Source organism: Gadus morhua, chromosome 7, assembly GCF_902167405.1.
Source record: "Gadus morhua chromosome 7, gadMor3.0, whole genome shotgun sequence".
In the NCBI taxonomy this organism is placed as follows: Eukaryota; Metazoa; Chordata; class Actinopteri; order Gadiformes; family Gadidae; genus Gadus; species Gadus morhua.
Window position 1 is genome coordinate 1064039 of NC_044054.1, and position 72089 is coordinate 1136127.

A 72089-nucleotide genomic window follows, 5' to 3' on the forward strand; every position below is an offset into this window, starting at 1 on the left:
AATCAATACTTAGTTGCAGCTCCTTTTGCCTGAATTGCTGCAGCAATACGGCGTGGCATGGAGTCGACCAGTCTGTTGCACTCCTCAGGTGTTATGAGAGCCCAGGTTGCTTTAATAGTGGCCTTCAGCTCTTCAGCATTGTTGGGTCTGGCATCTCGCATCTTCCGCTTCACAATACCCCATAGGTTTTCTATGGGGTTAAGGTCAGGTAAGTTTGCAGGCCAATCAAGAAGAGGGATACCATGGTCCTTAAACCAGGTACTGGTAGATTTGGCACTGTGTGCAGGTGCCAAGTCATGTTGGAAAATGAAATCGTCACCTCCATAAAGTTGGTCCGCGGCAGGCAGCATAAAGTGTTCTAAAACTTCCTGGTAGACTGCTGCATTGACCCTGGACCTCAGGAAACACAGTGGACCAACAGCAGCAGATGACATGGCACCCCAGACCATTACTGACTGTGGAAATTTTACACTGGACTTCAGGCAACGTGGATTCTGTGCCTCTCCTGTCTTCCTCCAGACTCTGGGACCTTGATTTCCAAAGGAGATACAAAATTTACTTTCATCTGAAAACATAACTTTGGACCACTCAGCAGCAGTCCAGTCCTTTTTGTCTTGAGCCCAGGCGAGACGCTTTTGACGTTGTCTCTTATTCAAGAGTGGCTTTACACGAGGAATGCGACAGCTGAAGCCCATATCTTGCATACGTCGGTGTGTGGTGCTTCTTGAAGCACTGACTCCAGCTACAGTCCACTCTTTGTGGATCTCCCCCACATTTTTGAATCGGTTTTGTTTGACAATCCTCTCCAGGGCGCGTTTATCCCTCTTGCTTGTACACTATTTTCTACCACATCTTTTTCTTCCCTTCGCCTCTCTATTAATGTGCTTGGACACAGAGCTCTGGGAACATCCAACCTCTTTGGCAATGACCTTTTGTGTCTTGCCCTCCTTCTTTAAAGTATCAATGGTCATCTTTTGGACAGTTGTCAAGTCAGCAGTCTTCCCCATGATTGTGTGTCATACAGAATCAAAACGAGAGACCATTTAAAGGCTTTTCCAGGTGTTTTGAGTTAGTTAGCTAATTAGAGTGTGGCACCAGGTGTCTTCAATATCTGACCTTTTCACCATATTCTAATTTTCTGAGATGTTGAATTTAGGGTTTTCATTGGTTGTCAGCTATAATCATCTTCTTTTTGGCAAAAAACACTCATAATGTATCAGTCTGTTTGGAATGAATGTATACATTCTACAGGTTTGACTTTCTAAATGGAATTAATGAAATAAATCAACTTTTTCATGATATTCTAATAATATGACCAGCACCTGTATATCATTACATCTTGGTACGCAGAGCACTGGTGAGACAACGGGTTAGATCAGAGGGAGAAGGTGTTTGAAGAAGAGAGAGGAATGTAAAGACAGCAAAAAGGGCGGACACGGACCGACCCGGAGGTAATAAATCAGCGGAGAGGTGGCTGGGGGTCGGTTTACCTCAGGAAGTAGAAGGTGTCTTGTAACTGAAAGGTTGCTAGTTCGAACCCCATCTCCTCCTAGCTGAGTGTTGATGTGTCCCTGAGCAAGTTACATGGTGATCACAGGATTTAGGAATAATTATCTAGACTCCAAAACATGAGCAATTAGCGTTAAAAATTGTCTGCACACCACACTCCACAGGAGTCAATGGGTTAAATGGCGCCAGGGTAAAGTGACTTATCAAAAGAGGAGCGGACCCAACCCATGGACTCTGCGTGGATAGGTGGATGTTATTTTGGTGCTTGGACCTGACGAGGTCTAGGTGCCAAGATAACAACACAAATAAAATATTTCCTTCGAGATTATGATAAGTAATAGACAATTTATTAAAAGTGATCTTATAATTTAGAAAAAACTATCGGCAATACTTAAAAATTAGACCAAATAAGTATGATAAAACATTATCCAAAATTCTAATTTAGGTTATCCACAATGACAAATGTCATTTAAAATAAATAAGTAAAATAAAATAAGGAAGGGTGTGTGTGAGCCTGTTCTCGTGTGTGTGTCAGGGCTGCCGAGGTAGGGGAGAATCCTCCCCTACTCAGAGTGATGGAATACACACGGCGATACTGAGAGCATGCTTCAGATAGAACAACATGGTTAATTATTAAAATGGAAACAATGTATAAATTCAGTGTTGAATAAACTAGATAAGGACAACGTAGAGGGTTTGGGTTTGGTATAGTAGTGAATCAAAATATGGAAAACACTAAATGCAAGCAATAGGTAGAATAAAAGGTTTAATTAGGTCGTCCAATTTAAATAAATAGTGAAGGGCAATCGGGTAGGATTATGAAGAGAATTGTGATTTTGAGTAACGGTTAAGACAGAAGTGAGTCGCCCAATATTGAAAATGCAAGTTTTAATATTGTGATTTTTGTTTTCTTTCGCATCTCCCTAGTAAAGGACAGTAGGTGGATTGACGCCACATCTGCTGGGAAGGAGTCATACATGCTATGTTGTCAAATTGGATTCGGAAGTAGTGGGTTTACCTTCAAATGCCACTAATACTGCTGCAACACTTTAATAATTTTAACTGATAAATTATCTTTTGTTTTATAGTCGCCCTGATGTGTATTCATTACACACATATATGGCTGCATAAGGCAGATGCGGCTGACGACTCTGTCTCCATCCCTCCACTTTGCGATCTATACCACCATATAGGTGGGGATTGATCGTATCCCAGGTACGGCATCCTGCAATAAGCCAGTATGGAAGGCTGGTTAGCCAACGACGGGTAAGATCCCACCTTGAAGCCCGGGACAACCTAAATCAGGCACCGTCACGATTACTTGGCAGAGTCACTGTGAGCATTGGCTCACTTGAACATGTAGTGACGAACTGCAAGGGGAAGCCGGCTGATGAAAGGTGGAGGGGGAACAGGAGTCAGATATGTCAGCTCTGGCAGCAGAGGTCGTCTTGAAACGGGGCATGTCGCGTTTTATTTTATTTTATTTTACCTTTGTGGTATAGAAGCCCACTAACGCATATACGTTTTTTCAGTTTAGTGCATGACTTTGGAGCAGCGTGGTTTCAGGCGGCTGATGGTAAACCCACCCATATTGGGCTTTGGATTTGGACATACTGGTTTCGATTTCCCTTCCCAAAAGATTGGTTTCAGTTTGCTGATGCTTAAGGTTAGACGTTTCGACGTTGGTTGCACCAACGACGTTCTTAGATTTGCTTATAATTTAATGCGCATGGTTTTGACCATTGCGCAAGGGGGGAGGTATTGAGGAGAATTAGGACAATTTTTGAAAACAAGGTTTTTCTTCACCATACTTGCAAACAATGATTGACATCCAACTAAATGAGTGTGAAATATTTGGAAAAAAACAGTGTTCAACAGACGGGTAGAAGCAGTCCCATCAGAAGACCAAAGTGCGGCTACGGTAATCAAGGTTCTGACTAGAGAAGTCATGGCAAGGTTTGGAATTCCGTCACAAATTAGCTCAGGCGATAGGGCAGTGTTTATTCAGAAAACACTCAAACGAGTGATTTAAAATCTGCATGTCAAACAAAGACTAGTCTGTGTCTACAATCCTCAAACCACAAGGTATGGTGGAGAGAGGAATGGGACGCTTAAGACAAAGATTAACAAAAATTAAATTAGAGTACTAAATTAAAGGACTAATGCACTACGACTGACACTAATGAGTTATCGCATGAAAACTAACAGAACGACGCATCTAACCCCGCATGAAATGCTTAAGGGTCGACCCATGCCTTCACTTAACATTCGAGGGTCCCAAAAGGGACTTCCATTAGAGTAATTAGAAATAGAATTAAGGAAAATATGTTTGAACATCTAACTGTTGTACATAAGTTTGTAATTCCAGCAAGAGAAACACAAAGTTCCAGGGCCGGAGGAGGAGCCAGATGCAGACACGCCCGGAGCCGACGAACTACCCAAGAATGATGCAATCAAATTTCGGCAGGGTTTGAATCAGTCCTGTTTTGGTGGTCCACTATTAACAAAAATGTTGATTGGATAAATAATATATACTATAATCAGCAACGGTTTGTCAATTTTTCCACGGATAAGGTCAAGGGACTATATAGATATAGATATGCTATTGGCAGAGCAAGGAGGGGTGTGTGGGATGATAAGGACAACATGTTGTACTTTTATCCCAACAACACGGCCCCTGACGGGTCAGTGACAAGGGCCCTGGCCGGCCTTCGAGCTCTTTCCGTCCAGATGGCAGAGGACTCTGGGGTCGACAACCCCATGGAGAAATGGATGACTGACATGTTCGGCAAGTGGAAGGGCCTTCTCATGGCCGTCCTGTCATCCCTGGCTTGCTTTGTCGGGATTGTGGTCTGCTGCGGGTGTTGCTGCATTCCCTGCGCCCGCACCCTCTGCTCACGCCTCATCACCACAGCCCTCGAAAAGGAGAAACAACAGCCCCCTCCCTACTCCGAAGCAGCCCCCCCTCATGCCCCTGCTGGATTTCCCGGACCAGCTTCCCCTGGACGACCAGATAGTGCCTGCAAACTTTGACTGTGAGTATGGCCTCCCTCACCCTGCAACCTTTGACTTTGAGTACGAGCTCCCCTACACACTCCCAACCCCCGCCATCGACTGCGTCCCCGCCGAGCCGGACATCTACCCGTGAGTGCTAGTGGCCTCTCCAGGTGCACGGCCCCGGCGTCCTGTTTCCACCACCGTATGCTGAAACCCCACCACCACACCCCCCTCCCCCCACCGCCTGTGACGTGCTAGTAACCTCTCCAGGTGGGCTGCCCCATTCCCGTCCCCGCCAACGGCACCACCCCCCTCCCACCTGATGCACCCACGTCGCCCGGACCAGGGATCTGCGTTCCGGTACCAGGGGCTGCGGCCCGGTCCCTTAAGGCTTGAGGGCGCCCCTGGCTGTATTCGCTTCTGTACGCTTCACTGTTTTTAGCCGCTCCCATATCTATGCCCGCGTCGACGCAACCGACGCCGGGAACGCAAATGTTGTTGTTTATATCGCTGTCCCACTAGATGGCGCTCGGGGATACACACGGGCGAGATTCCAGGGGCCTTGATTGCCCATTTATCAGATGAGGTCCTGAGCGCAGTTGAATAAAAGGGTCTAATGCTCAGGTGGCGCGTTGCGTCCACCTGCCCGTGATGACTCTCAGGACTATTCCGTGGTTTCTTAGTGGTTCCCGTGCCCCGGGCCTACCCTGAATACCCCATGCGTGTGATTGCTTATTGTTACACGACCAGTTAACTCCTCCTCACATCCTTAGTGTGTGGTCATCTAGGGATGGGTTGAGGGGGATTGCCTTTCGTTGTGTACCTCATATCTTTCTGATATTATTATTATTATTTAGGGACACGTTTCATGGTTGCATTTCTTTCCTGTGATTGTTATTGTGTAGTGTTTGTGTGATTGTTGCATTTTTGTTTACATCGTTATTGTTTACTGTTAGTTTTATTGTTGCATTTTGTTGTTGTTGTTATGGTTTGGTGTTGGTTTTGTTGTGTATCATCTGCTGCCAGTATTGTTGGTATTGTCTGCTCGCGATGTAAGGCCGGGTTGGATGCCACCCCCTAGGTGGGGTGTGTATGGCATACCCATGTCTGAAGCATGGGTGGCGTTTCTCCCACGTGGTTCCCCATACACCCGGTCCAGCGAGTTGTTTTAGTCCCATGCTCATGGTTGTTTGTTTTTATGATCATTTTGCCTTCTTTCTGTTATTTCTAATGGTGTTATAATGGTAGTCCCGCGCTGGAGTCCTATCCCTCGTACCCCTAATGAGTAAAAGTCGTCTTGCGACGACTTGAGGGGGATATGTTGGGCAAAATAACCTGCTGAGTACATCACATGTACATTACAAATATAGCTAACTCCTACCCTAGCCTGATGAGCACATCACATGGCAGGCACATTACAATATAGTCAACTCTTGCTCTAACCCAACGAACACATAACACAAACATGATAATATAGTCAGGTCAAGGCCGGAGCCGAATGCCGCATTTCCCAACCAGGCAAATGGTGGACACTCAGACAATGCACCAGTCATCCTCAAGAGAGCCACATTAATTTATCACACAGGAGACACTTCGAGGAGCTCTCCCCCGTTAGGAGGAACACAAGAGATACACATGCATATACCAGGGCCTGAGAGCCACATTCATTTATCACACAGGAGACACTTCGAGGAGCTCTCCCCCGTTAGGAGGAACACAAGAGATACACATGCATATACCAGGGCCTGAGAGCCACATTAATTTATCACACAGGAGACACTTCGAGGAGCTCTCCCCCGTTAGGAGGAACACAAGAGATGCACATGCATATACCAGGGCCTGAGAGCCAAGGTCAAGCAAAACACACAGAACCACACACACCTCAAACGCAGACACCTCATCGAGAGGAGGATACAGCATAAGACTGTATCACACAGGGACTCTTGATCTTCTTCTGAAGCAGACCTTCCACGGAGGCGAAGCTCTGGACGAACCATCAGCGCTGATTAGGGACTTAGACATATTCGATCTCTCACGCTTTATGACTCTGTATAACCGTTGCCACTTTACTTAATAAATCCAAGGTCCTCGTGCCGACAGACTTTATTACCTCTTCGTCTCATTTCATCTGAACCAGTAACTAGACAGACTGTTTTTCCCCTCATTATTGCTGCTCTTCTATCTTATCTTATCTTATCTTATTGCCAGCATGAATTAATGTTCATGCTGGTTGCTAACTAACAGGTTAGGCCTACTCTAAAACCTTAGGGAGATATCTGATAATTATACACACTCTTTACACATATTTATTATGTTTGTCGTCGTTTAGCGATGAAGAGAGGGACGGTGTCATGTCGATATCAGGAATTGCCCTGCTTAGAAACATATTTGGCGCCCTTGCAGCCTCTTTGTGTGTCTTTGTGTGAACGTGGATTTTTTGACCGTCAAAGGAAAATAACAAGCGTTAACATGATTGAGACGGAAATATCGCTTCAAATCCTGTCTGTGTTTTTAAGCCGTTTAACAAGATGATCTTGAACCCAACGTTTGACTTCCAGTAGTTCCCTCCCCTGGCCTGAAAACACTCCGCTGTGAAGCTAGGTTTGTGGGAGAGGGTTAATTTGTTTTGTTTTAAAACAAACGCAGCACCTTTTTGTGAGAACGTGTCTCCCGTTGTTTGCATCACGACTGTTACAGCCGGACCAGAGCCCGTGTAAACGGCTCTGTACTAGCGATAGGCTGCACTTTTATTCGATGGGTAGGTTGTGTTGTTTGCATAAAATATTGTTGCTCTATAATCCCGAATTATTATTATTGTTTATGAGCTTTGTACAGATTTTAGACCAGGTCTGGCTGATTCGATTGATGCATAACATCACTATTATTTTTGATTAGTGCATTGATGAACATTGTATTCTGTTTTTATCGCTAAAAGCGACCAATTTCTAAAACAACAGACTCAGTCAGAGCAGTGATTTCATTGATTACATTTTCGTGTCGCAATATATCAGCACATGGCTAATTTCAATATTCAAATGAGCCATTTGTTGATGGGCCGCGGCAGTTGCTACCACCAGGCTGTCAATTAAACTCTCAGCGACAGATAACTTATGTTAGCCTTTATCTATCCAGATAAAAACATTAAGAACAGTTTCTGTATGATGTTTATTAGACCCCTGTAATCTGAATTGGAAGGGCACGTTGTCATGAGCTGTATCTTGTATATTTAGCTATGTGGTATGTGTATGCACCTTTATGTAATCTGGTGGCAAAACATTAACATTTAAAACCGGATCATATCAAACAAATATCTGCTTGCGTGTCCATGTGTATGAAAAGTGTGCTCCTGATGTGAAGGAAATGGCCGCCCTAGGAATAACTGAAGATGACACATATCGATGAAGATTTAAAGAATATATAGATCACAGACATGAGGCATGTTTGTAATCTCACAATATGATCCAGTAACGTGTTTGGTGATTAGCATTTGGAAAGTTAAAATACAGTAAATTAAAAATGTTACATAATTATTTGGATATTGCCTCAAAAGCAATCAGTGACTTTATTTCAGCTAACTTTAACAAACACTCACATTCCACCCATAATTAAATGTGCACAGTCAGCATAAAGATGCATTCATATATGTCTACTGAATTAAAACGGAGGGTCCTTTTTTTAATTTACCCATTGCTATGGTGAATCCCTGTATCTGAGCTCCACAGATTATGGCTTTTTTGTGGGTGCTTAACATGCTTAGAGTTGATTGAACTAATTCAGAACCGCTGCGCTGGAACCAACACTCAGAGTTCAGGGTTAGACTCAGAGTTTATTGAATCTCCTGTCTGGAATATCCCTCTGGTCTAAGATTGAAGCAAATGTCAACATTGTACAACTGAATCCCTTTTAGTAAGTTCAGCCCTTTTTAGTTATTGTACCATTGAGAAGGCGGACGATACATCTGTTATATCAACTAAACTTCCAATTTCAGTTCAGTTCATCTTTAAGCTGTGTCGGTGACTAACATAATATCTTTTTAGGCCACAGCTAAAATTAGTTCTGATAATGCTATATATTTGTAAGGACTAACTTGACACGATATTTTGCAGTGAGGCGAGGCAGAATAGACCCGATTTGTGCAGCACAACATCAAGTAAGGCAGAAGAAGGACAGCGCGTTGTGTGTCTTGAAATACATCAGCCCCATCAAAGGTACGTTTTTGCTTTAAACCCTGTGTGTATTGCGTACTGTAAGTGCTTGATTTGAGATTTGATCATGTCTGATGTCTTGTCTCTCAAAGCCCCCAAATCACAATGGCTTGAGCATTTTTAGGTATGTTTTAGTAGTTTTTGGTCAATTGTGGTCAGATTTTGTGTCTCCCACAATCTTGCTCAAAGTGGTTTGTCAGTACACTGTGTCAGAATAGATTCAAACACAGGAAGTGCTTTAAAATGACCTGAAACAATGCTAAATACTGCTTCTGTATATGACTAGGATTCAGTATGGCTTGTGTGTTTTTTGTGTTTGCATGATCATGGTTTTCGAGGCCAGTGTTTGGCATATGAGGACAACAGTGATAGTGTACCCAATACTTTGGTACAAAGACTTGTGTGTGTTTGTGTGTGGCCCAGTGATGGTTTATAAGGACAGAGTTAGGCATACAAGGTCATACAGTAAAATACAGTATGTCACATCACAGTTTTGCATGACTTTAAATATTGGCTTGCCGTGTAGAGACTATTGCGTTACTTTCAAGCACATTTTTAAATGCTCAAATGTGACCCCACCTCCAGCCATGTGCATGTTCAATTATTTATGATAAATCTGAATATTCTAATGAAATGGACACTTAATGCATTATTAACAGAAACAATGTAAGCAAATCTAAACTATTTTAATGCTGCAGTGGGACAAAGTGAGACTCCGGTCAAATATCATGTATGTAGACATTATGTTTAAGTGGATCGATACAAACAACACTATAGATGTTTTGAAACTTTTGATATTTATTGCCCCTCAGCAGGCCACAACTGGGCATAATTAAATTATGCTTGTTAAGCACTATACCAAAGATAAATAACAAATATGTACACTCTTGTAGTGCAAATAAAACAAAAACAAACTTCAGACAATTGGTAGATATACTATACTTCAAGTATTTTCTTCCTCGAAAAATTAGAACAGTGTAACAATATGAGTTGCTTTCAATCTAACTGAAAAGTACAATGCATAGCAAAACTAAGGAATCCAAATATAAACAGGTAATGCATAAAAAATACATCTCCATAAAAATAAAGACAGATGCAAACAAACGTACCAAGAGGACATAAACGAATGCATTAAGCGGGGCAGATGAATAAGAACAATAAACACAATACAATAAGGGGATAAATTAAAAATAATAAACAGATAAATGAATAGATAAATCAGTAGATACTAATGGAAATAACAGAGAGGCAGACGCACACACACACACACACACACACACACGCACGAGCGGTGCTGGGTCAGGCCAAACGGGGGGCATCAGAAGGGGGTTAGGGTCAGGGTTAGGGTCAGGGTTATGGTGAGGGTCAGGGTGAGGGTCAGTCGCTAAGGGCGGTTAGTGGGACCCGACACGTGTCACCTCATCTCTGAGTCGAGTGGTGGTTTCTAAATTCTTTTAAGCTGACTTTACCGCAAAATGTATCTGTGTGTGTGTGTGTGTGTGTGTGTGTGTGTGTGTGTGTGTGTGTGTGTGTGTGTGTGTGTGTGTGTGTGTGTTCATGTCTGTGTGTGTGTGTTCATGTCTGTGTGTGTGTTTGCTTGTGGGTGTGTCTGTTCATCCATGGCTTTGTGTCGGGGTAAACCCTGACACGCTTGTCCACGGTGAACGAGTCTGCACAGCTCCTGACGTGTTGGAGGACCGTTGATGTGAACCGTTCAAGGTCCTCATGCTCTGCTGGCCAGGTTTCGACTGTCCTAGTGGTGATAGTATAGTAGATTTTATTTGGACATGGACATGACAATGTCATTGGACGAACCAGATGCATTGTTTACAGTGTATTAGCATAAATGCTAGTTTACAACACCTGTCCACAGGAGGCTTTTTGAAAACAACAAAATAAACTAAACAAGACAGAAACAAGATCAAATACTGATAAAAAACTGAGAGTGATAATTAAAAAGAGTAAAAATGCAGTATACAGTAGAGTACAGAGCAGCAATATAATGAGTTGATTATATATATATAGGCTACGTAGAGAACAAAGGCAGCATGATCAAACAATAAACCAGTTGTAAATTATTTGTGTGAGCACTGTTGATTTGATTTGAGCCGTTGTTTAAGTTCTCTGTTAAAAGTGTTGCTGTTAGTCTCTAGTTTTAGACTAGTGGGCAAGAGGTTCCATAGTTTTGCCCCCTTTGCAGAGAAGACAGACTGACCGAAAGATGTCCTGTACATGGGAACAAGACAATCACCATTGATGGAGGCTCGTGTATTTGCCCGACGAGAGCTCTGACGTCTGATGGCCAATTCAGACAACAGTGGTGACACATGGTTATTTACACACTTGAAAAACAATTGAAGATTACTAAAATTAATAAGGTTATCAAAGGTGAAAAGGTTGTGTTTTTTTAGAATGCCGCAGTGATGCCAGTTTCCGGTCCATGACTTTTATTGTCTGTTTGTATATTGAAAAGATAGGTTTTAATGCAGTAGAAGAAGCTTGTGACCATGATGTGATACAGTATGACAAATGAGAAAATATCTTAGCGTGCATAAATAATTTGGCCGTTTGACATGACAAGTCCCTTCTTATGAAGCGGAAACAGTTTAGATTTAGTTTTGCCTTTTTTGCAACATACTTAATTTGCGTAACAAATTTTAAATTCTGATCCAGGATGATGCCCAGATATTTTACTTCATTTACTGATTCAATTCATTCATTTTTGATCCGTACCTCGAAAACATCGGTGATAGGCCTATTACGGATGGAGAAGCACATAGAGACGGTTTTTTTCACATCAATGGTCAACTGAGACAGCTCAAGCCATTTTGAAATGCTGAGTAATGCTTGTGTCAGGTGCTCACCTGCTAAGCTGGGTGTTTTACTGGACACATGGATAACAGTGTCATTAGCATACATTTGACAGTTGGACCCCGGACAGCAGTTTGGTAGGTCATTGATATACATAGAAAACAACAGTGGACCAAGTACAGACCCTTGCGGTACACCCATGCTGTTGGCACGCAGATGGGACCTGACCCCATTGACCCTGACACATTGCTCTCTCCCCTCCAGGTAAGATGCAAACCACTGCAGAGCTTCTGATGACTGTGATGGAAAATCTACATGTTGCATTGTTTTGGTCTATATGAATTTAAGTTTTGTTCCTATTCTGTGTAATTTGATATAGTGTCTGCCTTCTGCTCTCCTCTTGGGTCATTTAAAGTGTGAACGTTCGAGAGTCGTGTGATGCATTTTATTGCCTGCCTGTTCCTATCTTCTCGTGTGTCATCTCCCAAGCAATGCTTTGAAGTATGGGCCTTTTCCTCGACACTCTGGCTAGCGTAAACAAAGTCAGAGAGTTACATAGCACGGCCGCCGACCCCACCTTAGCCTCGGGGGGGGGAGCTTCAACTGTAAAGATAACAATCTGGTGAACAAAGACTTTTAGTATTGGGGGACCACGCCCTCCAGATGCCAACCCAAGTGAATAAAAACTCATTACTTTCAAACACTCAGTGGACTTCTGCAGCGTACCTTCAGAGAATGAAGTAACACGCAAAGAGAAGCTCCCATCTGAGGCCTCAGATTATTGTAATGTATGCCTGTTATGTTGTTTGTTGATGCATGTTGTGATGTATCTTTGTTCGTACTTTTAATACAAATATATATAACCACTAATAGTCAACAGTATTGTGTGCTTTTTGCATCTAAATATCTCATCTGCTTAGACGCAATATCTGATACAGAAATTGCCACGACATGACATTTTGAACGATTTTAACTTGTTCATTAGAGTATTGTGGTTTACCGTGTCAAAGGCCTTTTTTAGGTCTAGGAACACTGCCCCAACAACATTTCCTTTATCCATTGAAGCTTTTATGTTTTCAAGCAAATAACAATTAGCTGTTTCAGTTGAGTATTTCTGTCTAAACCCAAACTGCTGTGGATGAAGCAGCTGGTTAGACTCTAGATGTTCCATTAGTTGCTCAGCTATAATTTTCTCCAGAACCTTTGAGACAACAGGGAGGATAGCAATAGGCCTATAATTACTCGCTATGTCCTTGTCTCCTGATTTATAAACAGGGGTAATTATTGCAGTTTTCCAGCTTTCTGGGAATATTTTGGTTTGTATAGACAGGTTGACTAAGTAAGTGATTGGCTCTAACAAGTAGCTTTGATGTTTCTTGATTAATGCAGCATGAAGATTATGAATATCTTTTGACTTGGAGTTACTCATGTTTGTGATCACCTTTTCAACTTTATCATGAGATACCAATTTAATATAAAAGGAGTCAGACTGAGCATTGTCAAATTCTTTGGTAGATGATTCTGTAGCTTTAAAATTACTCGCCAGCTCTTGTACAGACTCAATAAAAAAGCTATTAAAAACATTTGCAATGGACTCATTACTATGGATAAGAGTATCACTTACTTTCAGACTGGTTATTTTGGGGTGTTTATGCTTGCTGGAGTTGGTTAGTTTGTTTATATGTTGCCACAGTTTTGAACTATTACCATTGGCCTCTTCAATGAGTTTGGAGAAGTAATTGGTCTTGGCCTTTCGTAATTCAGACACTACTTTGTTCCTCAGGCCTGTAAAGACAAGGTGGTCAGTGTTGTGTTTTGTTATTAAAGACCTTTTAAGAGCAAGATCTCGCTTTTTAATGATCTGAAGGATATCACTGTTGACCCATGGAAGAGATAATTTCTTAGGTCTGCTTTTCCAGGTTTGTGTGTATTTATCAATTAGATCACAAAGGGTTGAGACAAAGTTGTTGGCACTGTGGTTTAGATCTTGCTCTTTAATTACCTTTTCCCAATTAATTTCACTCAAGTCATGTTCAAAGTCACCAACTTTTGACTTGGGAATTGCAGTTGTTAGAATTAGATTTTCTGTTTTGTTGTGGTGTACTAGGCGTTTTTTTGTTAGCTTTCGTACCATCAGTGTCATATTATGATCTGAAAGGCCAGTTATTAGATTATATGTTTTTGTAACCCTCTCTGGCCTGTTTGTAAAAATCATATCAATAAGGGTTTCACTTTTCCTAGTGATTCGAGTAGCTCTACTGATCAGCTGTTTGTATTTAAATTTCTCCATTGTTGATTTTAGTTTTGATTTACCACTTTTATCCAGCCAGTTGATGTTAAAATCCCCAAACAACATACATTCATGACAGTTATCGACAACAGAGAGAAGATTCTTCAGTTCATTGTAGACATTTGCATCATGTGATGGCGGATTATACAAGTACAACGATATTAAATTTCATTTTAGGGGATAGCATTACATTCAATCCCAGGCACTCTAAATTCAGGTCCAGTTTAAGCTCTACACATTTAAAATGTTCCCTAATATAAATTAAAACACCCCCTCCCCTTCCCTTGGCCCTATCTCTCCTATGGCATGTGTATCCTGATACGTCAATTAGGTCAGTAGGAACATTAGGATTTAACCAGCTCTCAGAAAGGCACAAAAAGTCCAAATTAGAGTCATTAAAGAGCCCATGCCATTAAAATCACATTTTTCCTATTGTTTGTTAAATAACATAGGTCTGAATAAGTTTGTGAGCTGTGGTAAGTTTGAAATCTATGCAGTTTGTCTGCTGAATGCAATAGGCAATGAAAGGAAAAAGGCAGAAGAAATGAGCCGATCTGGATAAGGTGACACTGTGACGTAGCGTTGTCAAATTATTATTCATGGCCCTGCCCACTTGGTTGGTTCGTAACCACCCACAAGAATTCTGAAGGAGTCGTGATTGAGCTAGTGCTAAATGCTAATACGTGTACGGTAGTTGCTTAGTTCGTAGTAACAGGCTAGTTACAGAATTTTGAATGCAATGGCAGAACGACATCGAACTACATGAACTGCGACATGCTGCCTGCCGCAGGTTGCCGCGAAGCACCACCGCCCGGCAGCGGGCAGCCGGGCGGTGGTGCCTCGCGCCGGCAGCAGGCAGCAGGCAGCGCAGGGTTCTGTCTACTACAGATTGATGTGGAAGTGGAAGAACCAGAGAAGTCGGAGAACCCGACGAAGTCCTTTGTGATTCATTATATCGTCTGGACGTGCACACAGCTTTTGGCCGTGATAATATGTATTATTTGATATAGATATCTATGTATTATATGATATTATTTAGATATAGAGCTCCAGGACTGTAACGCAAGTGTTGTACACTTCCTTGTTATTTGGATAACCGTTCTGCTGTTGGTGTGATGGCGCATAACACGTCGGACTCTCATCTATGGTATTTCTACAACTAGACCCGTAGTGGGGGTTATCTCAGCCATGGTTGAGAATGAATTGGGGGAAAGGAACTTTGGCTTTGACTCCCTGAAGTCATGAACCACGACATGGAGGAGAAAGGGATTGTTGACCGCGGTCGTCTCCCGCCGGAGCCTCGCTGCCGATGGACCACCGCCTCGGCTTCAGGATGCGGTGATTAGCGCTGACCGCTGCCGAGGCGGTGATTAGCGCTGACCGCTGCCGAGGCGGCGGGAAGCAGGGCTCAAGCGGGATACATTCGCGGCCAACAATCCCTTTCTCCTCCATGTCGTGGTTCATGTAGCCTACTTCAGGGAGTCAAAGCCAAAGTTCCTTTCCCCCAATTCATTCTCAACCATGGCTGAGATAACCCCCACTACGAGACTCGTTGTAGAAATACCAGAGACGAGAGTCCTACGTGTTATGCGCCATCACACCAACAACAGCAGAACGGTTATCCAAATAACAAGGAAGTGTACAACACTTGCGTTACAGTCCTGGAGCTCTGCTCTATATCTAAATAATATCATATAATACATAGATATCTATATCAAATAATACATATTATGACGGCCAAAAGCTGTGTGCGCGTCCAGTAGGGCTGTAACGATACGTGTATCAAACCGAAAATCGCGATACTCAAAGCCACAAACCTGTCTCGCGGTGTGAGAAGGCAGAAGCGCGATATGCCCTTTCTAACTCTTCGGTCAAATTGTCCGATTGAAATTTGCTAATAATTTGTCTAAACAATAGTCTGCTGACAGCGCCCCCTCCTATCGATGCCGTAAATATGTGACGAGATGCCCTCGCTGTGATCACAGCTCTCCGTGGCTACGGAGGATTGCATTTCTCCACAGCCGTCGAAGTCCTCATATGCGATATGAACGACATTTATCCAGAGTGGGCCAAGCGCGAAAAAAATTGCCTGTGTGATCCTGTCTCTATTGTTTTGTGTGATTTGACTGGCAGTTTGTCTGCTCATAGGTCGGAATGAAGCGGCCACCGATTATTGACAGGATGGGTACTTTATTCTACCGGACTCATTCGCTTCTTCACTCGACACACGCGCTACCGCTCGCTCTCCTCGCTCGTCCACTCACTCGCTGACGTCACTCACACACGCATACGCACACTGCCATTCTCCCGCACACACATATGCTACTCGTAACACTATGCCTCGTTATTGCGACGTTCATGTTTTTCCTCATCTATTGAAAGTTAGGCTATTAAACATGTTGCATTCTATACGGCCTGATTATGTCATTATTTAAGCTACATAGCCTAATAAGAAGCGCTAATAAGGATATTTGAATAAACCAACCAAACAGTTAAAGGGGCCCTATTATGCCTACCAGCAAAAAGCATCCTCCAACAGCAATCTTTGGTTATTTCTTTATTAATTTAGCTATACTTTAATAGTATTCTTTCGGTTCAAATCTGTTCAGTGTTCCAAATTATTTGTTATTAAATGTTACATTAAGATAATTGGTATTTAAGTGTTGTTTGAATAAAATGCTTTTTAAATGTAAAAGAATCGTGGGATGTATCGAACCGTGGGTCAAAAATCGTGATACAAACCGAATCGTGAATTTGTGTATCGTTATAGCCCTAGCGTCCAGACGATAAAATGAATCACAAAGGACTTCGTCGGGTTCTCCGACGTCTCTGGTTCTTCCACTTCCACATCAATCTGAAGTAGACGCGGTCGTTTGAGATTCATAATAACCTATCGTCTGGAGGCTCACACAGCTTTTGGCCGTGATAATATATATTATATATTATATGATATAGATATCTATGTATAATATGGGTTTCTAAGAGCCATTGCGATACATCCACCGTAAACAGAGCGCATGGTACTGTCAGTGGCTACAAGCTGCTCAGGGCCACACCCCCACCCCCCTCCTTGACCTGCCTTGACACGCCCACCGTATACAGAGCGCATGGTAGTGGCTACAAGCTGCTCAGGGCCACACCCCCACCCCCCTCCTTGACCTGCCTTGACACGCCCACCGAAACAGCGCGTTTGGGGGAAGCTCAATGTGCGACTGTTTCGGAGTGACTGTTACTCTGCACCACGGCTGAATTTCGGGGACGTCTTTGAATACTGTGTTTGTGGCCCACTAATACCTATATTAAAGCATCATAAAATAGAATGGCATGGGATCTTTAAGTACATTCCGGATCTGGTCTATTTTAGGCAGTATGCTTCTGATATTGATATGTCCTCCCAATATACCTTTAGGTTTACATTCAGAATTCCAGATGATTTTGGCATGATTCACAGTTTGAAAAAGTCTTAACTGCCGTTGTTTCTGGACTGCGCGATTAGTGAAGTGTTTTTTGGCCCTTTCGGGCGTCCGTCTTTGTTGACATTCATCAGCTGTCACAAACAGTTCACCGAGAGAATGACTATTAGTCTATCGTCTATTGCTGGAGCACCACACGAATCAACACCAGGCGCCGAACTAACCCGAATGTTAGTGCCGCTGGTGGTCCCGGGCTGGCCAAGTACCATTGCCGCTGATGAAGCAGCAAAAAGTGCGGGATTATACAACTCCGCGCTTCCATCCGAGCCCGAAGGGCACGGCTGTAACCGCCGCACTAGCCCGACAGGCTCTCCCAGCGCGATATCTCGAACATCGATAAGTGGACTAGCTCGTCCACCCATCCATGCCTCCCCAGTGGAACCGCAGCGATAAGAATCCCCTACGGCCAGCCGATTCCCAAGGCCCACGACCTCCGTGGCCCCGCTAGGACAGACGCTATCCGGCATCAGAATCTGCGGAGTCTGGGTGAGTTGCAGCGGGGTTGTGATAATAACCGGTTGGAATGGATGAGTGACTTCAGATGATTCCGACTGCATCTGGATGATATTTTGCTCGGTTGAAATAGCTGCTGAGTGAAATAGGGGTCCAGGATTTAGATGAACATCTCCAGATAGTAGTAGCAATAGAAGTAATATTTTGACAGAAGACTGGCTGTCCTTCCGTCTAATTGTAGTTGTGAGTACTGGCGTGAGCAGCTGGGCCCGGCCGTCCTTGAGAAGCCTCGTGTAGGCTGCGACATATCCAAAACCAAAGAATTGAAACTGTGCTTTTGCTGATAAAATGCCCAGTAGATCAGCGGTTGTAGGCCTGTGGGGATGGTTGTCCTTTGCGGCCAGAGTCTCTGGTGCATCGCAGGTGACCAAAACCGGCAACAGTAGTAGGAAGCCACAGGTGAGGAGGTACAGCCCCGCATTGCTTTGTTCATGCTGGCCTTTGTTCTTTCTGAACAGTTTCAAAATACCATGCAGAATATAGATTAACGGCCAGATAATCTTAAAAGTAGGTAGAAAAGATTAAAAACAGCGATGTTAGAAGATATTTGCACCTGAGTGGAGCCTGCCAAACCACCCAGAGCAGCTGCTGCCATCTTGGCTCAATCCCATAGGAGCACTTTTCCTGATGGGGCTGTACGCTGGAATCAGAAGGATGGACACATGGTCTGACTGGCCTAGGTGAGCCAGCGGTCTAACTATGTTGGCTACTTTAATGTTGGTATAAACCTTGTCCAGTGTCTTCACTCCCCTCGTGGCACATTTAACGTGCTGGTAGAATTTCTGAAGTACTACCTTTAGATTGGCGTGAATAAAGTCCCCGGCGATGATGCGGACTGCCTCAGGGTCCGTGCTCTGTTGTTTACTGATGACGTCATGCAGCTGAGCCAGTGCTATGTTAGCATCAGCGTCGGGAGGTTTGTAAACAGCTGTGATCAGCATGGCATTGAATTCCCTCGGGAGGTATGTAGGCCGGTATTTAACTGGGATATATTCCAACTCCGCAGAACAGTGGCTACTCACAGTTCTAGTGTTGGAGCTCCAGCTGTCTTTAGTGAAAATGAGTTGGCCGCCACCACCTTGTTTCCCACTACCCTTAGTTCTATCAGCTCTGTGAGCTGCACATCCCTCCAGTGCTACCGCAGAGTCGGGAATGGACGCCTGGAGCCAGGTTTCCGTGAAAATGAGCACAAAGCTTTCCTTCACGATGTTGTTAGTTACAATCCATAGTCTCAGTTTGTCCGTCTTGTTAGCGATTGAGCTAATGCTTGAGAGGAAAATACTTGGCAAAGCCGGTTTGTCCGGGCATCTCTTCATCCTCGCTAACAGTCCTCCCCTGCGGCACCGTCGTTGCTTACGATCCCTTCGCCGTTACTTGCGCTTCAGATCCGGGACCATGAACCGTCTGTCTCCCGGTGTCCAGGCGATGTCTTCGGGTACTCCGTGGTCGCCTAGGTATTCAGCTGAGATGTTCCTCTCGCTGTGTGTACCGATCCCTAGCAAGTCGTGTCTGCTGTAGGCTGTGTGTGCACAGCAAATGTCTACTGCTACCCAAACTAAAACTGAGACATACATAAAACCGTACGTAAATAAACCAGAGAAGGCGCCATCCGGAGGAGCTCCAAGCCGCGTGTCTATGAGTGACGCCATCTTGCACATACTTCCTCTGAGCTGTGCTCGTAATCTGTGTATAAAGACAAGAGATAGTGATGTATAGAGGATATCTCTCAGATAGCACTTGTTATGCTACCATTACGTCTGCACATTATTCTGGCTCCTATTGCACTCCTACCATCCCTGGAGAGGGATCCCTCTTCTGGGTTCCTTCTCCAGGTTCCCTGATATTAGGGGGGGTTTCCCTGCCCTTTGGGGGTCTAGGGTCAAGAAGCGGCCTGTGAAGCCCATCAGATCTCTGGTCCAGGGCGTTCTAAACTGTTTGACCTGATGGGGGGATGTGGTGTTTCACACACACACACAGACCTCAGATAACAAGGGGTTATCAAAGGGTTTAGCGTCCTGTAGCTCTACGTATCTGGATACGCAACGGTGCAAAGGAGGAAATGAAGATCTAAAGGTAAATACGTTTCTTCATTACTATGACCATGTAAGCCTGCAAGTCTGCAAGTATCCATCACAGCTTGCACAACAGCAAAGTTGTCTGTTTGTGTGTGTTTTTGTGTTTGTGTGCGTGTGTGAGTCAACATTAACTTTTTTATGAGGCCTTTTCCCTCGGATAACTATATTAACCTTTTACTTTTCAAAGCACAAAAGTCACTTTTACGAGTAAAAATTTGTCATCTTACAATTTAAAAAATGTTCATGTTGTTTGCGAACTGAGAATGCGGAATTCAAAAGAACCAACATTTGCAATCATTCACACCATGTCAACCACATCACTAAAACAGCCATATCCCTCCTCTCAATCACACCACCTCTGAGCGATGTTTAAATCCTCACTTCTTCTCAATAGACTTTCCATCTTTAAACTGTTCAGGAATTCCCATAGACCAGTCACTCTTCATGGAGACACAGCTGGGTCGAGGGGAGTCTGCTCTCTGCTGCTGCTCTGGGCTTCACCACAACACAGCTGTTACTCAGACTAATGATGGAGTCATGATATACATCCAAACAGTGTCACAAACATAGAAATGTTTTTGTAAGACTTTACAATAAGGTACGCAAAAACGTGGGTAGTTACTGAGGGACGAGTGAGGAAAGAATGATGAACGACCAGGGCCCTAACTGGGGCCCTAACGGCGCCCCAAGTGACGGTTACTCAGTAACTACTGAGGAGTTACTGGTAAACAGACTAGGGGATACTGTATTCGTTACTGAGTAACGAATGATGAACAACTGGGGCCCTAACTGGGGCCCTAACTGACAGTTATTCAGTAACTACTGAGGAGTTATGAATCATTCTTTACTTATTCCTTCCTCATTAACTACCCAATTTTTTGCGTACCTTGTTTTAAAGTGTTACCCACACACACACACGCACACACACACACACACACACACACACACACACACACACACACACACACACACACACACACACACACACACATACACACACACAGGAGTGAATGATTGAAGTTCAACATAAACGTGGTTTGCGTGGATGTTAATTCCCTGTGAGCAGAAGAGATTCACAGAAATGATACGAATCAGAGTTAACATCAAGTACTGGAACAACCCATACTGCTTTTAGACCATACACACAATGTCTCTCTCTCTCACACTCACTCACTCAATCACAAAGTTGTGATAGAAATGTTGAAAAGCTGTCTGCTATATGTTTTATCTTTATATTCAATTAAAAAAAATCTTGTTGGTTTGTGTGCGTTTGTGTTTGCAGGCGTCCGTGAGTCAAATGAAGACATCTGATAAAAGTAGAAGAAAAACACTGTCACTTCCTGACACTGATGATATCAGATTGCCGGCTGATGATTGGTCAGAATTAAAACATGTGACGGTTTTTTTTCAGCTGATATAGCAGAGCTGACTCCTGAGAGCAGACGTATTGGAAGCTGTCAGGGAGGAACCCTGGTAACCATCTCTGAACCGGACCCTGGACTCTCTGAGGAACCTGAGGACATGTCTTTGGACCGGGAGGAGACCAGGAAGAGTAGATTTGGTAGGTGCCCTTTTGAGAGAGTTTAAAATAAATAATCCAGTCAAAAAAAAGTATTTTCAACGGCATACGTTTAAAATGTATTTTTAGAAAACCTTTTTAGCCAAAGGGTCCGACCTGATGAACCAGTGACCGTATATATTTATTCTAAATAAAGATGTGTGCGTTTGAGACAAGAAGTTCACATTAACTTGACTTGTGATTATGCCCATGAGTAACGGACTATTGATAGGCATCTCAAGTAGGTTGTGTATTTCATGATATATATATGTTCGTTATATACGTGGAACAGAGTGCAGAGTTACTTTAGGGAGCAGAACACAAGTTTAGTTTTCTCATGACTTATTATTAATGGTAGTGCAACGTGACATTGGTGACAATGGTTAATATAATCAAGAATTACGTTGTTTTAATAATGGCATCTCATTTAACTGAAGTGATATCAGGTATACTTATGAATTTAACATAATTCTATACAATTTGCCATTAATATAAACATATCTTAAATTATCCCACAATGCATGTCCTTGTGTTTTCTGCGTGGGCCGATGTGAAAGACCCTGGTGACACGCAGGCCACATGTTGTCCCCCCTCCATTACTGTGTGTGTGTACGTATGTAATTCTGTGTGCATTACTGTATACCTATGTGTGCGTATATGACAATAATGAGGGAATAATAACATGTATGCTAGAGATCAGTATTTGCTAAGAAAAGTGTGTTTTCAACACGAGAGCCACAGTACCAGTCATCACTTACTGAGGTGTTCTCAGTAGATGTCTTCAGGTGTTTCTTCAAGACGGGGAGGGATTCTGCAGACCGTAGGGAGTCTGGACTGTGAATGACAGCCACGCAGTATGAATATATCTGTGTGTACATTACTCTGTGTGTCCGTGTGCGTGTGCTTGAGTGCGTTCGTGAGTCTGTGTGCAGTAGAAGAAAAACATTTCCTTACACTGATGGTATCAGAGTGCAAGCTGATAATTGGTCAGAATGATCACAAGTGACGTTGTTTTTCCAGCTGGTAGAGCAAAGAAGAAGGCTAAGTCCAGACGCCGTGGAAGCCGTCAGAGAGTAACAATGGTCAACATCTCTGAACCGGACCCTGGAGTCTCTGAGGAACCTGAGGACATGTCTTTGGACCGGGAGGAGACCAGGAAGAGAAGATTTGGTAGGTGCCCCTTTATACAGAATTTAAAAGAAATAATCCAGTCCAAAACAATGATCTAAAAATGTATGAAATAAATTTAAGATTTATGTTTATAAAACTTTTTTAGCCGAAGTGACCGTGTGTGTGTGTGTGTGTGTGTGTGTGTGTGTGTGTGTGTGTGTGTGTGTGTGTGTGTGTGTGTGTGTGTGTGTCCTACTCCTGATCAGCACTATGGTTTCACATCGCTGTCATTGTGAGCATCGGACTGCTGAGTATTCTCCTCATCTCCCTGCGCTTCAGTGAGTCTAAATCCTATCCTCCTGAATAGAATTACAATACAGTAATCATATCATTGAATGTATTAATAGCAATGATAATGTTAAATATTGTTTTAGTTAGATTTAGTGATAATAATAGGGTTAGCACACATACACCGCACGCACACCCATAAACACAGCATACACACACACAAACAATCCACACACACGTCACGTGCACGAACACACACGCACATGCACACACACTGCACACACGGGCGTGCTGATGCAGGCGTTTCAAGGCGCAGGACACCGCCTACACACACACCACACACACATGCACACACACACGCACACACATGCACGTGCATACACACACTGCACACACGCGGATGCAGATGTTTCAAGACAACGGCAAGATTGAGATAACAGCCCTGCCGTCGACACACTCTCCAACCTGAGCCTTATGTCCATCAAAGACACTTTTTTGCAAAACCTTATTTTTCTTTAAACATTCTCCATCTCCTTGAGCCTCCAGAAATGTTTTGGGATATTGGAATCCCCCCTCCCCCCTGCCGACTGTATTAGTTGTTTTATTTTTCTTATGTTTTATGTGTAGGCTATGTGTGACTTTAGGCTACTGCTGCTTGTCTTGGCCAGATCACTTGAAGAGATGTTTAATCTCAATGACGCATTCTTCTGTTAACAAAAAAAAAACATCTCTCACGTCAGGTAGCCAATGTACAATCTGTAATCTTGCCCTCACAACCCCCCCCCCCCCTCACCCTCCCCCACACAAGCCCATGCTTTAGTTCACTATAGTTAGGTAGGTTGCTGCCTTAGCTGTTGTAACATGAACACATTTTTTAGCTGTTTGTTATTATTATTTCCAACTAACCAATAGTAGTTGCCATGCATTTTTTTTAGTAACAATGCACTTTGAGCCCTGAATAACAGTAAAAGCTATTGAATGATTGATTTGCATACATAGTCTACTACACTTTCCATTAAACAAATACCCCTGTAACCCAACAGTTAGCTGAACATTATATGGTCGCATCCTTCCACTCCCTGTTTTCTCACCCTGTTTAAACAAGAAATCAACTGCATTTGTCCCAGTGTTTGTGCTATGGGAAATTAAAGGTCCCATGGCATGCTACTTCATGGATGCTTTAATATAGGTATTAGTGGGTCCCAAACACAGTATTTGAAGATGTTCCTGAAATTCAGCCGTGGTGCAGAATTACAGCCACTACGAGCCAGTCGCACATTGAGCTTTCCCCAAATGTGCCGTTTCTGTGTCAGTAGCTTTAATGCAAATGAGGAGGAGAGAGGCGGGTCAAGAAGGAGGGTGGGGGTGTGGCCCTGAGCAGCTTGAGGCCACGGTACCATGCGCTCTGCTTACAGTGGATGTTTCACAATGACGAAGCATACAACAATCAATCCCTTTCTCCTCAATGTCTTGGTTCATGTACTTCAGGGAGTCAAAGCCAAAGTTCCTTTCCCCCAATTCCTTCTCAACCATGGTGGAGATAACCCCAACTACAGTCTGGTTGTGGAATTACTAGGGACGTCAAAGAACCAACGTTTTATGCGCAATAGCATCAAAGCAGAACGGTTATCCAAACTACAAAGCACCACACATGTGGCGCTCGTATGGTCGTAGCTCATTGTCTGATTGGCAGGCCGAATTTTCTGGGCGGGCCAGTCAGAGAAAGGGGAGGTAACTTGGCCCCTTATGACGCCATATGGGGCCACATTACAAATCAGCGCCCCTTAGCTTCCATTTTTTTTTATAGGCGAGCAGGATACCTAGTGCTCGTTTTACACCGAACGCAGGTTTTAGCCACTGGGAGACGATAGGCAGGCTAGGGGAACTCATATTAATGTTAGAAAACCTCATAAAGGGAGATTTTCATGCCATGGGACCTTTAAGCAATAAAATACACTATCCTTCTCCAGTATCGTTCGCGACACCCTTCTTCTTCGTCTTTTCTTAAATTTGTCTCTAACTCATGCTCTAATCTTTCATTGATCGATTCTTCGGATGTTGTGAATGCAACGGAATATATGATGCATCGTTGCAGTAACATTTAAGATGATGGCGATGAGTTCTGCCCGTTCTGCCTCCGTGCTGTCTGCGGTCAAACCAAAACAAACTACAGTTTCAGCGGCCTCACTTATCCCGCCTCTTGCGAACTTCGACCATGCGTCCAATCCCGCCCTTTGCAAGCCCACCCCCCTAGATTCTGCTGATGTCTGAACGACATCGATGTCCGCATATAAAGCATCAAGTGTGAAAAACCCTCAGGGTCGAATCTTCTGATATACAAATACGGCAAACTTAAAAGTATTATGCTTGCTTCATGAAGTTAGGAGAAAATTATTATGCTTGCTTCGTTACGTTATAGGTGAACCAATATATTATACGTTGTAACATCATAGGCAATTATTTTTTACATAATTAATTATATTACATTATGCGCTCAGAAATTAAATACAATATCGACCGGGGTTTGCATATTATAGCTATGGGTTTAAAAACTACTGGAGGTTGAGCGCAGGCAACGCACACACAGACACTCTAGTCTTACTTCTATATAATAGCAGGCCTGTCGCACCAGTTACTCAAGTTGGTCAGTGTGCACGTGCCAAGCAGCCTGCAGCTCTCACACACACACAGCACACGCAAACGCATACATACACCGCAAGCACGCACATACACACCGCATCCACACACACCGAACAAACACACCACACACATACGCAGCTGTGCACAAACATACACGGAAGCACACACACATACACGCACACGCACGCACACACACCGCTAGCCAATACAAAGGCAGCGACACACTCGCCCAGGTAAGCGGTTATGTTTTTAAACGCAACGGCTCCGCCATCGACACATGCGCAGGTAAGAACACACACGCACGCGCACACACCGCAGCGACACTCGCCCAGGTAACACGTTATGTTTTCAAACATAACGGCTCCGCCATCGACACACACGCAGGTAAGAACACACACGCACTAGTGTTGGCTCGTTCGTTCGCGAACCGGTTCGAATGAACGAGTCTTTAGGACGAACGAACCGAACCGGTTCTCTCGTTCGTTCGGTCGTCTCGTTCACCATTCGAGTCACCGGAAACTCGACTGAGCGAACGAACGAGTTTCCGGTAGCACTAACTCCACTGAGTCTGACTGACTCAGCTGAGAACCGTGCAATGGCGTGCATTCCATGATGCGATTTACTTACTTACTTACTGCTATAGAATAGCAGGCCTGTCGCACAAGTGAAGGTGCGTCCACACCAAACATGAAGGGGCGACATGACTCCATACAAATTCAACGTAGAGACGCGAATCGGGCAAATTTTTTGCTAGAAAAATCCGGCTAGAAGATTTGATTTGTAGCGCCCTGCACCAGCGAGCGCGTTCATGAGGATTTGCAATGCGACACTTTGGCTGTTTCCCAAAGTGAAGGCTGCAGCCTTTCACTTGAGTTGAAAGATTTGAACTTTGCCGCGACATTTGTGTGATGACAGCCAATCAGCATTCAACAGCGGGGCCACTGAGTGACGTAACGTAACAGCCAATCAGCTTTCAACAGCGTGGTCACTGAGGGACGTAACGTAACAGCCAATCAGCGTTCAACAGCTTGGCCACTGAGTGACGTGACGTAACAGCCAATCAGCGTTCAACCGGCCAACCGTTCCCTGCAGTGCAGTCCGGTGAACCGCAGCATGGAGGAGAAAGGGATAGTTGCCGTTTGCACTCCCGGATCTCTATCTATAAAAGTATATAATATTATATAATTTAATGTATGATATTACGGCCAAAAGCTGTGTGAGCCTCCGGATGGCCGTAGCGCGTAGGGATTGGGCTTCGAGGGGTTTGTTTACTGGCGTTTCTATGGTTACTGGTCTAGTGTTTTCCAACGGTTTATTAGCGATGGTATCTCATAAATCGCTGCCTAATCAATACTTCATTCACTGCCTCTTCCGTGGTCATTACGATATTATGAATCGACTGCGTCTGGTTATCCGACGTCCCTCCCTCTACCACAACAGGTAAAGACATGCTACGGTGGTTATCTCGGCCGTGGTTGACAATGAATTGGCATGAAGCTCCGTTGGCGGGCAAAAGATGCTTGCTTCATAACGCAGAGAGGAAATTATTATGCTAGCTTCATTACGTTATAGCTGAACCTAAATGTTATACGTTGCAACATTATAGGCAAAATGTTAATATATTATGTTCTCAGAAATGTGTTACATTATCGACTGGGGTTTCCACATTATAGCTTTGGGTTTAATTACAACTAGAGGTTGAGCGTGCAATGCGCACGCTCAACCTGTAATAATAGCAATGATAATGATCATTATTGTATTTGTTAGAATTTGTGTTAGGCTTACTAATATGAATAATTGTAACAATAGCAACGATAATAATATTGATAACTGTAGTTATTGCTATTTTAATTAGTATTAATATTATGGACTTTGTGTTTGGTTGGCTGTGGGTCCTGTGATGCTTAGAGACGATGTCGTTCTGTTTTAGAGCTCATATCTTCTGTATTCCTCTGTCCTGTCCTAGACTCACCGTCACCCTGGAAAGAGGGGAGAGAGCACTTACTGGATGAACTCGGTGAGGGTTTTATCCAAGTTATTAAATCAATCGCGTCATTAACATTCATTTCAAAAACACCCTCTGCTTCTGTGATTCATATTGTGGTCTACTAAGGTTTCTATTGTCGTCTATTGAGGTCATGCTTCTATGTGGTCTATTAAGGTCAGGTCTCAGGGTTGTGTGTCCGTAACGAAGACAGTAAGATAAGCAGTTCTCTGTTTGTTCAGGATGTTCTTTTACATTCAACAGATGAATTGACACTTCAGGGCTGGATGCTTCACGACAAGAGTCTCTACCGTGTTTCTACTACTAAGAAGGGCTGGAGGGCCAGTAGAGAAGACTGTCAGAAGAGAAAGGCAGACCTGGTGGTCATCAACAGCAGAGAAGAACTGGTGTGTGTGTGTGTGTGTGTGTGTGTGTGTGTGTGTGTGTGTGTGTGTGTGTGTGTGTGTGTGTGTGTGTGTGTGTGTGTGCGTGCGTGCGTGTGTGTTCATCTGTGTTGCATAACAACAGATGCTATTACCTTTGGAAACAGGCGTTTGTCAGCAGATTGATGGATACTTCCTGGATTGGACTGAGTGATCGAGAGAAAGAGGGGACCCACAAGTGGGTGGATGGTACCCCCATGACCTCAAGGTAAGGCTGAAGACTCTGTTCAGCAGCATCTCTTCTCTGAGAGTGACAGACTGACCTCCACTGTCTCCTCCTCGTGGTTCTCAGTTGGAGACACGTTAAACCACGCGATGACGGCGGAGCAAGAGACTGCGTCGTAGCAGGGGAGGACGGCTGGTCTGAAGAACCGTGTAATAGACTGCACCACTGGATCTGTGAGAAGGTCCTAGACCTGGATCATCTGGAGGCTGAGCGGAACAAAGAGGGTCCGTAGACTTTGTTTGTGTTCATGAGTGGAGAACGGTTCCTCCTTTCTGTTCTCTGTGCCGTAGATACAGTAAATACACTCTTTAGGAGTTGAAAGGTTGTTGGATGTGTTTAGGTCTACCAAGGTCAGGTTTCTATTGTGGTCTACTGAGGTCATGTTTCTATTGTGGTCTACTGAGGTCAGGTTTATATTGTGGTCTACTGAGGTCAGGTTTATATTGTGGTCTACTGAGGTCAGGTTTCTATTGTGGTCTACTTAGGTCAGGTTTCTATTGTGGTCTACTGAGGTCAGGTTTCTATTGTGGTCTACTTAGGTCAGGTTTCTATTGTGGTCTAGTGAGGTCAGGTTTATATTGTGGTCTACTGAGGTCAGGTTTATATTTTGGTCTACTGAGGTCAGGTTTCTATTGTGGTCTAGTGAGGTCAGGTTTCTATTGTGGTCTAGTGAGGTCAGGTTTCTATTGTGGTCTAGTGAGGTCAGGTTTCTATTGTGGTCTACTGAGGTCAGGTTTCTATTGTGGTCTACTGAGGTCAGGTCAAGGGTCAACCCTTTGTGGTTCACTTGCACTAGTTTCTATTGGAGCTGCGTTCTTCTCTTCAAGCTCCGCCCCCGACTCGTTAATCTCTTCGTGGAGTGACTTCCCCTCCCTGGGTAGTGTCTACAAAGATCCCTAATCTTTGTAGACACTGCCGTGGTACTTAATGTATGAAAAGGCAGGCGAGAATACTGGGTGTGAATCCCCTGGTCGCCCTCTAGTGGACGGGTGTTAGGAGAGAGTGAAGGGAGTGTCTGACGCTGCATCTCTAGATCCGTGTTGTAGACGTTCACTCCTCTCCTCCTGGTTTCTTCAGGTTCAGTGATGCTCACGGAGGAGGAGGAGGAGGCCCCCAGCATCACAGAGTTCCACTCCTCTACCCACGTGTTGCCCGTGGGCCAAACGGCCCGCTACACCTGCCACGCTGGCGGCACGCCGGAGCCCACAGTAGAGTGGCTCCACAACGGCAGGCCCCTGGAGAGGGACGGCACAGACGACCAATCAGAGGCCTGGGTGGAGAGGGGCTTCCTCTTCGTCAGAGGTGGGAGTTACGGCGTGAACACGGCCTGCTGCATGGCGAGCAACAGCGCTGGCACGGCCAATCACAGCGCTGAGCTGCTTGTCTTTGGTAAGTCCTGGATCAGGGCCGGTTCTGGCCCTTTTGTAGCCCTAGGCGAGATTGAGTTTTGCGCCCCCCCCCCCCCCCCCCCCCCAAATAGCGAGCCGAGCGTTGCCCTGTTTATTGACATTGCTATATTAAACATCACTTAAGACGCATATTAACTGATTTACCTTTTCTTTGCTTGCAGCTTTTTCACCCAATTATAGCTCCACTATACTACATTGCAAATAAATGTGTGATGCATGGACAACAAACACAAATGTTTCAGAACATTTTCATTTTAATTATTTTAAATGACCTATATACATTCATAAACACTTAAACATACAAGTAAAAATAAGCCAAAAGTATCAAGTCAAAATATGCAAATATATACAAAAATGCTACAAAGAATGTTATAAACTTAAAAAAACACACAGTAAAAGAACACTATAATGGACACTTGTGTGCCAGTTTAACTATTAAACATACACTCTACGAACAAAAGTGCAGTTGTATCGGGCATTTCTATTGACCTTTCAAAGTGACGCAGCATTAGAATTTGACAATTCTAGACTTCCTCATGGCAAATGTGTTGATGGTATCATCAAATGATATCTGACTTGCGACCTCTTGGTTGACGCTCATCAGTGCAAGCCCATTGAGGCGTTCTTGACTCATCGTTGACCTTAGGTAGGTCTTCAGTAATTTTAATTTTGAGAAGCTTCTTTCAGCAGAAGCTACAGTCACAATTTTGTTGGTAATCACTCTTATTTCATCCTAGACAAACCAGAAAGGGGGCTCAATGTTCAAAATACCGGAATTGTCCCTTAAAAGTCGGTGGCTAGCGGTGGCTAGCGGTAGCTGCCTGAGCGGCCGCAATATTAAGTGATGCGCTTGCGGCTTGACAGCCTGACATGAGTTTGACACTATAATGGCTGAGGTCAATTACCTCTATACTGGGCTTTCTTTTCTTCTTCTTCTTCTTTTTTACGTTTTCGTCCCTGCGTGCCAGAGGGTTTAACTTTAGACCTTTTCATTTTAAGAGTCAATAACTATGTCAAACTTGATCAACGCATCTTAATTTACCGAACGTAACGTCTTGCACGCCACGCCCCCCCCCCCTGCCCCCACCCCGTGAAAAATGATTTACAAAAAACATCAAAAAAAATCGATTAACTAAACGTCTGGCCAAGGGGGCGCCCTAGGATAATCGTGTTGAATAAAAAATAAAAATCTTCGCTTGTTTAATTAAATTAATTTAATTAAGGGCGCCACTAGAGGGCGCCCCCAACACATTTGTCGCCCTAGGCGATTGCCTAGGTCGCCTATGCCAATCGCCGGCCCTGTCCTGGATCCAAGGAGAGATGTTTGTTGTTGATGTTTTCATAACGTTGTTGATGATGTTTTCATAATATTGTTGTTGATGTTTTCATAACGTCATTGTTGAGGTTTGTGTATCTATGAATGTGTACATGTGTATATGTATGTATGTGTTCATATCTATGTATATGTACACAGAGCGCAGGAGAACAGTACCAGTGATGATGATGATGATGATGATGATGAAGAGCGGTTCAGCAGCTCATCATGTCTGGTTCTCCCTCAGATGCCTGTGACCTCACACTGGACCCCAACACGGCCGGCAGATACCTCTCTCTGTCTGAGGACAACAGGAAGGTGACGTGGGTTGGAGGGGTCCAGTCGTATCCGGATCACCCAGACAGATTTGGCTCCTGGGAGCAGGTGTTGGGTAGAGAGGCTCTGACTGGCCGCTGTTACTGGGAGGTAGAGTGGGAAGGATGGGTTTATATAGGAGTGACATACAGAGGAATCACAAGGAGAGGACTGGGTGGTGACAGCAGGCTTGGACGGAACAACAAGTCCTGGGTTCTTTATTGTTATGATGGCGGTTACTATGCCCGGTACAACGGTATAAAGACAGACCTCCCTCTCCCCCCCGCTGGCTCCACCAGAGTAGGAGTGTATCTGGACCGGCCTGCTGGCTCTCTGTCCTTCTACAGAGTGTCCCCAGGTGGAGGAGGGTCCTCAGACACACTGACACACCTCCACACCTTCTGGTCCTCCTTCACCCAGGAGGACCTCCTCCCGGGGGTGGGGGTAGGGGGGTGGAGGTCCTCATTCTCTCTGTGTCGGTTGTAGAAAGAGAGCGGGGGGCATTAGGAGCCTCCCGGGGTTCTGGGGGGCGTCTCGGTGGTCCCTCAGTTGTAGAGAAATGGGAGGGGGGGTCTGCGGGGTGCCTCAGGGGGGGAGGGGGGAGGGTGGAGGGGTAGAGGGTGGAGGGGGGAGGGTGGAGGGTGGAGGGTGGAGGGGAAGGCACTTTGGAAACACACAAACACACGCACACATACGCATGGAAACACATACACACACACACACACACACATATACAAACACACACACAAACACACACCGACAGACACACACACACACACAGAAACACACACACACACAAAAAACATACACACACACAGACAGACACACACACACGTGCACACACACAAAAACAAATGTACATAAAAACACATACACACACACACACTGAGAGGACTGACGACTCAGTGTCTCTGTGGCAGTTATAGTCTCTCTCTCTCTCTCTCTCTCTCTCTCTCTCTCTCTCTCTCTCTCTCTTCTTTGAAGTATAGCATGATAAACCATGAAAAGGCTTTTAAGATCTCCCATAGTTAGATAAGCACATTTATTATTTGAAATGTACATAAAATACCTATTGATGGTCAATCTTTATATATTTTCAGACTTCACGTCTTAAGGGCTCTTATATCATCATTTTTGTCATAATCCTGATTCACGACCTGATTTAAAGCAGATTTTATATTTTATTCATAATAACCAAGATGTCTATGGGATAATGTTGCAAGATTCTTTAAACTGAATCTTGATTTGTTGTGTTCTGTTGGGAACCAAGCGGCCGCAGAACATGTTCAGTTATTAAAGATACGTGCTCACCTGTTGATGATTTGTAAAGTCTGGTGCTTCTATTGTTTTAGTCCTCGTGTTTATTGTGTACATGTAAGGGACAATTTTTCTGTCTTTTTTGTTAATGAAGCATAATTGCAATAAACAACTCAGTGGATCCAACTGAATGTTCTCGTGTGTTCAGCCGATGATTTCTTGTTTTATTAGTGAATAATGCTTCCATAAGTGCCCTAGGAATAATAATATATTAATCAGAAATTATTAATGGAACAACAAATGTTTTTCTGATATTATTATTATTATTCTGGGACCTCCTCCCTGGGTTTTGGTTGGGGGGGGGTGCCTCAGTGTCTCTTTCGGTTGTAGAAAGAAACCACAGACAGACGGCCGGACACACTCCCTCTCTCTCTCTCTCTCTCTCTCTCTCTCTCCCTCTCTGTCTCTCTCTCTCCCCGTCTCTCTCTCTCCCTGTCTCTCTGTCTCTCTGTCTCTCTCTCTCTCCTCGTCTCCCTCTCCTCCCGTCTCCCCCTCCCTCCCCCCCGTCTCACTCTCCTCCCTCCCCCCCCGTCTCCCTCTCCCCCCCGTCTCCCTCTCTCCCCCCCGTCTCCCTCTCTCCCTCCAGTTTTAGATTACCAGGCGTAAAGAGAAAGAGACCCAACACCAACCCAACCCCACTGAATGAACACATAATGAAAGGTTCCTTCAAGGTAGGTTTGTACAACCTAATTCATCCTTTCACCACAGTGACTGAATAACTTCACAGAACTGTGCGTGGGTGTGTGCGTGTCCGTGTGTGTGTGTTTGCGTGGGTGTTAAATAACAAAAATGAACGATGCTAACGTGTTCAATAGTTAACCGTCTTCCAGGGGCGCAGGCTTAAACCAGTAGAAACAGAGTGAAGGGTTTGAGTCTGCAGCCGTCAGAGCGTCCATGTTGAGTCAAACAGCACTATGTTAGACGCTGGGGGGGCCATGACGGGGGTACTGGTTACATCTTGACACTTGACACAGTGTGTGTCTATGTAAGTTCATGTGTGTGTGTGTGTGTTCGGTGTGTGTGTGTCTAGCCTCGTAGATGGGTGGGGGGGGGGGTCTCCCTCTTCTCAGCGGGGGTGTGGAGGACCTCCAACCATATATATATAACATATTGAGAAGTTCAAGAGGATGATTGAAGACACACTGAATAAAGTAGTATGAGAGAGAGAGAGAGAGAGAGAGAGAGAGAGAGAGAGAGAGAGAGAGAGACAGAGAGACAGAGAGACAGACAGACAGACAGACAGACAGACAGACCCTATCTCCACTAGAGTGCGACAGGGGCACAAATCTAGATCCCTGGTGGAACATGGTGACCAAACAAGAATAGAAAGCCAGGCAAGAGCAAAATAAAAAGGGATAAAAACAATCAGATGAATAAACCAGAAGAGAACAGTGGATCTGGTGATAAAAACAGGTTAAACCAGGGGGGGTAGAAGTGGGCTCCCCCCACAGCAATGGGGGGTGGTGAGTGGAGAGTATGGATTGGTGAGTCTCTGCCTCCGTTTTTGACCCCCAGGTGGCGATAGTCCGGGGGCCCTTTTCCTGAGGCCTGCTGGGGCTCAGTCGGGGCCCGTGATTGGCTTCTCGGACCAACAGAGAAGAGTTCTTCTGTGGTTCTGCTGTGTTCTGGAGGTCTCCTGGGAGCTGGTTCACATGCCCTACTTAAGATACCCCAGGTAAGAGCTTACCAAAGAATACTAAAAGGAATAAAAAGATAAAAACATTAAACAACTCGGCCCGGCGAAGGTATTCATCACTTAGCTCGACAAGCTTCTTAAAAAAGGAATAAAAGTGATAAGAACCCTAATGGCCTCAAAGGATCGGCCTTGGAAAAACTTGGGATGATAAATAAATAAAAAAGGTAAACAGAGAGGTACCTGACGTTTCGTTGTACAACAACTTCTTCAGCGGCTAGGTGAGGTACCACTCACAGGTAAGGGTGAGGTTGAGGGTCAGGGTGAGGTTGAGGGTTAGGGGCAGGTTTAGGGTCAGGGTGAGGGTGGGGTTAGGGATAGAGGATCAGTCCCTTGACGCCATCTAGTGGTGGAAGGGAAGATAGGCACGGGCACAAGCAACTAAAGATGGACCTGTAACTTTTGCAACCTTAAAACAAAAAAACATAATAATCAAAAGAAGTTCATGTGATATTTTATGCGAATGTAAATAAAAAAGAAATTATAAGGGGAGTATTTTTTTGCATCTAAAACAGAGATTGGAGGGGGTGAGTGAGGGGGAGAATGAACTTGGGCAGTAAAGGAGAACAGTTTTGGTTGTTTATTATTTGAATCAGTGCTAATATCTCTCTGCTTGTTGTTTCCAGGAGCAGGTTCTGCTAGTCGGGAGAGTGGTGGAGAGACCAAAGGTACAGGCGCCCCCTGGTGGACGATGGGGGGGCTGGCGCTGTCCCAGTGAGAGGCCAATAGGCCTGGTGATTAAAGGGGGGGGGGGGTCGAGGGCGGACATCCTGATATGGGTGAGTTACTAGTAATTGCTGTTGTATCAATGGGTTGGTGAGGACTGAGGTCCGCTGTGGTGGGTGGTGTTGGTGTTGGACCAGCAGTGGGTGTAGTCTAGGGGCTGGGAGGCGTTGGGTGGTGTTGGTGGAGGACCAGCAGTGGGTGTAGTCTAGGTGCTGGGAGGCGTTGGGTGGGGGGGGTCCCTCTAGTTGTTTGGGTGGTTGAAGGCCAGGTGTGATAGTAGAGGGGGGAGGAAAACCTGGGGTTAGGTTAAGGGAAAGAGGTGGGAGGGCCAGGAGTGGGTTTAAGCAGTAAAGTGAGTGTGTTGGGGTGTCTAAGAGGGGCTAGGGGGACCTGTAGTGGTGTAGGGAGCGGTGGGACGCCCTACTCCCCCTGATGAGTAGCGGGGGGGTGGGCGGGGGGGGGGGGCCGAGGTGGTTAACAGGGGGTGTAGTGTGGTGATGGAGGAGGAAGTCAGTCGCCTGCCGTAGCCTGGTGGGCCCGCCTGAGGGCTCTGTCATAAGCCTCATTGTTGAAAGGCCCTAAACCAGTGCTGAGATCCAGTAGGATCCCAGCATAGTGTTCTTTAGAGCAGTCAGGTTCTGGTTCATCCACTTCGTGGTGTTATCTTTTATTTTATTTAGGACCGTGTCGTTTGGAGCAGCTGGCTTGATGAATGAAGTCAGGTGAGCTACCTTTTGAGCCATCCCTGTTGGAGGGGAGCCTCTTGTGGTTGCTTCTTCAAGAATCTCTCTGTGATGAATAGCGCGTAATAATTTGAGGTAAACTTTCATTGAACTCAGATCTAAATTGTTTGTTGTGTTTCTTTCTACAGGGTTAACAGCTAGTAGAGGAGGCCTACGTTGTGTGGCGTGGCCTGAAGCCAACACTCTGAAGCCATTATGGTAAGAGTTATCCATGGTTTTATGGGAGTGCATTCATAAAGGAATAGAGAAAGGGCCACACTTGATTAATTCAAAAGAGATGAGGGAGGGGGGGTAAGATAGAGGGAGGGGGGTTTTAGGAGGTGTTTGTGGAACAGCCCACAGTTAGACTGAATTGGCGTTATGAGTTCATAAGATGCATTTTAGAGATGCGTACGTTCTTGCCATCCAGGTTTAGGATGGATGTAATTTGTAAGTTCATGTTTAAGTTCAAGTAATGGATTGAAAATGTGTTTTGAGGAAGAAGAGGTTTAGGAAAAAGCTACTTTTAGTTAATATAGGCCAACAAGAAAGTCAGTGCCTACATTAGAATTGCACATGGATACCGAAGAAGAAATGGTGATAAATAAGATAATGTGTTGACGTGTTGTGGCATCCCGCCCCTGAAGCCTCGGCCTGAACGGGCCCGCGGAACCGTGAAGGACGGGGTGTACCACCCCCACCCACCAGCCGGCGACGGAGAGCACCGGGTCCTTCCCCCCAATCAGCGGGATGGGGGACACCTGGCGGCGGGGAGGAGAAAGGCCCGGAGCCACTACAAGAGAGGCAGAGACAAGCATGGACGGCAGAGGCAGAGAGACGCATGGACTGCAGAGGCTTGAGGCTCACGGAGACCCAAGCGCACCCTTATCCTCTCTGCTTATTGAAATAAACGCCGAAAGTCGGCTTAAACCATCCGTTGCCACGTGTTTCACTGAATCCCGGCGCATTCTTCATTCCCGGATACCACATATGGTGGAGAATGCAGGCAACTTGAGCGTTCCCACTACTACTACCCCACCATGCAGAACCCGGACGGAGCCGCGGCGCTGGCTGCCCAGCAACACCAGCGGGAGACCACCGAGAGCCTCGCCCTGCTCCGCGAAGCTGTTCTGCGGCTGACTCAGCACGCCGTCCGTGCTGCGCCGACCGCCGCCCCGACCAGCCGCCTCACGAAGCTGGGACCGGAAGACGACGTGGAGGCTTACCTCGAGGTCTTCGAGCGGACCGCACAGAGGGAAGGCTGGCCAGAGGAGCAGTGGGCGCACATTGTGGCGCCGTTCCTCACCGGACCCGCCCAGCAGGCGAGCCAGGACCTGCCGGCGGACGTCGCCCGCCAGTACCCGGCGCTCAAACAGGCCATACTGGCCTACTACGGCCACAACCTCGCGGCGCGCGCGCAACGCGCGCAGGATTGGCGGTTTGACGCGCAGGGAGCTGTGCGCACCCAGATCGCCCAGCACAGCCGGCTGGTGAAGCGGTGGCTGACAGCGGGAGAGGGCCCCAGCCCGATCGACCGGGTGATCATTGACCACACCCTGCGGCGACTCCCGCCGGACGCCCGCCGCGTGCTGGCCCACCATCACCCTGCCACCGTGGACGACCTGGTCCTCCAGCTGGAGAACTGGCAGGTGGCCCAGCTCCTGAACGCCGGGTCCGCCCCAGCCCCACGGCGCGCCGTGACCGGCCAAGCCCCGAGGGGGCCCCCCAGCGGCAACCCGGCTCCCGGCGTCACCCCACTGAGCGGAGTACCGGAGAACCGGGAGGTGCGGCGCTGCTTCGGGTGCGGCCAGTACGGCCACATCGCTCGCTACTGCCCGAGGGGACGTGATGTGTCGATGCCGTCAGCGTACGCGGACCCGGGGGCGGACCACACGTGCATGTTGGCGACCTGCTGGACGCAGGGAACATCTGGGAGTCCGACCATCCCGGCGCGGGTAATGAACCAGGACACGCAGGCCCTCTTGGACACCGGCAGTGCGGTTACCCTCCTTCGCCCCGACCTGGCGGGCGGGAAGGCCGGGGATCCGATGGAGGTGGCCTGCGTCCACGGGGACATCCGGACATACCCCACATGCCACGTGGTAGTCCGCACCACCCATGGGGTATTCACGATCCGGGCGGGGATTGTCCCCCACCTACCGGTCCCCGTGTTAATCGGAAGGGACTGCCCGATTTTCCACCGGCTGTGGGACCCGACGCGGGAGCTACGGAGCTGGAGAGGCCCTCCCCGCAGAGGGGCGCGGGGGGTTCGGCAGGCCTACGGGGCCACCCGGCGCCCATCGTCCCCGGGGGAGCTGACGGCGGAGGACGAGGGATCGGAGGGGAACGGACCTTCCCCACCGGGGACCCCGGCGCGCACGGCGAGAGGACCCGTCCGGAGCGAGACACCGGAACCTACCCCCGACACCCCGGAGACCCGCACAGCCTCCGAGCAACCAGACCCACCGGAAGACCCGGAGAGCTCCCCCCTTACTGAGTTCTCGGACTTCTTACCAGAGGGGGGGGAAGGCTCGTCCCGACCCGGCCAGTTCGCCACCGCACAGCTCCAGGATGAGGCCCTCAAGCACGCCTGGAGCCACGTCCTGGTTCACGACGGGCAGGCCCGAGACTCGGTGAGTCACACACCACACCCGCACTTCAGCACCAGGGGGGGTCTGTTGTATCGAGTAGCCTCCGGGGAGGGGGGAGTGAGGGAACAGCTAGTGGTGCCCCGTTCCTACGTCAGCAAAGTGCTTTTTATGGCCCACACCCACCTCCTGGGGGCCCACCTGGGCATGGACAAGACCCGGGAGCGGGTCCTAGCCAGGTTCTATTGGCCGGGGGTCAAGCGGGATGTTGAGCGCCACTGCCAGGGATGCCCCGAGTGCCAGCGGGTAGCCCCCCGGGCCATCGCTAGACACCCCCTCATTCCCATGCCCATCATCGAGACCCCCTTCGAGCGTTTGGCCTTAGACATCGTGGGCCCCCTTCCCAAGACCAGCCGGGGCCACCGCTATATCCTGGTGCTAGTTGACTACGCCACCCGGTACCCCGAGGCCCTTCCCCTGCGCGCCGCCACCACCAAGGCGGTCGCCCGTGAACTTATGCTCCTCTTCAGCCGGGTGGGGATAGCAAAGGAGGTGCTCACCGACCAGGGGTCGTGCTTCATGTCACGGGTGATGAAGGAGGTCCTCAGGCTCCTGCAGGTGAAGCAGCTCCGGACCTCGGTGTACCACCCCCAGACGGACGGCCTGGTCGAGCGGTTCAACAAGACCCTTAAGCAGATGCTTAAGAAGACCATGCAGGCCGACGGAAAAAATTGGGACCAACTACTACCCCACGTACTGTTCGCGGTACGGGAGGTCCCCCAGGCGTCCACCGGGTTCTCCCCCTTCGAGCTGCTGTACGGGCGGAGGCCCCGCGGGATCCTGGACATCGCCAAGGAGGCCTGGGAGAGCCAGCCGTCCCCCCACCGCACCACCGTGGACCACGTGGAGCAGGTGCGTGACCGCATGGCCCGGGTGTGGCCCATCGTCCGGAGGCACCTCCAGCAAGCGCAGCAGGCCCAGGCGAGGGTCTATAATCGAGGAGCCCAGCTGAGGACCTTTCAGCCAGGGGAACTGGTCCTGGTCCTGGTCCCCACGGCGGAGTGCCGGTTCCTGGCAAAGTGGCAGGGACCCTACGAGGTGGTGGAACGCGTGGGCGAGGTGAACTACCGGGTCCGCCAGCCAGGGAGGCGGAAGCCGACGCAGCTATATCATATCAATCTCCTGAAGCAGTGGAGGGGTGGGGAGCCGACACCCGCCGACCCCGCTCCCTTGTCCCTGGCGGCCCGGCAGGAGATCCCGGAGGTCCCGGTGGGGGAGGACCTCAGCCCGGCCCAGAGACACGACCTGGACGAGATCGTCCTCCAGCATCGGGACGTGTTCTCCGACCTGCCGGGGAGGACTGCCGCCACCCACCACGACATCCGGACGGCACCAGGCATAAGGGTAAGGGTTCCGCCCTACAGGATCCCAGAGGCCCGGAGGGAGGCCTTACGGGCCGAGGTGCGCCGAATGCTGCAGCTCGGCGTGATAGAGGAGTCACGCAGCGCCTGGTGCAGCCCGGTGGTCCTGGTGCCCAAGCCGGATGGAACCTTTAGGTTCTGTAATGACTTCAGGCGGCTGAACGAGGCATCGGAGTTCGACGCCTACCCCATGCCCCGGGTCGACGAACTTATCGAGCGCCTGGGTCCGGCACGGTACCTGTCGACCCTGGACCTGACCAAGGGGTACTGGCAGGTGCCGTTGACCCGGGCGGCCCGGGAAAAGACGGCGTCCTCCACCCCGGGGGGACTGTACCAGTACACCGTCCTCCCCTTCGGGGTACACGGCGCCCCAGCCACATTCCAGCGGATGATGGACCAGCTCCTGAGGCCCCACCAGGATTACGCGGCGGCATACATCGATGACATCATCATCTACAGCCCCAGCTGGGATATCCACGTCCGCCAGCTAAGGGCCGTGCTGGGAGAGCTGCGCAAGGCGGGCCTCACCGCTAACCCGGCCAAATGTCGCCTCGGGAGAGAGGAGACGACGTACCTGGGGTACCGGGTCGGGAGAGGGACAGTGCGGCCGCAGGAAGGCAAGGTAGCCGCCATACGGGCCTGGCCGCAACCCGGGACTAAGAAGCAGGTAAAGGCGTTCTTGGGGCTGGTGGGCTACTATCAGCGCTTCATTCCCGGGTACGCCACGCTGGCCAGCCCCATGAACGACCTAACCCGTAAGGCCCTACCAGACCGGGTTACCTGGTCAGAGGCGGCGGACCGGGCGTTCAAGACGCTCCGGGAGGCTCTGTGCTCAGAACCGGTACTAATCACACCTGACTTTAACCTCCCTGTGATTGTTCACACAGACGCCTCGGAGGTGGGACTTGGGGGGGTCTTGTCCCAGGTCCGGGCCGGAGAGGAGCACCCAATAACCTACGTCAGCCGGAAGCTCCTCCCCAACGAGCGCAATTACTCCACCGTAGAGAAGGAGGCCCTGGCCATTAAATGGTGCCTGGAGAAGTTGCGCTACTACCTCCTGGGGAGGGAGTTCACCTTGGTCACCGACCACGCCCCCCTGAAGTGGATGGCGGGGGCCAAGAACACCAACGCCCGGGTGACACGGTGGTTCCTGGCTCTCCAGGATTTCCGGTTCCGGGTGGACCACCGACCGGGCCGGGAGCATGCCAACGCCGACGCCCTGTCACGTCGGGATGCCTGTCTGGGCGGGTTCCCCGGAGACCAGGGGCTTGAGCAAACGGGGGGGGAGTGTGGCATCCCGCCCCTGAAGCCTCGGCCTGAACGGGCCCGCGGAACCGTGAAGGACGGGGTGTACCACCCCCACCCACCAGCCGGCGACGGAGAGCACCGGGTCCTTCCCCCCAATCAGCGGGATGGGGGACACCTGGCGGCGGGGAGGAGAAAGGCCCGGAGCCACTACAAGAGAGGCAGAGACAAGCATGGACGGCAGAGGCAGAGAGACGCATGGACTGCAGAGGCTTGAGGCTCACGGAGACCCAAGCGCACCCTTATCCTCTCTGCTTATTGAAATAAACGCCGAAAGTCGGCTTAAACCATCCGTTGCCACGTGTTTCACTGAATCCCGGCGCATTCTTCATTCCCGGATACCACAGTGTGTCCCGATAGGACTCACTATATTGATGCACCTAGCCGTTCCATGCTGTGACACCATGCTGTCAACAAGGTCACCATATATATAGGTGTGCTTACATATATCTTACGATAAAGTGAATTGCTTGCTTTATAATTTCTTGTGTGCTTACATATATCCAAAGATAAGGTAAATTGGTTACCTTATAACTTCTTTTGTGCTTACATATATCCTAAGATAAGGTAAATTGATTACCTTATAACTTCTTGTGTACCTCTTATATCTTTGAGAAAGTAAATTGCTTACTTTAGATATTCTTATGTGTTGAAATTGTGTGCCTTAAAATGTCTTACCATAGAGCCAACTGGTTACATTATATACCCTTTTTATGTAGTAAATTGAATGCTTAAACATATCTCCTTGTGGAGAAACATTGGAGGAATACAAAGAACATGTGTCCCTTTAGACCCCATGATGCATGGACACTCGGCGCGTGATAGCATGTGCACAACTTCAAGCTTCTTGTGTTGCCCCTCGGGCAAAATAAGGGAAACTCTGGAACGTTTATCAAAAGATCTTTTGTTATCAGGAGGGTAAAACAGGGAAATCTGCAGAGAAAGCTCAGTCGGTCTTTTTGGTTCTTCTGCTGCTGGTGGTGTCGTGTGTTCTCCTCTGCTCTGCCCTGCTCTTCTGCTTCCAAAAAACTGTGGCCTTCATAGCAATAGATTTTCATCTTAGGGACTCTGACACCGTAGCGCTCGGTTCAGACTCTATTTTCTTTTTAGTTTAGTTTTAGAAACCCAAACCTCGGGCCCCACCCGGGAGAACGTTTGGTACTTGGGGACTTAGAAACCCAACTTCAGGCTCGTTGGTATTTTTAATAGGCCATTCTTCATCTATTTTCTTCTTCTTTTACTGTCTTTCAAATCTATACTCAGTTGTAAAAGTGATTGTGTTTATTGGACCTAAGAATAAATCTACCTGACTACATTTGTAGTAGGTAAACTCAATCGTTCGAGTCCTTTTCCCTGTCGACTCCTCGACACAGGCAAAGCAGAACGACGCGATCTCCCAGCTGATCCCCTCACGGTAAGTGGCGCATTGTACAAGCAATGGTTGATTGTGACTGACGTGTATAGGGGGTGACAAGGCAAAAAGATACATCATTATTTCGTATTAACCAAGAGAGAGAGAGACCTTGGTCCCGCTAAACGGACGGGTCTGAATTCGTATTAGAGTAACTGTTGAGAGTAACTGTTGTGAAGGGACTTAACAGAGTGACCTGGGTCGGACCGGATTAAGACTGAGCCGAGCCAGACCGAGCTCCTCCGTGAAACCGACGATTCACGGAAACAAGCGGGCTCGACCTAGGTTGGTCCCTGGGAGCGTACGTGCGACACCCAGACTCACAAAACACACCCCTGCGGAGCGGTGTGTGTGTGTCGTACGCGATCGTTCCCATAAATCACCGCGAGTGCGGTGCCAACACTCAACAGTGTTTACAGGTTGCAAAGACAAAGACTGTGAAAAGATTCTTATAATGCAACGAAGTGAGGAAATATGATGAGATTTGTGTGAATAGTATAAGTGAAAGTGTGAGATTCTATGTGATTCTACTTAAAGTCAAAGGTCACGCCTATTCCAGTCAAGACAAGCTACCAGTGAACACAGCGGAGTGACTAGATGGTTGTCCTAGTGCACAATGACTTCCACTGTTTAACTCATAACATTAGCGTGAGATATCTGTAATGTGAAATCTGTCATCAGATATATTTCTTGAATAATGGACTCTAACCTGTAAGTTATCAAATTGTTACAACAGAATGGACTGAAACCGGAAATGTCGGGACGACATTTAGTTAAGCAGGGGAGAATGTTGTATACCTCCCATTTTTGCATTTTCTATAGTCCCTTTTCATGATTCTGTGACTTATGTACGATGGAGTTACATATTTTGGCCAATAGATGACACTATCAGACCTCTGAATAATGCAGTTGCATGACGATTATGAACAAAGGAAGAAGTTGTTACTGCGAGTGAAGGAAGGAAGCAGTCGCATTCTCGAAGTGAATGAACCAAAAACTCTTATATCGCTTTAACAATGTGTGTGTGTGTGTGTGTGTGTGTGTGTGTGTGTGTGTGTGTGTGTGTTTACCTTGGCCCTTTCTAAATACCTGCCTGTAAAGTTTGTTCCAAGATGAACCCAATCCAATCCAGCCCAACAAGATGCCTCATTGAAGTGACATTGTTCCACCTCGAGCAGCAGGACACCTGTACAGTGATGTCATGGAACAGCAGCCAACAGCAGCCTCAGCGTCTCTGTGTCGGTTGGACACACACACACACACACACACACACACACACACACACACGAAGGGTGGGCTGGGAGGGTGAGGGGGGGTGACGAGGGGGGGGTGAGAGTGATCGGGTGGGGGTGAGGGGGGGGGTGTGATGGAGGGAGGATGAGGGGGCGACGAGGGGGGGTGAGGGTGATGGGGTGGGGGTGTGATGGAGGGAGGGTGAGGGGGGGTGACGAGGGAGGGTGAGGGTGATGGGGTGGGGGTGTGATGGAGGGAGGGTGAGGGGGGGTGATGAGGGGGGGTGAGGGTGATGGGGTGGGGGTGCGGGGGGGAAGGGTGAAGGAGGGGGCTGATGGGGGGGTGTCATGGAGGGAGGGTGACTAATGCCGCGTTTCCACTGCAGGGTGCGGAACGGATCGGTTCGCCTCAGTCCGGTAGGGAGGGGGCGGTATAGTCCAGCTCAGTTCCGAGGTTGCGTTTCCACCGCCGACAGTACCCTTTGTGGTAGGCCGGATGTCGATCGCCGCGGCAGCTACGTAAACATCGTAAACAACGTCTTCCTCCCCAAGAATGCAGACGAACGTCTCCACTTCCTTGTTCGCCCAAGCGAGCGTTTTACGCGACATGTTAATTGGAAAGAATAATACCTCGAGGCTACTGTTTGTTTGTTTTTATCCCCACATCGCCCGGAAGTGATGATTCTGTCGACCAATCAACGGAGGGGGTATGTAGCTAGAATTTCCCGGGACCCTTTCAGGCGTCTCTTCTCGTTTTCAGTACCCCAACGGTGGAGTACTGAAAACGAGGCCTAAACGGGTACAGCTAAGTCCGGGTCACGCCCACTTTTGGCGGTGGAAACGCAACCCGCGCGGAACCGATCCGTTCCGCACCCTGCAGTGGAAACGCGGCATAAGCATCTCTGTGTCGGTTGTAGACACACAAACACACACACACACATACACACATACACACATACACACATACACACACACAAACAAGAAGGGTGCGTGAGGTGGGCTGGGGGAGGGAGGGGGAGTGAGTGTGAGGGGGGTGAGGTTCAGAGGAGGGTGGGGATTGAGGGGGAGGGGGATGAGGTTGACGGGGGGTAAGGGGGAGGGGGGGGGGAGGTTTGGTGGGGGTCTGAGGGCGGGGGAAGGGGGGCGGGGGAGGGGGGTGAGGCTGAGGGGGGGGTAATCACTGCTCCCCGGTTGTCCCAGGTCTTACCGTTTTCCTCGAAACACACAAAAGATGGAACTATGCACACAATTCTGAAAACTTGAAGCTCATGAATCAACTACAAGACTCTATTCCATTGTTTTCACGCATAAAGAAATTCTGAATCACATTTTTGCCAAACTCAAAGCACAAATCTCCTCATTGAGCCCACTTGGTTCACCTGGAGACCACTGGCCTTCAGAACGCCACGCCCAATTACCGATTGGTCTCACTCACTGTACAGACTGATGTACATGTACATCTGTTTCACCTCAATTATATTCTTCTTTATATTTTTTATTGGCCTACAAAAAGCTTTTTTTGCGGTCAGTTCAGCTGAACATTTACTGTATTACAGTAACCAATAAATATTTGCTTTGTTACCTTTTTGTACTTGTGCACTGATTTCATCATTACATCCCCCGAAAGACAGTCTAAACATTTTCTTACCGTAGTGTTTTTCATTGTACTTCAGTGCAATTACTGCACTGTGAGTTTTGCCAAAATAGGTAACATTGGTGTATTTTCAGAACTCCAACAATGTTGCAGTATCAACTATAGGTGTACAGTACGACTCTGTGGGATTGTGAGTTTAACCCATTGGAGCTCATTGGATCGACAAATATGCATTGTTTCCTATACTGCTACGATTGTGTCGATGCAATATTTATATTCTGCTCCTCCTCCTCCTCTTCCTGCTCTTCTTCCTCCTCCTCCTGCTCCTCCTCCTCTTCCTCCTCCTCCTCCTCCTCCTCGCCTCCACCTCCTCCTCCTCCTCCTCCTCCTCCTCCTCCTCCTGCTCCCCCTCCTCCTCCTCCTCCTGCCCCTCCTGCTCCTCCTCCTCCTGCCCCTCCTGCTCCTCCTCCTCCTGCCCCTCCTCTTCCTCCTGCTCCTCCTCCTCCTCCTCCTTCTGCTCCTGCCCCTCCTCCTCCTCCACCTGCCCTTCTTCCTCCTCCTGCTCCTCCTCCTCCTGCTCCTCCTCCTCCTCCTGCCCTTCTTCCTCCTCCTGCTCCTCCTCCTCCTCCTCCTGCTCCTCCTCCTCCTCCTCTACCTCCTGCTGCTCCTCCTCTTCCACCTCCACCTCCTCCTCCACCTCCTCCTCCTCCTCTTCCTCTTCCTCTTCCTCCACCTCCTCCTCCTGCTCTCTCTGTCTAATTATGTCATTACCTTACACACAAATGGCGACGACGTGCTAATGACTCATGGCCACTGCGGAGGTTGATCCAGTTGAAGATAAGTCAGTTCAAACTGATCAACCCTGTCTCATCAAAATTACGTTCCCAGAGAACTATTCAGCATTCTCAATTACGTTTGGCAAAAAACGTATTTTGTCCGTGATTACGTTTTATTGAACGTATCGCAAATACGTTCGGTCTCAGCCTATTTTTTGCCATTTATTTACTTCTAGGATTATGTTTGTTTGAAACGTATCCCAGATTTGTTGAATGTCAACGTATAGCACATTATTGTCATTAAGGCATATTTCCCTTTCGAGGAACGTTTCATTTAACGTATTTAGTCTGAAACACGTATCTTGGCCGTTAATACGTTTTATTGAACAACCAACAAGGTTATAAAATACATACATTCCTTGTTATATAGCCTACAATACATGAATTATAATTATTTGACAACTTCCCATCACTGCCAGTACGGCGAAGGTGACGGTGATGCAGGGTTGCGAGCTTCACGGGTTGTTTTAAAAACGGATTTGCGGGTGTAAACCTCAAAGGCGCGGGTCAAGGTTTTCTTGGGTATTTAAAAACTGTAACGTACTGGCTCTAGGTACGCCACATAGAAGACAACGCACATTTCAATCATAATAAGGACATTTATTAAACAACTAGACAACAACGGCTGCCAACGGCTGCCAGATCATTAACCTTATATAAGTGTGGTGTAAGTCAGTGTAATGGAAGAACTCAAGATGTGGATCAGTATAGGAGCATTCTACTAAACACAGCAGAAGCCAAAACCCGCAAGGAGGAGAGAGAACCCCCATGTTGGATCCGTATAGCCTTTTATCCTCCAGCCAATCACACGCCCCTGAGCAGAGACAAGGAGAACACCAATAATCCAATCTGCCCGTGGGCGGGGTTAGCTGGGCCATCACAAGCCTACCTTGCCCCGCCCCCTTCTGCCTCCACCACAGACCGGGCCCTCATCATGGTTTTTATCCTCTTCCCCTAGCCCCCATCCTAACCTCTCCCTCACCTGACCCTGACCTTAACCCCGCCCCCCCTGGCCCTAAACATAACCTCTCCCACCCCCCACCCTAACCCCAACCCCCTCCCTCACCTGGCCCTTACCCTAACCCCGCCCCCCCTGGTCCTAAACCTAACCCCTCCCCCCTCCCACCCTAACCCCAACCCCCTCCCTCACCTGGCCCTCACCCTAACCCCACCCCCTCTGGCCCTAAACATAACCTCTCCCACCCCTTATCCTAACCCTAACCTCCTCCCTCACCTGACCCTAACCCCCCTCCCCCATCTGATCCCCATCCCAGCCCCCGCCCCCCCCACAAAGGATCCCCCATTTTTTTTTTTTCATACCACATGTGTGTGTGTTTTTACTCTGGCCCCCCCCCCCTGCCCCAGGGCCCCCCCTCCGTCCCCCCATTTTTTATTTTTCATATCATGTATGTGTGTTCATTCTGCCCCCCCACCCCAGCCCCAGGGCCCCCCCTCCGTCCCCCTATTTTTTATTTTTCATATATATATATATGTATATTATTATTAATAATATTATTAATTAACAATATTATATTAATATGATCTTCCACTGAACCCACTGTTATTATTTGGTATTTTTTGTTATATGCCCCGTGCCCCCCTTCCCTGTCATCCTTTTATTTACTTATTCCTCATCCCCCACTCACCTGCTGCCCCTCTTCCTTTAATATATCTTTAATGCATTAACCCTGTTTAAACGAACACAATATTTACTTTTATTGTTCGGCGTCACTTTGCACCCCCTGTTGGTGACCCAGATTAACGCCAGCGCCACGGCTTTCCATGCTCTATCTCCTGGATGTTTGGTGGTATTGCAACGTTAAAGTACAATAACATCACAACGTTTTTATAACGATCTAATTCGACCTTATTATCGGCCCCACTTGTAATTATATTTTTATTCACCCTCCCAGCTCCCCGTTGCCCTTTCCCTCGACTCCTCCCTTCATCCAGGCCCTTGCTTTTATTTAATTTCATTAGTTTTCATCCTTTATCCATGTCCCGTGTCCCCCATTCCATTATTGTTTTGCGTCACTTTGCAACCCCTGTCGGTGACCCAGACTAACACCAACGCCACGGCTTTCCATGCTCCATCTCTTGTTTGTTTGATGGTATTGCAACGGAAAAATGCAACATTATAAAAACGGTTTTATAACGGTCTAATTTGACCTTATTACCGTCCCCACTTGTAATTACAATTTGATTCACCCTCCCGACTCCCCTTTGACCTTTCCCTCGGCTCCTTCTTCCATCCAGGCCCATATTTTTATTTATTTTTATCCTTTATCAGTGTCCCGTGACCCCCATTCCATGCCTCCTTCTCACTTATCCCCTTTCCCCCACTTACCTGCTGCTCCCTCTTCTTTTATGTTTATATACATTTTTTCAAATGCATATATACATGTAAAAATCAATGTTTTTAATGTATGAACCCGCATCACGGTCGCATTAATGTACAGTTTGCCTTTTATGTTTTTGTATATTTTTTTACCCTTGGATTGTATCACCTTGACCCCCAGACTGCAATAATTCGATACAACGGTATTATTTTATTGTGTTTTTAATTATTTCTATTACGGCCGTCATCTCTGCTTCCTTAACACCACCCGGTTTAAGGCAACTTAGCAGCCCCTGCTGGCGGCTCCGGTTGGTGCAGACACCACGATCTTCCGGGCTCCACCTGCTGGTGACCTGGAGAAACACAGCAAAAGTGATATAATGTTGCATTCCTTCAGCATTACTTTTGAAATTCGACCCCCTGATTGGCCCAAATTCAAACTTTAAAGTTGTTTACCCTCCTGACCTCTCATTGGCTCTTCACCTGACCCCCCCATTGGCTTTTCATGTTTCAATCTGAAATTGTTTTGATGCCCTGGCCCCCTATTGGATGTCTCTGCCCCAGACCTCAAGTCCCCCCTCCCTCCTACATGTCTGTATAAAAGTATTTGTTTTCGTTGTCTCTCATTTGTGCTCTGTAACCAGGGCTTGTCTGGATTCTCCATTATACGGTCTGTTTCTATGCTATCTATTTGTACCTGATGAAGTCATTGTATTGACGAAACGTAGTACTATGCCCACAGCAGCCTAATTTCCAAATAAATTGGATATTGGCTGGATCGCACTGGTCTCATTACCTTACAGTTCAGTTTAGTTTATTTCAGTATAGCTTAGGTACTTTCCGTTTTAATTCAAATTCGAACTATTCGAAAAGAAACATGCAACCGAACCACCTTCAAGATGACGGTGAGTGGACCCTGGTCCAACGGGGACGTCGCAGGCGGACTCCTCGGGACCCCCACTACCCCCCGACGCTGATGGATTTTTCCGCATGGGCTGCACCTGCTCCGGAGGCCCGCTTCCATCACTTCGACCACGGACACGAACGTCTCTGGGCCCCACGCCACCCGTCTCCCAGACGTTGGGAGCAACACGCGAGGCCCGTCAGGGACTGGTCTCCCTACGGGCCTACCCGTCACCACCACGAGGGTTGGTCCGAGGCCCACGGACCGGCCTACTCGCCTCCACGCCGACCGGCCTACCCACCTCCTCGCAGACCGGCCTACTCGCCTCCTCGCCGTGAGGCGCAGGCGGCGATGGCGAGGAGCCCGACGTGTCTCAGGAGCGCTGCGTTGGAGAGGCCTCCATCGCCGCGCTCCTGAGACACATCGGGCTCCTTGCCATCCCGCCCGAGCTCCAAGCCCCCCCGCCGGACCCCGCAGGTGAGACCTCCACCTCCGCGTCCCGACCCACGACCCCGCGACCGGCCCCGACCTCCGGTCACCACCGTGGCGCGCACTGGGTCTGCGCGTCCGCCTCCACCCAGGCAGGCGCCGCGTGCCCCGGCTGCTCAGCTCTCTGACGACCCGGACTCCTGGCGGCCCTGAAGGCCTCTCACCACCTCGCCAACGCCGAGGGCCCGGAGCCCCTTCCCGTCGTCGCCAGGCTAGCTGAGTCCCTGAGGGTCTCCACTTGCCCTGCTGTCCCCAACGCTGCCACCGCGCAGCTGATTGACGGTGACGCGCGCAACTGGCGGTACACCAGCATGCTGCTGCTCCGGGACCACTACAAGGCTGCGGTGGACGAGAAGGTGGGTGCTCTCCTCCTCCTTCCAGACCCCATCTGGCGCCCGAACTTCACCGTGGCCCTGGCCTGGGCTCAACGCCACTTCGGCCAACGCCTGCGCCCGGAGGCGGTGAGCGCGCTGCGCTCTCGCCTCAGAGAGGTTCCGGACGTTCCGGTCCCTCTGGTCCAGCTGTTCCCGCAACCCGCCCCTGGAGCCGTGCTGCCACGCTTCACCCTACCTGCTGGACCACCGCCTCCTGCCCCCGGCCTCCGGTCCCCTGGACCCGGTCCGGAGGCCCTCGACGTGGGGGTAGGACCTGCTGAACGGCGCTCCCCGGCCAGGCTGCCGTCGCCTACCTCTTCGCTGGCCTTCTCCTCCTCTCCTTCTTCTCCGCCCCTGTGCCCCCCCATCCCCCCCGCCTCCTCTTCCTCTCCCATTCCCCTTACCCCCTCTCCTCCACGGCCTGCAGCCCCGGGACTTCTCCAGAGCACCACACCGTTGGCTCAAAGGACCAGGCTCGCGTCCAGCCGCCTCCGCCGACGAGTCGCAGCCATGCCCGCTCCCGGACCTTCCTCTTCTCCTCTTCCTCCCCCTCCTCCTCCTCCACCGCCCTCCGGCTCGACACCCCCGCATGGGTTAGCCCGGGCCGACGCGGAGAGAAACGACGTGCTAGAAGCCAACCCCTTCTGGTCTGCCGCCCAACGGCGCAGGTTGGAGAGGATTTGGATTGACAGGCTGGGGACCATGCAACCCCTTGTTTTGAACGTTGGGGAGGGTCGGGGACCCCTGGGGAGCCGCCTGATGATGGCCCGTGCCAGCGACGCCACCGTGGCGTCGTTAATTGCTGACTGTCCTAACCCTAACCCTCTCCCACACCTGACCCTAACCCTAACCCCGACCCTCTCCCGGTCCTAAACCTAACCCTTCCCACCCCTGACCCTAACCCCCTCCCTTACCTAGCCCTTACCCTGACCCCGCCCCCTGGCCCTAAACCTAACCTCTCCCACCCCTGACCCTAACCCCAACCTCTCCCTTCCCTACCCCCCAAAGGCCCCCTTACATGACCTCCACCCCAGCCCCCGGCCCCCCACAAAGGATCCCCCTTTCTTATTTTTCTTACCATGTGTTTGTGTTTATTCTGCCCCCCTGCCCCAGCCCCCCTTCGTCCCCCTATTTTTTATTTTTCATACATTCCTATTTACAAACAATATTACTTTTAATATGGTTTCCAAATGCACCCTGTGTAATTATTCTATTGATGTCCTGTGCCTCCCCCTTCCCTGCCATTCTTATTTATTCAAGCGATCACGTTACCACATCATTCCTTAAAAGTGCTTTAATGTACTCTTCAAACCTCAACAGTACATTGATTTGACCCACTGTTTTAATAGGAACGCATGGTTTTGGTCTATTTGGCGACACCTGCTGACCACGGGGAACGAAAACACTCTGCGGCCATTTTGGTCCGAACTCTTTTAAGTTTTTCGGCTCAATTTGTAGCTTTATGTGTTTTGTTCTCCGCTGGTTCGTTTTGTGTTCTACTTTTACTATTTATCATCACACATTTGGATTTTTGTGACCTAATACCGCTCTTATTTAATGTAACACCACGGTTCTCCATGCTCCATCTCCTGGATGTTTGATGGTAGTACAACGTACACAAATAACATTGCTTACACGCTATGTTTTTATTGCGGTTTAATTCGACCTTACGATCGGCCCCCCTACTTTCACCAATTTATTCATTTACCCTCCCGGCTCCCCATTGACCCTTCCTGCGTCTTCCCCCTTTATCTAGGCCCTCAATTTAATTTATTTTATTCGTTTTTTATCGTTCTCCACCATCCCGTGTCCCCCAGTCCCCTCTCATTCATCTCCCATCCCCTACTCACCTGCTGCCTCCTCTTCCCTATTGTATATATGTAATTTAAAATGTATATATAATGCAAATAAGGATGCTTCTAATGTTTGAACAGTATTTACGGTCACATTATTACACATTTTATTATTCGGGGCACGTTCGATCTTTTATGTTTTTATTCTTTTCTGTTATTTGTTTTTTGTCCTCCACTGCAATAATTTAATGCAACGGGGTCATTTGATTATGTTTTTATTAAATTCTGTCGCGAGCTGTCAGTCCAACACCACCCGGTTTAGGGACAATCAGCGACCCCTGCTGGCGGCTCCGGAAGGTGCAGGCACCATGGTCCTCCTCACTCCACCTACTGGTGACAAAATTATGCTACATTGTTGCATTATTGCACAATTACATTTGAAAATTCAACCTCCCTATTGGCCCAATTCAAATCTCAAAGCTGTTTATCCTCCTTGTTTTTGTGCTGTCACATTTGTGCTCTGTTACCTCGGCTTGCGTGGATTCTCTGTCATAGGGTCTGTTTCTATTGCTACTAAATTTGTACCTGATGAAGTCAATTATTTGACGAAACGTCGTACTAGCATACAGCAGCCTAATTTCCTAAAAATAAATACGGATATTGGCTGGATCGCACTTGTCTTATTACCTTACAGTTTAGCTTAGCTTCATTCCGTTATCATTCGAGTTCCTGCACTGCTCGAAGAGAACCATGCATCCCAACGACCCCCTAACCAACGGTGAGTGGACCCTGGTCCAACGGGGACGTCGAACACGGACTCCTCGGGACCCCCACTACCCCCCACCGCTGATGAACCCCTCCGCGTGGGCTGCACCTGCCCCGGAGGCCCGCTTCTGTCATTTTGACAACAGACATGAATGCCTCTGGGCTCCACGTCATCCGTCTCCCAGGCGAGGCCTCTGGTGGCTACCGCGGCGTGCACTGGGTCTGCGCGTCCGCTTCCACCCATGGAGGCGCTGCGCGCCCCGGCTGCTCCGCGATCTGAGGACCCGGACTTCAGTCTGAAGAATCGCCTGATCCTGGCTGCCCTGAAGGCCTCTCACCACCTCGCCAACGCTGAGGGAAGAGTTCATTTTCGGTATACTAAATTGGAGATTTTGGAACCCTTTGTGCGAAAAGTTATCCCAATTGAATTGGGGCCCCCAAAATGAAGGGCACTTTGCCCCAAACTGAAGAAAGTGTCCGCTGCTGAATTCAGAACCGGTCACCCGGGGTTACTTTGGGGTCTTTGGACTGCGTCAACGTCATTTTTCCAATAGGGGGCCCTCTCAGACCATTAATGACCAAACATGTACTTTGTACTTCATGACGCATATGATATACGTCACCACACTCTCTCTGCTCCACTTCACCACTTTTTTCAAGGCGAGGATAAAAGCATAGAAACCACTATAAGTCAGGGCATGTGGAGAGTTTTAGTTATGTGCCATCTCTATGTGCCATCTCTGCCGAGTTCCAAGTGCGGGTGTGGTGACGTATATCATATGCGTCGAGAGCAGCGAAGAGCTGTAGTTCACAAAGCGGCCTCACATAAAACCTAAAATTATCAAACTTCTTTACAAATTGTTTTAGTTTTCTTTGCATGAAAAATTATCATTTAAATCCACAAACAACATATGTGTATCCAGGGCATATAAAGACTGGGACCAGAAAATAATTATTTTCTCTCCATTGACACCCATTCATATTTTTCGATCTCATAGGTCCCATGAGCTCTACCGGAAGGGGCGTGACTTCGCCACTCTATAGACGCTGTCAACTTCCGTTCAGCCAGACTAGGCAAAGTGTGACCCTGAACACGCCTTGCGATGTGGACCAACGTATCTATTTCACGCCTTGGCGTGATACCGGGTTGGTGTGTGTGTGTGTGTGTGTGTGTGTGTGTGTGTGTGTGTTTGTTTTGGGGTATATAAGGACAGATTTCAAGACATTTCAAAGAGTTACGAGGACCCTCCGGTATATGAGGACAGTTGGCTGTCCTCATAAAAATAAACCCTTTTAAACGTTTTCTCAGCATGTTTTAATACCCAAAAAGTGGTTTTCTCAAAAGTCCTTATGTACCAAAAACCGGACATATTTTGTATATTTGTGTGTCCGCCACTGCCCCTATCGGTGGTCGGGGTCCCTGCATGCTGCGACACACAAGCGCGGGAAATTATACACAAACGCGGGAGATTATACACAACGCGCGAAATTAGACGCTAACTCAACACTGCGCATGCTCATTTTGATGGCTGGATAGAAGAGAGCTACTACGTCTGTAATCACCAGATTCATTTGCTGGGAGTTCTGGACATGCACGTTGTGGAGAGCAGGTAAGAAATGGTAAATGGAAATGGTTTGGTAAGCCTAACACTATTGTATTTTAGAGCATTGCTAGATTGCTAGCAGCTAGCTGAAAACATATTTTGTTTTTGAGTTCTTTTCATCAGAGGCGTCAGACTTTTACTAACGTCAATTCCGCTAGCAAACTACATTAAAACGTTGCTATTTATGCTTAGCATTAGCTTGGTAGAACGCTTAGCCTAAACCACGAACGGCACAGTGGTATTGAGGGAGGGGGAGAGGGGGTTACAACGGTGACTATAAATGTTGTTCAACTTTATTTGAAGTCTGAATTGTTCCAGTTTCTCTGAAGAGGTAGAGGGACGCGCCCATCTAGAAAACTAATGGACTAAATATTAAGTAGCCCAACATTAACTCCCACGTGAGGAAAGTATAGCCAGAGGTTATGGCTTGGCAAGCTTAATGTCCAGCGCTAGGGTTGTGCCGATGGACGAAATCGTCCATCGTGATGGCCGGGCTGACCGACATCACGATGGAGAGCCACCATCGTGATGCCCCCCCCCCCCCCCCCTCCATCAGACAGACACTCATCCTCCTAGTCTCTTCTATAGTTAAGCTAAAAACGTTGCAGGGATTGCTCTGTAAATTTAATTAAGAATATATCTAATGCATATGCATGCTATTTTAAATACGGTAGCCTATGCCAGCGACGGGACTTCCGCGATCTGATCGCATTTCTCGAGGCAGATTACAGTGCCATGTCGCCAAACTATGACTGTGCGCCTGGAGAAGATGTACAGCGAAGCAGCAGCCTCGCCCCGTGAGATCCTGTCCTTAACGGAGAAAGTTGCCATCATCACCGATGCTTGGAAAGCGTTGACTACGGAGGCGTATGCCTACGGGACCGAGACCGTTCACTTTTTCACCGACTGGGTTGTGCAGAGTGCGATCCTGTAGACCCGCTCAATGCCAGAGGGGCACACTGCGGAAAACATGTTCGGCTAACATTTTTCGTTTCCAAATATTTATTTAAAAACGAAAATATCTGTTTTAGTGCCTGTGTGTTAAATTAAATGTTTTTATATCTTAAAAAAAATCCGTTGCAATTAGGAGGCGCGCAGCATCAATATCTTAACTAAAAAAAGTTAGTCGGCCAACGCAGACACATTGTCATTTAGTATCTGAGCATACTGTTTGAATATCCATGGTATTAGTGAGATGAAAAGTAGCGAAGTTGTGTTGTAGTTTACATTTTTGTTCTTAATTTCCTTAGTAACTTCCATCATGCCACGGAGAACTCCCCTGCACGATGCCACTAATCACATCCTTGCAGGAAGAGACAAGAATTCAATGTTAGAAATCAAATATATTAATCCAGTTAAAGGTGAGTGACTTTGCCATACTGTACAGCAGGGTTCCCCAATTAGTTTTTCCAGAGGGCCAATTTTGGTCAAACATGCCATGCCAAGGGCCGAAATGTCGTTTCATTTTTCTAATTCGCCATTTTTAGGTGAAAATTTAGCTTTAATTATAATTACTGTTTTAGCGATAATGCAGGAGGGCTAGATCAATTAGGTTTAAATAGCATCCAGCTTCGACTGGAGGGCTTCAATCGCTTCGTACATGTCAGCAACAGTGTGGTTCTTGCCTTTTAGCTGCAGGTTAAGGGGATTCAGATGAGACATGATGTCACACAAAAAATTAACATCTGCCAACACCTTGGCGTCAGCCCGCCAGAAATTCGTGGGCTTTTGGGCTCTGCAGGCTGGATAAAAATGACACAAGTTCATCACGCAGGTCGCACACCCTCTCCAACACACGGCCTATACTCAGCCAGCGAACATCGTTGTGCAGCAACAGATCTTTGTGTTCAGCTGACATTTCCTCGGCACCTGCTTTCATAGCTGCATTTTTGTTTTGATTTTTTCCTCTTGATTTAAGATTTCACCAGCCATGTGAATTGCAAATTGTTTAATGAACTCTGCATCAGCAAAGGGCTTCTTTGCTTTATCAAGCATCCAGGAAACATGCAATGAAGCAGCTGTTGCGCTCTCTTGTGCCGATGCCGTTTTGCATATGGTTAAAACTGACCGCTCGTATGATGTCAACATGCTTGCAATCTTTTGTTTGCGTTGCTCAGATGTTTCTGGGAAACTTCCATTAAAGCTGGCAGCATGCAAATTACATGTTTCTTTCATCAATTTTCAATCCACTGATTTTTGACTAAGTTTTCAGTCTATGACTATTGTACAAACATCAATATAAATTAAAGTTGTTAATAGTATTTAAATAATATCTTAGTTAATAGTGGGCCTGTCTGTTGCTGTATTCTAATAATAATAATAATAATAATACATTTAATTTAGAGGCGCCTTTCAAGACACCCAAGGTCACCTTACAGAGCATATAGTCATCATACATTTTTTAAAAAGCAAGACATTGTGGAAAAAATAAATAAATAAATAAACATAAGCAATAAGAAATAAAAAAAATTCACACTTCACACTTAATTCTACACTTGGACATGTATTCATTATTGTACATGAGGAATTGAAACGTTGCATTGTAGCAATTTATAGGAATAATTCAGTTTTATGTGATTATTTGCAGTGCTGAGTTGTATCCAATGGATAGTCTGCTACCCCTGTTACTCTAATAAGGTTGTGTCTGCAGGTCGTGGTATCTTCACTTTAGCTGTTTTCAATCAAGGAGACTTTGTGGCCGAGTATAGAGGGGAGCTCATTGATGCAGCCGAAGCTGAACATGGACGTAAACTGTACCACAATGCATGTTCGATCTTCATGTTTGACTTCACATGGAAGCAGAAGACATGGTGGTAGGCTCAGAATGACTAATACTGTATGTTTAGATTACTATAGTGAGAAGTCAGGATTTCTGAAGTAAAGATCTCATGTTGTACATTAACTTGCATCAACTGTGCATCAAACATCTATACTAGTATTGGATGTTGGCATTAGTGTACTGTAGTTGCTTACAAATTGATGTACAATTCAAAATTGTCACTATAAACGTCTGATTAGTGCATGATGTTTGTACATTTGCAGCATTGATGGAGCACTTGAAGATGGGTCATTTGGACGACTGGTAAACGATGAGCACAAGGCACCAAATTGCAGAATGAAGTTGATCGAAGCAGATGGGAAGCCACATCTCTGCCTTTTTGCACTGAAGGAAATTATGGCAGGAACTGAAATCACTTATGACTATGGTGGGAAAGAATGGCCCTGGCGTAAAGAGGTGGGTCATTTTGATTTTTTTCCCCTATGAATTGGTGTCAAGGTTTAAAAATATAGCCTATAGTTTGACATCTTGATAAAAATGAAATCATCTCTTTGTGTTAAACTGTGTCAGTTTCATGATGCCACAGAGATTACACAATACCTATCGCTTGTTAGTGCCAACAATCATAACCAAAAAACAGAAGTCACTGCTTGGTGAGAAGTCACGTCTTGGTGGTCTTCAATCTGGTTTTTAGTCAATCGTGTCTCTCTCCCAGATGATAACAGCAAGCTTATCTGAATGTTTTGTAGATTCCCCCTACTGTTACAAGCACTGCTGCCCAAGAGTCTATCAAAGACCGTTTCCAAGCACAAATCATGCCATCCACAGTCTGTATTGAAGGTCAGTGACTGTTTGACTAAATGTTTTATCTAGTTGTCAATGGTGTGCAATAGACGATTGAGAAAGATTTTTGCCACATATGGCCATGTTTACTGAGATGTTTTTTACATTAGTTATGGTGGCCGTATAAACATATTGTATCTATAAAGAATGTGAACCAGCGACAGTGTGGTTGCTTCCAGAGTGATGCACAACCCCACCCTCCCTGGCCTTCTTCATATTCTTTCCTGTATTCTACAGAGACCAGAGAAAGACCAGAAGTCCAGTACTGCAATATGACATCAGGCAGCTCTGCTTGTGAGGTAAGGTTGAATACGGCTGTTCCATTGTTTTACAATGGTTAAGGAAAGAAGTAGGTCACAACACAAAGCATCACCATCTACACCTGGCATAGTTTTATTGAACGAGGGCACAGGAAAATGTAGTGAACTATTCGTAAACAACAATTCTTCCGCAAAATATATTTTCTTTAGCTGAATTGTTGGCAAGTAATTCACGAATGCAGACAGCGTAACTTTTCTAAGGTGTACTAACATAGAACAAAATGCAGAGATGTGATGGGATTTCACAACAGGATCAAATGTGATCCAGCCGATCATATTCAAGGGTCATTTTAAATTGTTTTAGTCAGTTCAACTGTACAATAACACAATTGTGTAATTGATGTCCAAGTTCACATGTGCATTTTTCTGTTTAACTTGTTTAGACACAACTCAGTGGTGCAAGCTTCCCTTCTGGCCAACACTCCGGTGCAGAGCTTAGTGACCACGCCCATGACTTGGAACCCGATGTTTTCTCTACAGACTTATTCAGAGGTGAGTCCCTGCTTGAAGAAACGATAGTTATGTTATTATAACTCTAGTTCTATGATTGTAGGCTACGCCGTCTAGGCTTCGCCTTATGGGCTTGTCCCGTGCGCGCGCTTGCGCGCGCTGAAAATTCAAACTATGCACCTATCAGCGTGGGCACCGCCCACATTTCCCACGGTATCGTGTCTATATAACGCAGTGTATACCGTCGCTCATCCTCCACGCTTTTCTTTCAGCATTTGGAGGGTACAGCAGGTGGGAAACTAGACGGCTACGCCTACAATCATAGAACTAGAGTTATAATAACATAACTATCGTTCTATTTCATGTAGGCTACGCCGTCTAGGCTTCGCCTTATGGGCTAAGGTGAAGCTGCGAGCGGAGCCCGATCAATGTACTCCTGCTGGACCCCAGTCAAAACGACCTAAGTCACCAGAGCACATTAAGACTCAAAAAGCCAAGGAAGTGTAAAACACAACAGCTTTATAAAAACTAATTCCTCCTAGATCAAGCAAGGCAATGATCAAGGGAGAAAAAAGTGAGTCTGTAAAGACTCCGGCTCTATTCCGTGCTTCATGGAACCCATGAAAAGGAAAAGAAAACCAGAGCAACACGGTTTCCATTAGGTCCGCTACCACCGGGGGCGGAGCTACGGAATTCGGCTCTTCAATAATGGGACTCTCTCGGCCGTTTCTTATTTGAAGAAAACGGCGGGAGTGCCTCACTGGTAAACAAAACCACCAGACAATTGGCGAGCCAATAGAAAACCCCCTAGCCTTGTTTTTCATTTGAAAAAAGGTGGGAGAGTAAGAGACTGGTAATCAAGACCAACTCGCCAGCCGGCGAGAGGAAATCCAACCACGCCGCTTTAAAGAACATGTCTATATTCTTAAGCCGTAAAAGGGGTCCCGGACTCTAGCACAGAGTTGCCGAGTGAGCCCCTGGACATGTCTAACATGTAAAAACGGACAAAGGGGCCGGGGGAAGACCAAGACGCAGCCGCGCAGATGTCTTCCACAGAAACGCCCTTGAGTAGAGCCGTTGAAGCGGCCACGCTCCGTGTGGAGTGAGCTTTAACGCCCAACGGTGGCGCCAAGCCCTGCCGAGAGTAGGCTAGGCAAACACCCTCACATACCCAGCGAGAAAACCGCTGCTTAGAGAGAGCGCGGCCCCTGCTAGCGTCGCTATAACACACAAACAACTGTTGTGTGGAGCGGAACGCTGCCGAGCGATTCACGTACATAGCCAACGCCCGAACCGGGCACAGGAGATGCAACTCCGCCTCCGCCTCACTAGAATGAGGCGGGGGGTGAAAAGCCTTAAGCACAATATCCCTCGACCGAAAATAACTATTAATGTTCTTCGGGAGGAACGCAGGATTAGGTCTGAGCAACGCGAAGGAGCTGTCCTCGTTTAGCAACAAGCAACTCGGGCTGACAGACAGAGCGGTTAGCTCACCGGCCCGCTTGGCAGAAACCAAGGCCAACAAGAGCGCCGTCTTGAATGACAGGGCATCCAAAGGGGCCTGGGAGAGAGGCTCGAAAGGATCCCTGGACAATCCGCGCAACACGGTGGGGAGATCCCAGCGTGGTGTAAGCACGCGTGAAACAGGCCTAACCCGTCTAGCCCCACGCAAGAATCTCTTGACCAGTGGATGGCTGAAGATCGGTCCACCATCACAGCCTGCATGGCCAGCCGAAACGGCTGCCGCATAGACCTTGATAGTGGAGAAGGCCAAACCTTTTTCCAATAAGTTTTGCAGAAACGAAAGCACGCTTCCCACCTCGCATTGAGATGGGACAGCGTGGTTCGTCTCACACCAATTAGAGAAGGCGCACCACTTCGCCGCATAGAGGGAAGAAGTAGAAGGCGCACGAGCACTCTGAATAGTGTTGATAACCGTCTCAGGCAAACCTTTGCCCTGCAGGATCAACCTCTCAGGAGCCAAACCAACAGCCGTCCCGAGACATCGGGCGGGTGGTGCACCGTCCCGTGGGCCTGTGAAAGCGCATCCGGCCTGAATGGTACTGGCCAAGGCGCCGACCGCGAGAGCGCGGCAAGCTCTGGAAACCACAGAGCTGCACGGTTCTCCGGGGCCACTAATATCAGGGACAGTCTCTCCTGTCTGACCCGTTCCAGAAGAGGAAGGATCAGCTGGAGCGGGGGAAACGCATACAAGAGAGCCCGCGGCCAAGGTGTGTGTGCCAACGCATCTACCCCCAACGGGGGAAGATCCCGAGGGCTGAGGGAGAACCACCACCTGCAGTGCGTGTTCTCCCGGGACGCGAAGAGGTCCACCTGCGCTGTCCCGAACCTCTGCCAGATCAGTCTGACAATGTCGGGATGTAACCGCCACTCGTCTCGGCGGGGACCGCCTCGAGACATGAGGTCCGCCCCAAAGTTCTGGGCGCCCGCGATATGCAGGGCTCTCAGACTGCGGAGATACTGATGAGCCCAAAGCCAGAGCTCGACCGCCTTTCGGTGGAGAGCAGGGGAGAGGATTCCCCCCTGTCTGTTGATGTACGCCGCCGCCGACACGCTGTCTGTCCTGATCAGAACGTGGCGGCCGCGCACCAGGTGAAAGAAATGCAACAGCACTTTCCTCACAGCGTCGAGCTCCAACACATTTATGTGTGCTGTAGGGGGCGTGCGCCACTCGTCTCCGACCGAGTGAGAGAGGCACGTTCCTCCCCAACCCGTCAACGAGGCGTCCGTGAAGACCACTACGTAGGACGCCACCCTGCCCAGTGGAACACCCTTGAGAAGGGCGGAGGGTCCTTTCCAATATTCCAGGTCTGGCGACACCGAACGGGGGACGAGGAGCACCCTGAGCTTGTGTCGCCTGGGGTCCAACCGTTGGCGAGCAAACCACCGCTGGAGTCTGCGCATAAAAAGCAGACCCAGGGGGACCACGGGGTGGGCAGCTGCCATCAGCCCCAACAGGCGCATGGTGGACAGTGCGGTCACGTTTCTGCGAACGTGAAAACGGGAGAGCGCCGACAGGATGGCGTCTCGCCGAGGAGGCGAAAGCATCGCAGTCATGGTGGCTGAGTCTAGGCAAAGCCCCAAGTAGACTGTCTGCCGGCTGGGGAGCGGGGAGCTCTTCTCCCAGTTGATGGCAAAACCCAGGAAGGAGAGATGGTTTATCACCAACATGGTGTCCCTTCTCGCGGTCTCTTCTGAGTTGCTCAGAATAAGCAGATCGTCTAGGTAGAAGAGAATCCTCTTTCCCTGACGTCTGAGCGGTTCCAACGCCGTCTCCACACACTTCGAGAAGGTGCGCGGCGCCAGGGAATAGCCGAACGGCAGACACTGGTACTCGTACGCCATCCCCATAAAGGCAAAGCGGAGAAACTTCCTGTGCGCCTGCCGAACAGGGACGTGGAAGTAAGCATCCTTGAGATCCAGGGATGTGAACCAATCGTCCTCTCTCACACACCGGAACAATGCTCCGACCGTGAGCATTCTGAACTTCCTCGTGGCAACGAATCTGTTGAACACGCGAAGATCCAGAATAGGTCTCATTTCCCCTGACTTCTTGGAAACCAGGAAGTAGCGGGAATAAAAACCTAGGTGAGACTCGTGGGGGGGAACGACAGTGATGGCCCCCTTTACCAAGAGACGTGCCACCTCTGCTGCCAGAGCCGTGCTCGCAGCCGGGTCCCGTAGCGTGGTCTCCACCAACCCCATAAAGGGTGGGGGACGACGCTTGAACTGTATGGGATGGCCCCATCTCAACGTGGTGTCCAACCACGATGGCAGAACGCACCGCTCTTGCCAACACGCATAGCGGTTGGAGAGAGGGCGAGCCGACAGCTGAGGAAGACCGTCCAGGAATAACCCGTATTCCTCTGCCCCTACCGCCTTCACACTGCGTGTGGACCAAGGGGGGCTTCCCACGAAAGGGAGGAGGCTCAGCGAGCGTAGGAGACGTACCACAACTAGCAGTTGTAAAAACAACGAGCTGTCTAGACGTCGCGCTCGTGCCCGCTGAACAGGGAGCGAGCCGTCCGGCCGCAGCACCTGTGCGCATGCGCTGTCCGCAGGCTGTAGCCACAGCGCGCGGACCCATCTCCTCACCTATAATGTGGGGAACCAGGAGACCGTGCAACGAGTCTCTGATCCGTCCACGAGGCTCCAAAGGACGCCGCTTCTTAGAAGCAGGTGAACCAGAGGCCATGTGAACACGCCGTCCGACCGCCACCCTACAGCCACCGGGCTGAGAGGGGGAAAGAGGCAACATGGAGGAGCGCACCACAAGCGTAGGGCGCAGGTGGCCTGGGGAATATCGCTCTTTAGGTACCATGTACTGCCGTTCGGCCGAACGGTCTTTACTCTTTTCTTTAATAGGGAAAGAAAAAGTAGGAGCAAGCGTCCGGAACTTCCCGGTCCGTGCCGCTGCTGCTCTCCCCGTGCGCGGCGGCTGCGGCTGCTGCACCGGGGCTGGAGTCGGAGGCGGCCCCATGGAACGCTGGGACCGGCCTAGACCCCGCTTCCTCTCAGCCTGCTGGCGGGAGGAGCCCGTGAGAATCGTCCCGAACCGGGAACGATCCTCACGGACTGACTGCTGGTGCGCGAGCACCTCGGAGAACCTGGGACCAAATAGGCCATCCGGCGCTAGTGGACCCTGGACGAGGCTGGCCCGCTCTCGTTCCGGCACCGCAGTGTGGGAGAGCCATATGACCCTTTGAATCATGGTAGCCCACGCCATATGCTGGCCGGCCGAAACGGCTATCGGCTGGCATAACTGGAGGATGGCGCTGGAAAAGCGGGAAACCGCCAGCCATCTCGCGGCTTCCTCCGGGCCGTAGGCCTCCCTGTCAGCCGACAAGGAGACCATGGCAGAGGAGAGCAGGGCGATGTTGTTGACCGCCGCCGCGGATTGAGAGGCACAAACGAACACCCTGTCCGTTAGGCCGACAATCTGCTTCTGGAGGCGGTCGGGGGGCAGCGGCTTTTCGTTAAGGAGCCATCCGGCGCCCGGACAGAGAAGCGCTGCCAGGGGAGGCTCCAGACGAGGGATCCCCCTCGCCTGAGCATCGGCCCACCCCTCCACGTTGGTGAAATCCGTGTAGGATCTTACCGGAGCCTTCAGGGTCGAAGGGTCCTCACCGGCAGCAATAAACAAGTGCTGCAAAGGCGGGAACAAGGGGCACTGGGTAACCCGCCGGGAAAAAGATGGGGTGCGAAAGCACTCGCCCTGCATATCGTCAGATACGGGGGCGAGAGGCGGGGCCGGCATGGGAATCCCTTTGATGGCCGCCGCCTCACCCATGATCTCCCGGAAGAGATCGGTCATCCGGCGCGGACCCTCGTGTTGTATGACGGTGGCGGTTGTAACCCGAGAGCGGGAAAAACCGGACGCCGAGTCGCCGAAGACGTCGTCCAGGGAGGCGTCGATGATGCCATCGTCGACGTCAGGTCCGAATAGGTCGATGGCGTCAGCCATTTCCACCGCAGGGGAAAAGAAGAGATGCCTGGAGAGGATCCCCTCTTCAGGCAGCTCCCGGCAGGCGACACAGGAGACGGGGGCCGCCATAGCAGCCGCGGCGTGGTCGGCGCCGAGGCACCAAAAGCACGCCAAGTGCCCGTCACCCGGTGCCAGGGAGGCGGGACAGGAGGCGCATAGGAGTCCTGAAAAGGACCTAGCTCTAGGAGCGCTCTCAGGTGGCCCTGAAAAGGGCCGTTTGTCCGCGGCCTCGCCCGAGCCGCTGCCACCGGCTTGGGAGATCCGTGTTGAAGTTCTCATCTTCTTAATAGTAGTTCTCAATTTCTCGCTGATAAGCACAAGTGCTGAAAGAAAAGGGAGGATGAGCGACGGTATACACTGCGTTATATAGACACGATACCGTGGGAAATGTGGGCGGTGCCCACGCTGATAGGTGCATAGTTTGAATTTTCAGCGCGCGCGAGCGCGCGCACGGGACAAGCCCATAAGGCGAAGCCTAGACGGCGTAGCCTACATGAAATAGAACAATGCCTGGTACATACTAGGGTCTTGCAAGGCACTGTGCATTCATGTCCTGTGTTCTCTTCAACAGACACCGAATGGAGAGCAGAGTCATCCAGTCCCACACCAGACAGTCCAGCGCATGAGGTTAGTTTGAATTTAGCTGTTTATTTTGGGATGTATGAATGTTTAGAAATGATGTAGTTTCGTAAGGGTTATATTTATCAATGAATTACAATTATACCGCAGGTACAGTCTGAAAATCTTTGTCGGTACAGATAGTCATCACTTAACACTTTTTCCCCTGTCTACATCATTTTGAGTGTCATACACTTAAGGGTTTGAGTGAAATGGACACTGTACCAGTTGATGCCTGTTCATCTTTGCATATTGCTGTTCATTTTTTAGGTGCACTGTGTCAGAGGTCAAAGTGACACTTCTTCTGCGAAAGAGGGGATTGGAGAAGTTGGTGTCCAGCACCTTGCTGTGTTCTCAGCAGACCTTGGCAGTGGTCAGTTACAGTTTTGAGTAAATGCTGTTAATTTCTGGCAATGCATGTCATGCCTGCCAAGGGGTTGCAGCATGAAAAATGTGGCGATATCAGGCCATTTTTCTATGTCTTGATGGACATTTTGAGTAGAATATCATCTGTCAGGGATGTGAGTTGAGTATGTTATGCCTATATGCGGTTTTATGACTTGAGGAAAGTCGAGCACTGAATCTCCCTTTGTTCTCTTGTACAGAGACCGATTCAAGATCAGGGTGTCAATCATCCAGAGCTGCGCCAAATGAATCTGCTTGTGAGGTGAGTTTGAATTTACCTGTGTTTTGAAATTGACCAATGGTTAGAAGTACTGTGATGACCATGGAACACAATTTTCAGTGTTTTAGTAAACATCTTGCAGCTACAGTGGAAATGTCCTCTATTCAGTATTGATGGTTTTACTAACCATGGTGTCCCCCCCAACACTGTTTTTTTCTGAGTGCACCATACACTGGGAGTTCAATAATGGAAATGTCTTCTATTCAGTATGGATGGTTTTACTAACCATGGTGTCCTCTCAACACCGCTTTTTTTCTGAGTGTGCCATACACTGGGAGTTCAATAATGCAAGACTTAGAGTTTGATCAAGGATTTCATTAAAAGTCCAAAGGACAGTGTCCTTGCATACCATGAGGTTGTCTGTGTTACAAACTGTCCTCACATAACATGAATATTCCCCTGTCTCACATACAGATGTAGAAACTACAGCACTTGCTTGTAAAGTGGCTAGTTAAGGAATATCGTTTTTTTCTCTTTAATACACATTCTTACTTGTGGCATCAATATGTACCTATATGGTGCATTGTCAGCTGTTACCTGCGGCTTGATGCTGAAATTTGTTATGCAGTGACATGCCTCCCTTATCCAAAATGATTGCTAAATCTTATTGAATATTCTGTCTTTGCACATACTGTATGGAGTATTCCCATCTGTACCAGTTGATGCCTGTTAATCTTTGCATATTGCTGTTCATTATTTTTAGGTGCACTGTGTCAGCGGTCAAAGTGGCACTTCTTCTGCGAAAGAGGGGATTGGAGAAGTTGGTGTCCAGCACCAGGAGGTGTCATCCCCTGTGTTCTCAGCAGACCTTGCCAGTGGTCAGTTACAGTTTTTAGTAAATGTTGTTAACTTCTGGCAATGCATGTCATGCCTGCTAAGTGGGTTGCAGCATGAATAATATGGCGATATCAGGCCATTTTTCTATGTCTTGATGGACATTTTGAGTAGAATATCATCTGTCAGGGATGTGAGTTGAGTATGTTATGCCTATATGTGGTTTTATGACTTGAGGAAAGTCGAGCACTGAATCTCCCTTTGTTCTCTTGTACAGAGACCGATTCAAGATCAGGGTGTCAATCATCCAGAGCTGCGCCAAATGGCTCTGCTTGTGAGGTGAGTTTGAATTTACCTGTGTTTTGAAATTGACCAATGGTTAGAAGTACTGTGATGTTCCATGGAACACAATTTTCAGTGTTTTAGTAAACATCTTGCAGCTACATTGGAAATGTCCTCTATTCAGTATGGATGGTTTTACTTACCATGGTGTCCCCCCAATACTGTTTTTTTTCTGAGTGTGCCATACACTGGGAGTTCAATAATGGAAATATCTTCTATTCAGTATGGATGGTTTTACTAACCATGGTGTCCTCTCAACGCAGTTTTTTTTATGAGTGTGCCATACACAGTAATGTTCAATAATGCAAGACTTAGAGTTTGATCAAGAATGTCATTCAAAGTCCAAAGGACAGTGTCCTTGCATACCTTGAGTTTGTCTGTGTTACAAACACGTGCACAGATTTTTCCAGGGGTTTTCCAGATAGTCCAGGGTTAATCAACCTATTTCCTTGCAGTTTGAGGTTATGTACTGCTGTGGCTAGGAAGAAGAGAATAATCAGTTTCCTTGCCCCTATCAATTAGTTACCTGCTGTTTTGATAGTGGTCTGTTTTGTAGAACATTTTTTTATTCTTCTTCCTACCTACAGCACTCACTGTCTTCAAACAACAGGGCTGTAGGTTGATTTACCCTGGACCTGGAGTTTAACTTTTAGGGCCCTATCTTGCATCCGGCGCAAGTGACTTAGTCACTGGCGCATGTGTCGTTGCTAGTTTACAATTTTGCCGTTTCTGAATACCATTGCGCTACTGACCAGGAAATACCTGGTTTAAAGTCAGTGGCGCGTTGTTCAGATGCTATTTTAAGGGCGCATGCATACGGATTGCTTGTGCACGTCGCGCATACACTTTGCTTCTCCCATCTACCTAGCCGCACATTCTTGGTAAATTATTTGGGAAAGAACAGCTGATGCAGCGGTAATAAGTTGTACTTTTAAATCAATGCATCTGCAAACACCGTACAACAAACACATATTTTCTTGACAGAGACATCGTGTAGGCCTACATGCCCATAACTTTTAGGATTGATGAGTATTTGATCGTGAAAAACATTGTTTTACCGCGAGTGAGTGTTAAAAAGAATGAATGAATGCGGGCGCGCGTGTTTGCTCTGTTTAAACACACGCAAACTAAACACGTAACGCATAATACAATCAATGGCAATGTCTATTACCGCGGGGACACATGCATATTAGGATAGCATACAATACTGATAAGAAACAATGTTTATAATGTATTGCGTATATCATTAAATAGAACCACAGTTACCGCATATCATATGTTATATCATATACGTTTTCTTTGCCGAAATTTATTTGAGGACTCAGTATTTCTGAAGTTGTGGAAGAAAACCCCTTATTCCATGTGTGAATTAGGCCATATTATTTGGCAATAAACTGAGCCATTTGCAGTTTGAAATTCATGTGCATCTGTCTCATCGGAGACTGCAGACGCGCTGTCAAAATATCAACTTGTCCGATTCAAATGCGCTCATGGCTCTTAAACGGGATGGGAGCTGGCACTCTCATTGGTTTGTTGGACGTTACGCCCAAACCACACCTATGGGTAACTAGGCTGCTTCAGACCAACCCTTTTGACACTTGCGCCGTGACGCAAGTGTCATTTATCCGCCTGTAAAATAGCGATAGCGCTGTAGAACCGCCCACAAAGCTACTTGCGCTTTGCGCTTCCCACTTGCGTTTCAGACCGTTAAAATAGGGCCCTTAGTGTTAAGCCAAGCCATTGATTGGTAGAGATCCCTGTTGCCATTTCTTTTTTTCTTTTCTTTTTTTACAAATAATAGAAGTTAAGCAGGGTAAATCTAAATTTGGCTTTGGACACAGGTTCCGAAACTAGATGTGTTTGTGTTTTTTAAATGCCAGATGAAGGTTTACTTCATTATTTAGAGGAATGGTCTCCTTTGCCATCATCACAAGAGAAGCATATCTTTCTCTTTTGTGTGTGTGATCAGTGACACCCCAACAGTTAGCTAAACATAAGTCACAGGAATTTAATAGATATGCTTCTATATTATAAAAGTAACTTCTTTCCCCCTTTTCATCTCTCCTGATGGATTTGTAGAAAAGTTTGTGTGAAAGAAAAACAATTAATGATATAATTTGTGTGTGTAAAGGTTTTATATTTATTTCATGTTTTGAATTTTTTTGTCACAGTGTACAATCCATAAGCTGGTTTTTGAATCGGTGAGGATTGACCAATGCTGGATATGCCATTCACCTTTCACATCTTTCAGATGGCACGGTGTAAGATGCAAACGTAAGTGTGTTATTCATCTTCTCCTAATTAATGTATTTCTCAGTATAAGTAGTTTCATTTCATGCCATCGGTCAGTTCCAGACTCGCACCTATAAAGCATAAAAACATTTTGATTGAATATTTTATCAGTTCATACCATTGCGGTAGAAAACACTGGAGTAGTAGATACTATGATGTACCAGTCAAGTGAGTTTGCAAATTGAGGCACATGGCAGATAACCGAGAGCATACCTCCAAACTATTCGCCTTTTGGCAAATTTTACCGGTTTGAAATTAAAATAGGCCATTTACATGAAGCAAATTAGTTTTTTTATTGGGGGGTCAGCGAGTCGGAGAAGCCGCATCACAAATCTATCAGGCAGGGTTTCCTAATGCCTGGAGACTTTCGCCTTTGGATGTTGAATAAGTCCTTAATTCCTTTGTTATTATCTTTTATATTATTAGGCTATCTATATTGTCCTATTGTTCTTTGTTGATTAGACTTAGACCTAAGTTAGGCTACAACCTTAAATCCTCGCAAATGTTTCGTTCTTTCATGAGGTTCGCTGCAGCTCAGCTAAATCTGTCTTTCATGGACTTTATTCATTTGCGTGACTCCGAAATAAAATTACAACTCATAGATGAGTTGTTTTCAATGTTAATGCAATCGCACAACAAGCGAAATACCACTGTTTGAATTGTTGTATAGACAAATTCCAACAAGCTCATATTTGCGACGTTACCAATGCAAATAACACAGTTCTTGGTTTGATGCGCTACGTGAACATAGGGCAATGTTTGTGCTTCTTCGTCAGCATTATTAAAGATTAGCTTGGCTGAAAAGCATAATGCACACGTTTCATTTTGTCTACGTTTCATTATGTCTAAGTGAGTATCAACACAATGAAAATGCCCTCAAGTCCGTGGTGCATTCAGGTCATTGATGAAGTCATTTTGTAATTACACATATGCTCACAAACTTCGAAGATGATGTAAAACCCTTCGACTTTCAACTTTTTCTAACTTTGTGCCTTCCAATAAGTAACTGGGTCTTTCTTTACGCATCTGATAATAGATCGATTGGGCTTTTCAAGTGGACTTCAAATTTAGTTTGACTAATTGAGATGATAAATATACTGTGTATATATAAGGTCATGATGAACAAAAACTTCAGGCCTAATAAATCCAGAACTAATTCAATAGCTCCACCAAGCAATTGGCAATCCAAATGCTTGTAGGTGTCTCCACACCTTTCCAATTACTTTCCTTTTATTCTCACAAGCCTTATTAATTAATGTAGGATAAACATTTCAGCATTTCTGTTCCACATTAGACCATTCTGCCAGAAATCTTTGGGCCAAGGATGCATTCTGAAACATAGCCTATATGGCCTCACACCTTACCACATTATGCATTAAAAAAAAGAATCAGTGTTTGGTCAGGTCAGGCTACTAATGTGTCTGTTTTTACAGTAACAATTTATAATCAGAATCTCAAATCTCTTGATTGTAAGGAGGATGCCATATGTCATATTTATAAGTTTAATTCTGTTTGTATCTGTCTAGAAATACCATCAGAATGCACCATTTGAACCTTCATCGTAATTTTTCAAAACATTCTGTTTTTCATTCTGAAATCACTTCATGCTTCAGTTTTCAGTTCACTGTATGCTTATGTTTAGTAGTGTTAGTGAATTTAATGTGTGATGTGTGGGATCACTACATACTTTTTTAACTTTGACTTTGAATGGGTAATGTAAAGGCTCTGCCACTCCAGTGAATTCTACCTTAATGGTCAAACCTGTGTAGTTTTTGTCTATATGGAACATTTTAGCCATCACTCAAACTGTGCATTTGTACTGAACAGTTCATTTGGTAGCATTTCTTAATTGTGTATGTTTCATTAGTGTGAAACTTATGCCAATTGCATACTCATTTTCTTATTAAATGGAATATCAATTGTTGTCTAATGCTGTGGTTTGTCTAATTTTGTCTGTGAAGAATGCCGTGGTGTGTGGCACAAAATCTGCCTCCAGAAATCCTCAGAAGACTGGGATATATCAGATGTAAGTACATTGAAGTATAATACGCTTAATATCAATATGATGGCTCTTAGCAGTTTGTTTTTGACATCCATCCTTCCCATGTGTATTTCTGTTGTTTAAAATATGCTGTATTTAATTAATTAATGAATTTAATAATACTTTACAGGATGATGTCTCATCCGATGATGAGTACATCCCAGATTCTGTATCGGATTCAGAAAGCTCAGGAACAGAGGGGAGTGTCGAGTTGGCTGTACCATCCAAGAAGTCCCATACCAATACACCTGATTTAGTTACTTTTGCTGAACTGGCCCCCGAACCAGAACCAGAAAGCTCAGAGTCTGTATCGGATTCAAAAAGCTCGGGAACAGAGTTGAGTGTCGAGTTGCCTGAACCATCCAAGAAGTCCCATACCAATATGCCTGATTTCGTTACTCTTGCTGAACCAGAACCCGAAAGCTCAGAGTCATACCTGCAGAAAACAAAAGATGCAAGTACCAAAAAGGGTACTGTGGATATTCTTGGCCAATGTAAATCCCCAACCAAATCAGGAAAATTCCTTAAAAGCCAAGTCAATTATTGTTTTGTATGTGAAAAACCTCAAACAAAATTTGCACGTCATCTTGAGAAGCATGTAAATGAAAACGCTGAAATCGCACAGGCACTCCAGTTCCCCAAATCATCTAAGGACAGAAAGGTTCTTCTTGAGAAATTCCGAAACCTTGGCAACTTCAAGCATAACTCAACTGTTAAAACCACAGGGTCAGGCTGTCTTAAAGTGAAAAGGAGTTCCAAACAGAGAAGCAGGCCTGAGACGTATGATTACTGCTTGTACTGTAAGGGTATGTTATCCAGAAAAGAACTTTCTCGACATATGAAAAGATGTGCTCTAAGACCCGAGAATAATGTCGAAGAGGGACCTGAGTGGAGACAGAGAGTCAGTAGTATAGCATCTGCTCAATCTACAATGTCCCAGCCAATTTCAAGTGAACTGTGGTCATTGCTGGGCAAAATGCACAAGGATGATGTGTCCACTGCAATAAGGAATGATCATTATCTCATGCAGTTTGCACAGTCACTCTTTAATAAGCATGGGAGTGACAGAGCAAAGCATGAGTATATAAGACAGAAAGTAAGGGAACTTGGGAGATTACTTGTGACTTTGCGCCACACAACTAGAATCCATAACATGGAAGAGGCAA

At 47.3% G+C, this 72089-nt stretch overlaps 1 long non-coding RNA gene across 1 annotated transcript; it reads left to right on the top strand.

Annotated features, from left to right (window-relative positions):
• Window positions 1-22563: 22563 nt before the first annotated feature.
• LOC115547430 (uncharacterized) lies at window positions 22564-27474 on the top strand. Its single transcript, XR_003977362.1, has 3 exons — window positions 22564-22601; window positions 22808-22879; window positions 27436-27474. It is a non-coding gene; the product is annotated as an uncharacterized LOC115547430 (long non-coding RNA).
• Window positions 27475-72089: the final 44615 nt, after the last annotated feature.